This window comes from Manis pentadactyla, chromosome 1 (assembly GCF_030020395.1).
Source record: "Manis pentadactyla isolate mManPen7 chromosome 1, mManPen7.hap1, whole genome shotgun sequence".
Classification (NCBI taxonomy): Eukaryota; Metazoa; Chordata; class Mammalia; order Pholidota; family Manidae; genus Manis; species Manis pentadactyla.
The window spans coordinates 112,070,801-112,142,889 of NC_080019.1; the positions used below are offsets into that span (position 1 = coordinate 112,070,801).

At 41.5% G+C, this 72,089-nt stretch overlaps 1 protein-coding gene across 1 annotated transcript; it reads left to right on the plus strand.

Annotated features, from left to right (window-relative positions):
• The first annotated feature begins 15,563 nt into the window (after positions 1–15,563).
• SOX2 (SRY-box transcription factor 2) lies at positions 15,564–18,185 on the plus strand. The gene has a single exon (XM_036926736.2). The coding sequence runs from the start codon at positions 15,989–15,991 to the stop codon at positions 16,943–16,945; it is 957 nt and encodes a 318-aa protein (XP_036782631.2). The 5' UTR covers positions 15,564–15,988; the 3' UTR covers positions 16,946–18,185.
• Positions 18,186–72,089: the final 53,904 nt, after the last annotated feature.

Genomic DNA, 72,089 nt, shown 5'->3' on the forward strand with positions numbered 1-72,089 from the left:
GCGGCGGGAGGGGCGGGAGAAGCCTGCTGCGCGGCAGCTCTCCGCGCGCGCCCGTCCCCAGAGGCGTCCCCAGCACCCGGAGAGCTCGTACCAGGGGCCGCGACCGGGGGTCCCCAGCCGGGCCGAGGGTCGGAGCCGAGCCGTCCGGGTCCGATGTATCTCCCTGGGGAGAGAGCAGAGCGGCCAGTTAGTGAATGGTTGATTGATTGCCTACGGAGAGAGAAGCTACAGCTTTCACTGTAGCTGACGGCGAAAGCATGGCACTGCCATCTCTGCGAAACCCGTGATTTGTATGGTCACTGGTTCCCTGGAACACCCAGATCCTGATCGCGCGTAGTCTTTCCTTATAAGCAGCATTCGCCCATTTAAAACCAGGTCCCGGGTGCCTCTCTGTCTAACGCCCTCTTCATTAGTCCGCTTAAATCCTCTTTTTTTTTTAATCCCCTCTCTACGTTTTCTTTCCCTTCCTCCTTCTTCCTTCCTCCCTCCGTCCCTTCCTTCTTGAATCTGAGTCATGCGTGAAGCCACCCACTCCCCAGAATACCAGTCTAGGAGTGAGGGGTAAAGCTTGTGCTTGTAGGATTGGGAGAGCTCAGTTTGCCCCCAAAGCACTTTTTTAACAGTGAGGTTTCCAATTCAGAGCCACCTACAAACTCTCATAAATCGGTTCACAGGGATTCCCCAACCCTGTCAGAAAGGCGTTTCTGTAATTTAGAATCCTTTTGGTGGTGTGCCTTTACTCCAAGGTGAAAGGAGCTGACCAGTTAGCTTAGTTTCTGGATACAAAAAGACTATTTTAAAAGCAGTTTTCCAGTTGCAGAGCACTATTTCTTGATTCCTTCACCTTCCAAGGCAGATTCTCACTTTGGCCCTTTACAGTAACACCTTCCACGTTTTTTGTTTTTTTTTTTACTTAAAGGTTGACGTCTTACCCCATGTCACATAAAAAATGTCATTGCATTGCAGCTTTTGAGATAACTTTTGGGGATCCTTCCAAAAGAGAATAAAACCAACTGTAAGATTTTAAACTTCCTTATGGCTGGGACTGAAAAGATTCAATTGATAACATGTGTCAAGTTTATTCACCTTTTGTCACCTTACGTTACTCATCCATGCCTTTCTATCTTACAGACTTAGACAGTGTGTAAAACCCTATAAAGTTAGCCCAAATTCCTCTTTTAGTAGAGAGATGACAGCAGTTCAAATATTTTCAGTTCATTATAGTAGGGAAAGTAGCTCTTTGTCAGGTTGAGGCATCCTCTATAAGCTTTAATATTCAGAAAAACATTATGGCAAGGGAAGCAAGACGAGATCATTCCATTATTTCAGTGAACTACTTTTTTAGTGCAAAGTTATGAAACACTGGATTAAACATTTTACATTTGCTCTCTCCCACTCCACCTTTAGTTGGAAGTATCTCTACTACTGACTTTCAGTTTTACGTAATGCCCCCAGCTTTCCCACAATGTCAAAAGTAACAAATACACATTCCTTAGCCTGTCCTAAATAACTCTCACTCTTGATTTACACTCTTCATTCTCTCCTCCCCCAATACACTCTTAGACAAGCACATTTTTTCTTCATCCAGAGAGGGTTGGGATATGTATAACTTTTTTAGTATTGTTCTGACTTTCATTCTTTTCTAACTGATACTCAGGTGTTCACCCAGAGATGTAAAATGCATTATTGAGGAACAGCCATGTGAAAATTTAATTTTCTGTTTGTTGTGTTTGTTTTTCAAGTTTCATAGGAAAGGCTTTAATTGGTGACTAAGTACTAGTCCAAGGAATCCCTTATTAGATGACTTCCAGGCCAGTTATAAGCCAATAACAACATTTGTTTCCAAAAAGAAAAGTAGAAACTAGGACTGCTTTTGCCAAGGGATGTTTGACATCCCTTGTATGTTTATCTTTTATTTTGGATGGCTTGGTGGGGGAGCGGGGGGTAGAGAAGAAGACTAAATGGGGCAGAGGGCAGAAATTGAAAACCCAGTGAAAGCTTGTTTTAAAGTTAAAGCCATCCTCCCAGACTATTGTCTTGCCACAAGTGACAGCAAACAGCAGAAGTCATGAAAGTGGATTATTGTCACTCTGGGTTACTGGAGGCTGGGAGAGCTCTGGCATTAATTCCTGTACAAAGGTAGATAAACCTAGCCATCTTCCCCTGCACTTCCCCAGCAGTGCTATCTCATAGCCTATGGGTTCAAGGCTCTCTCAAAGTTGATGATGACCTCAACTAGATCTAGATGGCAGGGCTTCCTGGGTGAAGAGAAGTAGATGCTCTGCATGGAACTGAGCAGGAAGCCAGCTAGCTGGCTGTAAGAACAAGCCTGAGGGGAAGGGGCACTGTAACAGGAGGGCTGTGGCCACCAGTCCCCTGGCAGGATAGCAATCAAGGCGTCAAAGCTAACTACGAGTGAATGAAAGAGAGCCAAGCGCAGGACCCTTTGGGTGCTAGAAACTAACCTTTAGCTTGTTACCCTCCTCCCCAGGGCCCCAATCCTAGTTTTCTCAGGACTGGAGGCCTAACCAAAGGAGAGTGGAACGTGCATATAACAAAATATGCCTAGCCCCAGTGCAACATGCAGGCATAGGTGGGAGCTTGTAGACATCAAGAGACACACCTCAAAGTCTGAGTGTTGTGTGTGCCTGGCTCATGCAAGTCGTTCACCGTCAACAAGGGAGGGGCAAGAAGGACAGTTTTCTTCAGTTGCTCTGTCTGGGTGGTTGTGTCTCCACTCTCGTGACCCACTGCTCCACCCCACCAGGACCAAATAGAATTGTGACTCCATTCCCTTTGCCTGCACTGAGCCTAAAAACTCAGGATTTGATAAGGTTACTGCACCACTGATACAATTGCAGATTTTTTTTTAAAGCCTCCTCAAAGAGACAGATGTTTGGGCTGATTAAGAATTGAGGAGGAAACCTGCAGCTGCACCAAGGAATACTCTATCGGACAAATATTTCAATAAAAAAAATATGAAGAGATCAGCCTGACCTTGCAAGGTCTTCTGCTTTAAAAAAATCTTTATCAAACCCCTATTCTATGGCTTCAATAAACAGAACCCATTACCTCACGGCATCTTTTGTTGGCCCTATACAAGAGAGAACAAAATGGTTATTCAGAGGAACGCTTTCGATTTTTATTGTGGGTAGCCTGCACAAAGAGCTGTGTTATTGTATTTAAAAGAACCATCTGTAGCAGAAACAATGGCATCAAATTATCTTTGAATACCCACTGAAAAAACATAAAGCTTTTTTTTTTTATTCTTCTTCTGTACGGTGGGGGGATAGAGCAGTGCTAGGATAACTGACTTTTTTGTTGTTCTCTGGGTGCATTCTTCTCGCTCCCCCTCTCTCTCCCCCTCACCCTCTCTCTCCTCTCTCTCTCTCCCTCTCCCTCTCTCTCTCTCTCTTTTAAAAAATCAGCCATTTGGGGTTTTAAGCCATAAACGATTTTTCTTGTTGCAGGGGATTGCAGTGGCAAAGCTAGGCTAGGTCTTGGAGGCTGGTGCAAGGCGAAGCGGGTGAAGGCAGGAGGCGGATGGAGAGACGGGGGGAAGAAAAGGCGAAATGGATTCACCGTGCCTGGGATGGAGGACGAGAGGGGAATTGCAAGCTCCTTCAACTCGTTCAGTCCGGTGAGAAGTGATCAAGCTTGGGCTGACAAGAGGCTCAGGGAGCCCTCACGTTCTTTCGCTTTTTTACCTGCCAATCAAACTGCTACAAGACAACACCCTGATCTGGCATGGACATGTAAGTAGCTTGCAACCCAACTTTGACATTCACTGCTAGCTCACTCCTCTCCGCCCACCCCCACCAACTCACTTTCTTCCCCTCTCATTCTTGTTTTTTTCTTTTGACCTTTAAGATATCTGGAAATACACCCTGTGTGGCAATCATTTAACACAGGCAGATTTAAGTCTGAAAGCGTTAACTTTTGGAATGAAATACTAATTTTGATTTCTTTCACAAATACAGAAATGAAGTGACATTTTTATTCTCTTCTGAAGAGCTTTAGTGCTGCACATGATCAGTTGCCTTGCAAGGGTGTGTGTATGTTTCTTTTTCTGTGAAAATGAAGAAATCTGTGAGCTCCTAGAAATGCAGAAATGAAAAATTCAGGTCTCCATCTTTAAAATGTTAAATTTTAGCACTTCATCCCTACAATGAACCTTCCCCAGAACAAGGTTACATAGAGTGGAGTGATTTGAGTCAAAAGGTACATATCATTAAGTACTCTTTCATCAGTCCTCTTACTATTTTGGTACTGTTGGGTGGGGGGAGAAGGGGTGTCAAAAAGAGCAAGATAAGGACATGGAGACACCTCGTTCTTTATAAGAGATTGACATCGAGGGGGATAGAGATGCAAGAGGGCTTGAGAAACAGGAAATATTACCTGAGAGACGGAATTACAGAACTTGGCGAAGCTGGAAGCTTGGAGGGCTTCTGTGGGAAGTTGGACGAAGGGTGGTAGGGGCTTGCTCTCTGGCGCCCTCTAATGGCAACCTGAACCGATGTTTTACTTCCTTGATTCAGTACTGGGGAAGCAGCCGGATTCTTGCTGCTGTCGTTTTCTCTCCGCAGACTTAGAATCCAGAGACTATTGGTGGAGTAAATTTATTGTTTTCATCCCAGAACTTATGTATATGCCTTTTCTCCTCTCCGAAATTGTGTCAGGCTAATAGAGAGGGAGCAGCTAACAGCACAATGACTCGCAGAGGGGCCCGTGCTGTTGGTTATTGGTTATTCGGAAAACAAGTTCCTTCTTACCTGAACAGCGTTCGGGCTCTTCTACAAACGCCAGAGACGTAGGGGTGAGGCGGTCAGGGGCGGTTTGGGACGGCAGATTCAACAGGGGCTCATTATGACACAATCTAAAGGGGGCTCTTAAGAACCTCTGTTATTGCGACGTGTGATGGTCAGGGGGCTTTCCTTCCCGCCTCCTTTTTCTTTTTTCTTTTTCTTCTTTCTTTTTTTTTTTTTAAATTTGGTAGATAAAGGTTAATCTTGGGCTGAATGATAGAGCTATGATTGACAAGAGAAAAGGTGTTGAGGGCAGGTCGCGCTGTCTTATTTACAGCCCACTGCTTGCTGTAGAGTCTTTGTTAGGACTGGAAAGCTAATTTAGTGCTGATCAAAAGCACCACAGAGTTAAAGGACTGGTAATGACTGCTAATTTCATTTCAGCCTCATGCATCCCCAACTGCTGTAATTAAAGATACGCTATTTAAATACAGGTGAAGGGTTGTTGTTTTTTTTTTAAGTTAGGGTGGGGGTGGGTGGATTACAATTTTATTTAGATTTCATCTTATACAGGAGTGTTATGTGTCCAACATCAGATTTTTTTTAAAGAGCTGCTTCTTGTCATTTACACCTGGCTCTGCAGAATGGGCAGTGAGAAATGTGTCAATCACATAAAAGTCCCTGTTTAAAAGTCCCTGTTTAAAGAAAGGAAGAAAAAACGATGCACAGGAGTAACTGTTTAGGGGGGATTTAAATATTTGGGTCTCTTTTTTTCCCCTTCAAATTAATAGAAAGGCCTTCGAAATAGCTAAAGTATTTGAAACTTGGGGCAGGGTTAACAGGCCAAAGGAATCAGTGTCAGCTTTTTTAGCACCCCTAAAAAGATCATGTGAACAGATGGAAAAAATATATTTTTAATTAAATAATTTCCCCCACACTGTAGCTGCAGTGTTGGCTCAGAAACCGTAATTCCTCAACCGATAGGAGTTTCTTTATGAGAACATCAAAGGATAAAAAGCTCTACATTTTCGTAGTTGGTTAAAATTGATAACCCCCACACACGCACACTCACACACACATATACACCCAAAAAAAGAATTTAGCCTTTAATCTCTTTTTATGCACGAAGACTAAAGCTCTGTACTCGACCCCGCGAGCGGCTCTCGCCTTCTGGGGCTGGAACCCGACTCAGATGTGAAGCGGCACTGAGCCGCCTCGCGGGTTCGTGCCCAGCGCCCCCTGTTGGACACAGTAGGAGCTGCGCAGCGCCAGTCCTGGAAATAGCTAGAACCCTGCCCTGGGGTTAGATAAAAAACTCTTTATTACCCTCCCAAAAGGAGACGGGGCGAAGAAACAAGTTTTTATATCCTTGAAAGATAATATAATTTTCAATAAAAAACATGAGATAATACGGTTTTAACTAAATAAAAAAGACTGACCTAATCCTCCTCACATCCTAGCCACTCCATACCCCTGTTTGGGTTTGGGACTCTTGTCACAGATTCAGTAATAAAGTAGTAGAGAAGCATGACTTTTTTAAAAAGAGAGAGAATTCTCTTCTGTAGCAGAGAACCAAATAAAAGTTACTCCTCCTGTTCTGTCTGCATGTCAAGAACTGAAACTGAAGATGCTGTCGCTTGATGTTTTGATGTTGTCAGCAGCATCTTCAACGCCCTCGGAGGTCCTTCAAGTATTATAACTGAGTCTCTGAGTAAACGAGTAACTTGCTCCTTTTTGTTTATTTTCATAGTGTAATTACAAGGGCAGTCTTTTCCTTAAATGTTTCCCATCCCCAAACCAATCTTAATCAAACTTTTCCTTTGCGAGTTAGCGGTTTAATTCCAGATATTAAAAAAACAGGTGCCTGACACATTTCTTCCTTTATCGCAGCCATAGGATTTTGGAGAATGTGTGCCAATGATGAAGACTGTTTTCTTTTGAAATTCAGCATTTTCATTGACCAGGAAAAAAATTATCCTACGGGAAGAGGAGTGTTTTTACACTTCCAAAAACTACCTGTCTACATAAGAAAGAGCTTTGACTTTCTTTGGCCTGCAAGCGAGGACAAAATACACTGAATACTCTCAGAAAGATAAACTATAAGAATGACACATCCTCGGAATTTACAACAGTGGGAAAATAATAGGTTCAGTTTAGGTGTTTATAATAAAATTGAAACAATGAACACATGATCTCAACAAGGTGTTCTATGATTTCTATCATCAGGGATGTACTTAAAATTTCAACTTTTGCATAAAAACCTTAAGTTCAGGGCTTGCAATTGTTTTTAAGCTTAATTTTCATTAAAAAAATTACTTTTTAAAACATTTACTACTGTGGATCACAAGTTGTTTATGTTGACATTAAGTTTATTCTTCCCACCTCCCCAAATCATTGGATCCAAGACTGTTTCAGGGCAATTGCTGTTCAGTGGGATGAAAAGTACCTTCACCATTTGATTCCAGAACCGAATCTCAGCTTATGTTCCTCAATAAATGAGTTTGGATACAGTGGCAGGAAACGAATCAAGGCTTTTTTGATAAATCTTTACCCGAAGTTCTATCGAAATGACAGGCAAGAGTGATTCCCTACCACAGGCACCCTCACCCTTTGCTTTACCAAAAGACGAGACCCCATTACAGAAATACTAAGTGCAGGCTAGCTTTGGAACCAGGGCCAAGCCCTTGAGTTAACAAATGGCGTGCTGACAGCTGCTGTCCAAGGCTGCGCGAGGCGTGGGGAGGCCAAAGACAGCAAAATCATGGAGGCCACCTGCAAAAGGGGGTCTATGCTTGCTGTTCCTTAGTAAAGTGGAATTTGCGATTGCAGAGGCCTGGAGATTTCGACCCCAGTCCATCCCCTGGGGTCCCAACCTGTAGGGAGAAGGCAGGTGATGGAGCCGCACCTGCCTGTGGTGTGGGCAGGCAGTGAACCCGCAACTTCCCAGGGCCCAAGGAGAAAGCACAACCCCTAGTTTAGGAAAGAGAACTAAACAAGTGGGTGGCCTAGGCCTGGGAATGCCACCCAGTTCTCCCAGTGCAGCGTTATTTCTGTAGTTTCAGGCGGCCTCAGCGCCTGCAGGAATCCCACACCCCACAGAGGCCAGCAGGAAGGCAGCTCTTCTAATCTCAGGGGGCTGGGGAGGAGGCAGCGAGTGACTGACTCCTTAGCAGCAGGCAAAGCCGCAAGGGCTGGCAACCGGCTGCGCTGCTCCGCAGCAGCAGAGCGTCCTTTTAGGAACCGGGTGTGCATATTTGGTCTCTTGTCCCAGAGTCCAGGCCTGAGACTGCGCCTGCTGGCTGGGCGCCCTGTTTTCTAAGGAGTTAATCTTGCCCAAATCTAAAGGTGATCGGGAGGATGGGCCAGCCTAGTTCAGGCCCACTGAGTCTGTGCTAAGTCCTCAACTTCCTTTCCCTTGCATCTCTCACTCCTTTCCTAGTGAACCCAAACCTCACTATGAAAGCCAGTATATGTGGCTTAGAATTTGGTAGCTGTTTGGGAGTGGAGAAAATGACTGATTATTAAGACTGAGATTCAAGGAGTCCTCCTTTGTTTGCTCCTCTACTTTGTTTTTAAACTCTGAGGATCCTTTACTTTCTTTGATCAAACCCTAAGACAAATGAAGGCACCAGCGAGAAAGCCCAGCCGTGCTGCAGGAGCTGAGGTATAGTCAGGTACGCATTTCTCCACCCCCCCAACCTGCAGATAAGCACTGCCACACTGTGGATCCTAATCCAGGGCCCAGCTGCTGCTGCGTGGGTTGCTGAAGGGTGTTCAAACCACAAGTACAACTTGACACCATTGAGCCCATGGTGCTTGTCAATAATCTGTGAATTAGGTACAGAGATTGTCACTGTAGATCATAACAGTTTCTGAAGGACTCATTACAGCCTATCGTGTCAATGATCTTCAAATTAAGGAGGGGGGAGGGGCGGGGGGAAAAAGAGTGGGGGGAGCCTACAAAAAGGGAAGAAGGGTGAGGGGAAGATAAAAGTCAAAGCCCCAGCTCCGAAGGCGCCTTTAAAGATGATCAGGCTAGTGATCTGAGAATTCCACTGGGATGAGTTTGGAAGCCCAACTCCATCTGAGCCGAGGCTGAAAGGTGGGCTCCAGGGCATGAGCAGAAGTGGGCCTCTGCGAAGGCAGACTTCTCAGACATTTCTTTTTTGAGTCCAGAAGAGCTTTCGGGAGAGGGCTCCAGATGTCAATGGGAGGCCTTGAGGATGTTAGCCTGCCCAAGATGGTTGTACAGTTTGATTCAGAGCACTTTCCAGGGCTAGATGCAGCTGCAAATCTTTGAGAAAAAGTGGGTAATAGTTTTGTTTAGGGCTGATGGTGATTGTGGGGTAATTTTTTTTCAGTGGTTTGCTTTCAGCTTCTTGTCATGCAAACAGGTGAAAGACTTTCTTCCTTTTCACTTGGTAGTATTCCTGCCCCTCTGCACACGTTAAACAGATCTAATTTCTTTCCTCCGCTTGCATTTTGGGATTCCAAACACCTCTGCCCCCTGAGGTAGTTGGGTTTTGTCACTTTTTGTGAGTATGTATTCTGTCCGACTGTACTTCTGGAAAGGGGATTTGCAGGTAACACAGGAGCAGTATGCACCATGATATTTCCAGAAGAAAGAAGACTAAATCCCATTTCTGAGCTTGGAAGGGGCCAGGCTGAGGTAAAGACGTTCTCCCTTTTTGGTGGATTACCGGTGCGATGAGTGTGTAGCCTGGCCTGCACTGCCGTGTCATTCATGTGTCATTTAATATGGTCTAAGGAAACCATAAGGAAGGTTTAGGCATGTTTTTCCCACAAAAGTTATGGTCACAACTAAATGAAATAATCACAGCTGGAGAATTTTAATCACCTTTTTTCTAAAATGAGGGTAACAATCCTACTCACTGGAAATTTAGGATTCTAAAGAAGCTCTGTTCCTGTGCTGTGATTAATTGTCCAAGATAGTGTGGTCAGTCAGAGAGATATGTATTTAGACTCCCAAGCAATGATTTAGAAGTGGGAAAGGGCCCATGGGTTTCCTGGGCCACTTGCAGTTCCTGATAATCTGTTTGTCGGCTTTTTAGTTTTGTTTTTCATTTGCTTCTCCTAATTTTTAAAATCAAAATCATACGGTCATTTTTTTTCAATGCCACTGAAAGCCACTGGTGGCAGCTCTTTAAATTCTCAGTTTTTTTTTTTAAGGGAATTCCTATTTGAAATAATTATATCATTTAGTAGGCACACTGCATTTTTCCCTGAACAACTGCGGTACAGAGACAGAATTTAATGTTGAAATTGCTGGTAATTCAGAAACAGAAATGAAATTGTGAACTGTAAGTCCCTTTTTCCAAAACATATTTGAGCAGGAATATATGAAGGATCTACTTATATACGTAATACTATAAGCAATATGATGATCATTATATATAGCTCTGAAGACATACACAAGTGATTATATGTCACTTTTGTTGCTATAATCTGAAGTAAGGGGGAAAATATAGTTTTCTAACTATTGAATTCTTTTTTTAAATGTATTTATTTCATCAGTGGGAGTTAGCTGAAAGAGAATGAGTATAAGAAGGAGCTGAATGCAGAGCTGCTCTGCATTCCTTAGGTTTCAAGGGTCCTTACAGCTCTTGAGTGAAATTATTTGGTGAAATTGGGTCTGGACTGAAATGGCATTTGTCATCCCCTTATTCATTTGTTGCTTGTAATACCACTTCTGGAAATCAAAGGCAAGGTGCTGAAGGAACAGACAAGAGAAAAATATGATTAAGCAATTTTAAATTGCCAATCTACCATGCATCCAAATGTATATCTATACCTTAGTAAATAAAAAGAGATAGAGGTATTCATTTGTTCTTTGAATCATCTAACATTTATTATAGTTCCTGTCAATAATCTTTCACACTTCCAAAATCCAACAAGTTTGGTAATAGGAAGAAAGTAGAAGAAAGGTAGATGCAAGAGTTTCTATCATTTTGAAAACTGCTTTATAAAAATTGTACTATCCCCTGTAGGCTTTCCTGTGAGGGATCCTTCACAGTGTAAAGCAAATGAAGTTTGGTAACAGTGCAATTCTACTCTAATTTTTGCTCTCACTTTCAAGACCCTTACTTTTCCCAGCTTATTTCTTATTGATTATTTCTGGAAAATATGTGATACTTTTTTAAGGAAAAGAAATCCTCAAATACCTTTGTTTACTTTCATTTATCTGTGTTTGTTTCACAAATCTTGGAGAATCATTCTGAAGTCTTGTGGCATGCTCCAATTTGGAGTGATTGAGGGTTTTCTTTTTTGCGATTTGGAGGGGAGAAGGAGCCATTTTTTTAATTGGCTTCTACCAGTTTCCTTACTATGTAATTCTCAGTTTTCTTGTGTTAGGGGAACAAATAATAAAATCTCATCTTACCAGATTGTACCAGCCTTGTCCTAAACCTTGGAATTTTATTTTATTTTGGGCTTTTAAAATTAAGAACTTTTCTTGGGTTGCCATACTTCTCTTTTTAGTTTTCCTTGCTTCTTACTTACCACACTACTGGTGTGATCTCTTCCACCACAGTATGATCCATGCCATGGTCGCCTTCAGTGGAGATGTATTCAAGGTTAGGATCCGGGGAAAACATGACGAAAAAGGAAGGAAAAAAAAACATAAAACACCTTCATTTAGCCAAACCTGTCTCCTAATATATTTAACCAGTTCCAGAATTAGAAAGCCTTTCTGTACATTTTCTTTTTTTTCTCTCTCTCTCTCTCTTCCCTTACGTAATGAAATTAAAACTTTTGGAGCCCACAGTTGACATTTTCCAGAAAATTGAGTTATCAAGGCAGTAATTATTTCACGGGGAGATAAAACTCTCATAGCCCTAACTGTCAAATAGGGCCCTTTTCAGATTTTAATTACAAAATAAAATTAGTCTGCTCTTCCTCGGAATGGTTTGTGAGTGGTTAAACAGAGCTTTCCCCCCAATACTGGTGGTCGTCAAACTCTGCTAATTAGCAATGCTGAGAAATTCCAGTTAACAAGGACATTCTCCAAGACTCTGCAGGTTCCCTGCCGTTTGCCTTCATTTCCATAAGAAGATTAAGAGAGGAGGGGAACACACTCAAATGCAGATGCAGAAAAGAAGCGTTTTTTAACAAGCATCATAATAGTAAGATGCTTGGCTAGTTCTCACCTAATTACTGCAAGTTAAACCTCTATTTGCCACTAGGAAGAAAAAGTAAGTCTGCAGTCCCCTATCTCCACAAAATTGTTAGTTGGCTTCAGATATCAAACTTGAGGAGAGATGAGGGGAATTTAGGAGGGAAATATCAATGAAAAATGTTTTTAAGTAAAACTGAGCTCCATTTAGTTAAGAATTTTTGGCTAGGGCCTATAGTAGAACAAAACAAAATCAGAATATCCCAGGAGTTGTGCATTTTTATTAATTTCTAATCTTGCTCTAAAAGTGTGCAGCTTTTTGCTGCCCATGGAAGGGAAATGTTACACTCCCTTTAGATTAAGCACTTTCAATTTTCATAAATTGTGCCAATGGCAACATTTTAAATTCTTGGAGGATGAAGCACCCTTTTCCAAGTCTTATTTTGACTCTCTAGTAGTCAATGGTGTATTGTTATTAGTACTGTAGCCGTCTGTTACAAACCTAAAACAGTGCTGCCTCTATCATCTGTTGTGATTGTTATAGTTATTATTATATTTAAGGGGCAGTGACTGTGCTGGATTGAAACAGAGTGGACGGTGATCTGATTTTTTTAATGCATATGCTCAAAAAAATCTAATGAGAAAATTGTTTCTGCTATCACCATCTTCTTTAATCTTATTTTCATAGCACATTATTATGCATAAACACCAGCCACAGTTAGTTTATTGCCTTGATAAGTACAGCAGGCTTAATTAAAATAAAGCTGTAAATAAATGCAACCAATGATAACACAATTGCAATGTATTTCCATAGCTTATTTATATGATAAAAGCAATTAACAAAAGACCTAGCCAGCCCCTTTAACCTCTTAAATGCATTATTATAGAGTTCAGGCACAAACACATGCATTTGAGAATTTATAAAAGCTTTTATATATCATCCCAAGGAAAAAATTGTGCCTCTTCTTACTACCCCTTCAGAGAAACAGAGACAGAGACAGAAAAAGATTAAGAACACTTGCTTCTATAACCATCCGTTAATATTTATTTCAATAAATACACGCCACCATTATTCACACCAACCCTGTGGTTTTTTCCTTCAAATTTAATTATACATAAGTTTGTTTTTATGGTTTTTGGAATAATGCTACTAAAAGCAGACCAATACATACACAATCATAAAGTGAATGCTTGGTCTGCCCTTCGTGGCGTCTGGACAATCACAATTCATTCATATGTTGAATCTCATAATTTGTACCTATTTTTTCCTGTGGTTTAACTTCCCACTTATCTCGAGGTTATATGTACATTTCTAAGTTAAGCAAATTGAGTCGGATTCTAATAATCTGGTTCCATAGTTTATATGACATGTTAACTTTTCTTTGGTTTAGATTACGTGTAATTAGTTTGATTTTCCTTCCATCCACCTCAATTTTTTTTTCTTTATTTCCAAATACCTTCTTTAAAGGTAAGCAGTAGTCTTGGAAAAGTGAATCCACCAGTAGGGGGCGCACCAGCCACATCCCTGAAACGAGACGCGCTGAAAAGCCCTTGGCCGTCTCGTCTTCTCCAGATCCTCTCAACCTTTTCTAATCTCCATGTCCGTGTTTAGCTGACTATTACACCTCCAATAAACAGAAGACATTGCTTTGTTTTGAAGAATACTGTATATTTATGTGTCCCGAGAACGCCAGTCTCATCCTACGGGGGTTCGGAAGAACTAAAACTACAAACCCAAGGGAAACTGCTGGGGGAGGGGAAGTAATGTGAAATAATAATTAAGGAAAGTCTGCAGGATTCTTTTTCTCAACTTTTCGTTTCCAGTAAGCATACTTATCGTGAGTTTGTCAAGAGAGAAAATCCTGGCAATAATTGGAGAAGTTGGAGTGGGGGTTATGGGAACAAGGTTGGTAAGAACAAAGCAATGCAAAGTTTTGTAAAGATAATAAATGGAACGTGGCCGACAGATACTATTCAGTACATTTTCTTAGGGTGAGTAAGGGTAGATCAGGGGAGGAGCAGGCGGAGAGAGTGTTACAGAAAGAAAGAAAATAAGTAACCCTGATGGTTTAAGCCCTTTATGAAAAAGAAATGGCATCAGGGCTTTTTTCCTCCACACCCCCACCCCCTTTGTAGTCAAGTGCATTTTAGCCACAAAGATCCCAACAAGAGAGTGGAAGGAAACTTAGACGGGGCTTTGTTTGACTCCTTGTAGCGACAACAAGAGAAACAAAACTACCTATTTGTAACGGACGTGGTGCCATTGCTCTCCGCATTGAGCGCCTACCTATTGAAATCTTTACGTCGGGACAATGGGAGAGCGGCTAAAATTACCCTCTTGGGTCCTGGGCGGGCAGGATTCTTGAACCCCTACCCCCGCCCCCATCCCATCCTCCTACAGCTCCGGCCTTGCTGGACTCCCCGCTTTCCCAGTTCTGGCCGCCTTCTTCCAGCCTGCGCTGCTTGCACCTGTGCCTGGCGGGCACCACATCCGCCTCCAGGCCTGGAGCCCCCTCCCAGCGTGGCGCCAGACTCGGGCGGCCCCTGCAATGCGGCCACCACGGTGGGAGTCGCTGAGGAAATGCCAGGCCTGGTTCTCCTCGAGTGCTGGGAACTCTGCGTGGGAGGGAGTCTGCGAGTGCGGCCCAAACGCTCCCTGCCTACAATGCCGTGGGATGCCAGGAAGTTGCGATTACGCTCCTCGGTAGCCTGCTCTTCGGAGCGTCCTTCTGTTGGTCTTTTTCTTCCCTCAGCCCACTTTTGAAACCGGCACAACTGAAATCCTTTGGGGGGTGCTCAGGAGAATGGGGCGAAAGGACGAGCATCCTCCTTTGCACCGACCGAAGGTTACAGGCTGGTGGGAGACGTGACTGGGGGTAAGGGGACAAGCTTGGGTTCCTGCGCCAGAGAGCCCGTTGGGCAGGGAAGAGGGCGGCTGAGGCAGCTCACCGAGGCCCTGCCTGGCCCAAGGTCTGGAAGTCGGCCGCTTAGTCCTGAGCAGGATTTATTTCTGAAACAGCAAATTGCGCGGCCACAAGAGGGTTTTGAGAACAGAGCTTTCCGTCTCAACTTCTTGTCGAGTGTGTGTGTGAAGGGGACGCGCGAGCGTCCGCACCTGTGAAGGCAGAAGGGTCTGGGGAAGAGCTAGGTTAGGGAGAGCACTAAGCGGGGCTGGAGCTGGGCGGGGGTGGTGCTGGGGAGCGGGAGAACAATGACACACCAACTCCGGCACTGCCTGTTTCCTGAAATACTAGTAGGACAGACGCCCTGAACCACCCACTCTGCCCTGCTCCACCCCCACAGCTTAGCTACTTCCCGCGCCCCTTCCCCACTGCAGCAGCCTGCACCAAAAAGTAAATCAATATTAAGTTTAAAGAAGAAAAAAGTCGCCGTCTGAGGGCTGTTTACCCACTTCCTTCGAAAAGGCGTGTGGTGTGACCTGTTGCTGCGAGAGGGGATACAAAGGTTTCTCAGTGGCTGGCAGGCTGGCTGCGGGAGCCACCTCCCCTTCCCCCTCCTCACCGGCCTCCCCCGCGAGGCCCGCGGCGCGGCAGGCCCCGCCCCCTTTCATGCAAAACCCGGCGGCGAGGCTGGGCTGGAGTGGAGGAGCCGCCGCGCGCTGATTGGCCGCTGGAAACCCATTTATTCCCTGACAGCCCCCGTCACATGGATGGTTGTCTATTAACTTGTTCAAAAAAGTATCAGGAGTTGTCAAGGCAGAGAAGAGAGTGTTTGCAAAAGGGGGAAAGTAGTTTGCTGCCTCTTTAAGACTAGGACTGAGAGAAAGAAGAGGAGAGAGAAAGAAAGGGAGAGAAGTTTGAGCCCCAGGCTTAAGCCTTTCCAAAAAATAATAATAACAATCATCGGCTGCGGCAGGATCGGCCAGAAGAGGAGGGAAGCGCTTTTTTTTCTTGATCCAGATTCCAGTTTGCCTCTCTCTCTTTTCTTCCCGCAAATTATCCTTCGTCAGATTTTGCTCGCGGAGCCCCGCGCTCCCGACACCCCCGCCCGCCTCCCCTCCTCCTCTCCCCCCGCCCGCGGGCCCCCCAAAGTCCCGGCCGGGCCGAGGGTCGGCGGCCGCCGGCGGGCCGGGCCCGCGCACAGCGCCCGCATGTATAACATGATGGAGACGGAGCTGAAGCCGCCGGGCCCGCAGCAAACTTCGGGGGGCGGCGGCGGCGGCAACACCACCGCGGCGGCGGCGGGCGGCAACCAGAAGAACAGCCCGGACCGCGTCAAGCGGCCCATGAACGCCTTCATGGTGTGGTCCCGCGGGCAGCGGCGCAAGATGGCCCAGGAGAACCCCAAGATGCACAACTCGGAGATAAGCAAGCGCCTGGGAGCCGAGTGGAAACTTTTGTCGGAGACGGAGAAGCGGCCATTCATCGACGAGGCCAAGCGGCTGCGAGCGCTGCACATGAAGGAGCACCCGGATTATAAATACCGGCCCCGGCGGAAAACCAAGACGCTCATGAAGAAGGATAAGTACACGCTGCCGGGAGGGCTCTTGGCGCCGGGCGGCAACAGCATGGCGAGCGGGGTCGGGGTGGGCGCCGGCCTCGGCGCTGGCGTGAACCAGCGTATGGACAGCTACGCGCACATGAACGGCTGGAGCAACGGCAGCTACAGCATGATGCAGGACCAGCTGGGTTACCCGCAGCACCCCGGCCTCAACGCTCACGGCGCCGCGCAGATGCAGCCCATGCACCGCTACGACGTGAGCGCCTTGCAGTACAACTCCATGACCAGCTCTCAGACCTACATGAACGGCTCGCCCACCTACAGTATGTCCTACTCGCAGCAAGGCACCCCTGGCATGGCGCTTGGCTCCATGGGCTCGGTGGTCAAGTCCGAGGCCAGCTCCAGCCCCCCCGTGGTTACCTCTTCCTCCCACTCCAGGGCGCCCTGCCAGGCCGGGGACCTCCGGGACATGATCAGCATGTACCTCCCCGGCGCCGAGGTGCCGGAGCCCGCCGCCCCCAGCAGACTGCACATGTCCCAACACTACCAGAGCGGCCCGGTGCCCGGCACCGCCATTAACGGCACACTGCCCCTCTCGCACATGTGAGGGCCGGACAGTGAACTGGAACGGGGGGGAGAAATTTTCAAAGAAAACCGAAGGAAATGGGAGGAGAGTAAGAAACACCATAGAGAAAAACCTGGTAGGCTCAAGAAAAAAAAGAGAGAAAGAAAAGCAAATGACAGCTGCAAGAGGACACCAGTCTCATGCACACTCACGCAGAAACCGCGATGCGGACAAGAAAACTTTTATGAGAGATCCTGGACTTCTTTTTGGGGGACTATTTTTGTACAGAGAAAACCGGGGTTGGGGGCCGGGGGTAGGGGAGGGCTAGGGAATGGACCTTGTATAGATCTGGAGGAAAGAAAACTACGCAAAACTTTTTAAAAGTTCTAGTGATACGGTAGGAGCTTTGCAGAAAGTTTGCAAAAGTCTTTACCAATAATATTTAGAGCTAGTCTCCAAGCGACGAAAAAAATGTTTTAATATTTGCAAGCAACTTTTGTACAGTATTTATCGAGATAAACATGGCAATCAAAATGTCCATTGTTTATAAGCTGAGAATTTGCCAATATTTTTCAAGGAGAGGCTTCTTGCTGAATTTTGACTCTGCAGCTGAAATTTAGGGCAGTTTGCAAAACATGGGAAGAAAATTATTCAGATTTGGACATTTTAATTGTTTAAAAATTGTACAAAAGGAAAAACTTAGATTAAGTACTGGCAAAACCATTTCCATGGTCTTCTTTAAAGGGACAAAAGTTTTAGATTGTACTAAATTTTTTTTAACTTACTGTTAAAAGCAAAAATGGCCATGCAGGTTGACATCGTTGGTAATTTATAATAGCTTCTGTTTCCCAACTTTCCATTTTGTTCAGATAAAAAAATGACATGAAATTACTGTGTTTGAAATATTTTCTTATGGTTTGTAATATTTCTGTAAATTGATTGTGATATTTTAAGGTTTTCTCCCTTTATTTTCCGTAGTTGTATTTTAAAGATTCGGCTCTGTATTATTTGAATCAGTCTGCCGAGAATCCATGTATATATTTGAACTAATACCATCCTTATAACAGGTACATTTTCAACTTAAGTTTTTACTCCATTATGCACAGTTTGAGATAAATAAATTTTTGAAATATGGATACTGATTATTATTCTTGAGTCTTTTATTTACCTGGATAACACTGATTTTACGTAACTCCTTGGGGAAAATACTGTGCTCAGCCAAGAAGGCAAAATACCTAAAACCTTGGTATTCTACTCCAATAGCATGTGCTAATGATAACAGTAACAAATAAATGGCTGAATGATTAAATGAATAAGTACTTTCGAAAAATTGAAATGCTTATGTCATTTCTAAAATAGAAACTAGAGACATTCATTGTAAATCCACCCCTCCTTTTCTAAGCAGCAAGATGGGGACTTCAACTTCAACGGATTGATGCCACTTGTTGCCAGAAAACAGTCAATTCTGAAAAATGTCGTGTAACTTAAGCAGATGGGGTACTGAGCCAAATCAGAACCAAGTTTGCTGGTTTTGTTTTCGTTTTCTTCACAGCACAGTGGCCCTTTGGAAACATAGTTATAGGGGGAAATGATGCTTCTTGTATCAGAGTAATTGCAAACTAGACTTGCAAAGTGCTCGTCTGCTGGGTGGGTGTTTGAATTACTCCGGCCCTGCTATTGTCTGAGAGGAAACAAGTGGTTTGCTTTCTTTGTTCCTTGACTCCATAAACTTTCTCTACATTTTCCTGTTTAGGGGCGAGGGAAACCAAAGAGCGTCTTGCAAAACTCCCCGGCTTACCACGACTATTTATTATCATTATTATTTATTTTCTTTTTTCCTCTCTCTCCCTCCACGAATTCCATTTCTTAAATTGGCAGCGCGGGTCCAAGCCTGCAGCCCCAAATCGGATATCTCTGCAGCTGATAACAAGCAAAAGAGAAGCCAGGCAACAGCCACATTAAAGAAGAAAGCAATCAACTCTGAGGTAGATATTTTACTTTGTCCGGTCTAATCACATTCGGAGATTTTATGCTTTTGAACGGTTAACCATGTTTTACTACGCAGTAGAATGGTAGGAGGGAGGGGTGTGGAAACAAGATGGAATTTGTTGTTTTCTTTTGCCCTAGGAAAGGTAAAGAAGGACTATAGTTGCCCTCAGTAGGAGCGGAAAAGTTGGGGAATCGCAAATGGGCTTTGAATTAGCGATGCTTCTGCACCACAACCAACCCGCGCTATCGCGCAGGCAGAGAATCTGTACGAGCGACTCGGACTTTTTTATCTACTACTTATCCTCGCTCATCTCCCATCAAAAGGGACCAGGAACCCAGAGTTCAGGCGTTTTTAAGAGTGTGGGTTTGCTTCCTACAATTTCAAGGGCTTGTTGTGTCAACTTGCTGCAACTTTGGAAAAGTTGGTATCCCGGGCAGCGCCTTCCAGGCCCGTTGAGGAAAAAGTACCGGCTGCAGCCACTAAATTAGCTCATCCTGTTGGTTTGCATCTTCTCTTTTCCAAGAAAGTATTTCGTTCTTGTGGTGTTGCTTAATGTTAGTTCCGGGCTCAGCTAAGGATATCCTCGTACTTTCTGTATTTTTATTTCATGTGGATTGCTTTATTTTAGATGTGTATTGGGTTTTTTTTCCCTTCTTCATCCTCATTTTTAAGGTAATATACTGGGAAAGGATAATTATTACGCCAGTTCCCGTTTCTAAGCAAGGCATTTCCCCCTCTAATTAATGCAGAGACTCTAAAAGAATTTCGCCGGGCCTGGCCAGCCATTGTAATGCATATACGGATTATTCACGTGGTAATGAGCACATTCGCCAGTTCTTGCTCACACATAGGAATAAAAGAAACTTTGAATAAAGATCCAAATGATCTTGCTGGGGGGGGGGGGGGATATTCCCGGAATTTCAGCCAATCAACTATAGGGAGTTTATATTATTTGAAAAGTAGAGATACATTAGAAATATATATTGGGGTTTAGAGTAATTGCACTGCACTAAACTCCCTGTAAGGGAAAAAAAGAGCCCATAGGATCGGACCAAAAAAAAAAGCAACATATTTTTGGCAAAATGCTCAGGTTCAAATATCTTGCAATAAGGAAGAGAGCAATATTTTGGGAATTTGAACTAGTTGTGAATGATTGTCATCCCTGCATAAAACAAGAGAACTCTCATTCCCCTTCCTATCCCTCCATATCTCCTAATCAAATGGAAGCCAAAATATTTTCTTTGCAATATAAATTATTTTGATAAGCTGCATTTGAAGAAAATGATACATATTTCATCGTTCATTTTTGTGGGTTAAATGATTAACAAAAAGATGTATAGTTTCATGGCTAGATTAGTATTGAACATATAATATTTTAATCATAATGTGATTTCCAATAAGGGGGTAAACGCACGAACCTGTGCAGAGATGGTTATCTCCCAGTGCTGAAGTTTGTTGTTGAGGGTTCAGTTCCTTCCTCTGGGCACTATTCTGCTTAGTAAAACCATTATTTCCAGTCAAGAGGGTGAATTTAATGTCTGCTAACCTTATACACAGAATAGAAATGTGCAGAAGGAAGAGATTATAATTTGTCTCCTCTGCAATGTTTTTCTTTCCCCATACCCACCTCTTACACTTTAAATAAAGAATGTTAGAATATTTTGCTGAGCTGTGGTAGATTAGCAAGGTTTCTTGCCAATGCTGGGAAGCTGGTATTACAGGCGGTCCCTGGGGAAAATGGCTCACATTAACCACTAAATGAATATTTGACAAGGGCTCATTCGGAGGTATTATTACTATAAACGTGTCCCTACTGGACTTTTCCGGGGTCAAAGAGCAATGCTTCAATTAATTATTTAGTCTGCTAGTAGATTTGGTTGTAATAGCTGTACTTATTTCTAGAACCAACACATTCTTAGAGTAGGAAATCTCAGGAGAATCTTCTCCATCAGCAATGACTTGGATTGAAATACAGAGCCCTGGCATTCTATGACTGAATTTCTCATAAAACCTTTTTCCTGGTCTGGGGGTGGGGTGGGGTGGGGTGGATTATAGTCTCTTACAACATTTCATTTACTGTTTCTGGTTTAAAGGTGAAAAAAGAACCTAATAAATTATCTTAATTTCTACATAGTGTCTGGCAAGGTCTTTTTAGGGCCTTGCAATTTGGGGAGAGAGAAGTGGGAATTTATTTATAACCTTTGCCTTTCCTAAGTGGAGATGTCAAAATTTTTCAGAGACTCAGGCAGGCTCTGGATTTAGAAAGGGTACACATTTCTGTTTGCCAATAAAATTCGGGTTTTAAAATGGAAGACTAGGTAGGCTGAGTTCTCTGACTTCTAGTAGTCTCAGAGTAAACTGGTCTACAAAATAGTTCCTACTCCCTTCCCCACATAGTTGTCTAACACTTCCAGGTGTGATGGTGGGAGCAATTTCTAGTTCTGCCAAGTCACAAGTTCCTCCGTGGCTCTAGATAAAATGGTAAGGAAATGATTTTTGAGAGTAGGTTTCCTTGACAATAATATAAGGTGAATGAATAAGAGATAAACTGCAAGGGGTGGGGGACAGCATGCAGTAATTACAAACCCAGTTCATTCAGCTTTTCAGAACTTTTGTTGTGGGAGCTCCATTGACGGTTTTGAGCTGCCAGTTTTCTCACATTAAAAAGAACTGATCAGTGCCTCAGGGGGACAAGAAATACCGCTTAACTGCATAGTGATGGGGTCTTCATTCAGAACCCTTACAAGAAGAAAATTAAACAGTGCCTTTGTGTGCACAAGGTTTACTTTTCAACTGCTAACAGTTTATAGTTAACTGCTCTGAGATTGAAGTTTGTGGTTTGCCTGCCTGCTAGTTGGCTCTGCTTTATTTATTTATTTATTTGTTTGTTTGTAATTAAAGAGCTTTTTATAACACCCTTCTCTTTTTTTTATTTCTTGCTCTTTGAGAACTGTGCACAACAGGTCCACATATTTTGCTTTGTGGAAGGAGTTTCCTTTGCCATGAGCCTTAGCAGACACTCTTGTTAGCATTCTCCAACACTCTCCCCCTCCCCCTCATTATTGCTTTAAAATAACTTGCATCTCACGGTTTTTTAAGCTGCCTTCCCTTTCTTTCAGAGCCAAAGGCTGCTTTTCCGGACAGCCGCAAATGAGGTTAGGGATGAGACTCTCTTTGCTTTCTTTTCTTGACGGAAGTTGGGAGATGGCTGGGTGGATTTCCTTATGGGTATTGTAAGGTAGATCCCTTAAAACAGAAGGAGGAGAAACTCTTGACCTTTACTGTAAAAATACAGAAAAGTCCAAAGGTACACAGGCTCTGGAGTTCTGGAGTAACAGCTGTAGAAGGAGCTTTCTAACGACAGGGATATTGCCAGATCCAGAACACTGATTTGATGTCTTTCAAAAGTTATTTTCTATAAAAAAAAAAAAAAACTTTCCTGGAATCCCGACCTCTGATATCACCCACCCAGAGAGAGTGGTAACCTCTTTCCCTTCTCATGATGCCGTCCAGTTTTACAATTCTTGTTTTGAGTTTTTATGCTTTGCTTCTGTGGCCTTTTGGAAATAATGGATTTGACTTTCTTATTTTGAGTAGGAGACATCTGGTTGGAAGGGTGGGTTACTAAGACAAGGTCAAGATTTCCTAAGGCAGAGAGCTCCTTTTCTGTATACAGGTCTAGATGAATTTTATTTTATATTTTGGTGTAATAGTGATATTTCTGATTCCTTGAATGGTATACTCAGTTTCTCTTCAGAAGCAAGTAGGATGTCCTCTCATTTCAGGGTGCAAAGTTATTGCTGCTTCTGGGCTTTTGAACATGAGATGCTTGCTCTGCTTTACAAATAAGCGTCAGATGATTTAAAAGTTCCAAGCAGTCATTCGTTTCATGACTCTTGTGTTCCTGTATGAAGTGAAATGTGTACAGTTAGTAAAGATTTCGGCCCTTTGAACATTTGCCTCCCTCTCTGGACTTCAGTGCAGGGCACAGCGCAGGCCAGTGAGCGCTCTGGCCTCCCGCTCTCGCCTGCTCTGGGCAGCGCGCCGCGCCCGCGCCCGCAGCCCATGCGCGAGCAGATGGAAGCTGAGGGGGGCCAGCGCTGGGCTGGGGACCTGACGTCACCAGGGCCCTGACCGTGGCCCCTAAGGGGATCCCTGGGAAGGGGCTGTGTGGGGCTCGAGTTCACTCAGCCCGGACAGCGCCAAAACTGGCCCAATTTCCTCTCCCAGCCCTGGCCGGTCCTGCGCTCCCCCGGAAGGTCTGTGAAGTCTCCCGAGGTGTCACAGTCCCTTGCCCCTCCAGAGTCCTCTACGTCTGGTGTCCCAGTTCCAGCCCTCTCTACGTTGACCTCTTGACCCCAAAGATCATTCTAGGCCCCAAACTTCTAAATCAGAGGTTGTCCGACTCAAGTCCTGCCTTTCTCTTGCCTCTCACCCCAGGCCTTTACTTTTAAGGGATTGATTGTCCTTATTAAGCTCTGATACTCAGCATTAGTAACCTCTCTCTTAGTGCTCCCTGATGCCAGAGGCTGCGGGTTGGCATGGCTGTGGGAAGCTATAGGAGCAATCTGGGCTTCCTAGAATATTGGTAAGAGCAAGTAGAGATGGGAGAATGCAGACGTTCCACTTAACTGTTTGTAAAATAGGGATAAAATATATTTACCTTCCAGAATATGAGTACAAAGCCACTGGCATAAAATAGGATTGATTGAGAGCTACTACTTTTCTTACTGTCCAGCAGAATTAGGTGATAGGAAATAAGAGATTCTCATTTTAGACTACAGACATCAACACAGAAATCTGGGTCCTTCCTCTCCTTCCAGATCTTGGGCAGTGAAATTAGCTTTGTTCAGACCACCCTTCTTCCTTTTTCAGTGCTCTCCCTGGCTTAGGGCTCGCCGAGGAAGTTATCCTGCAAACTTGCCACCTCTGGGCATCTTCCTGAAAGGAGGGATACCAGCATTCTAGGCAGGAGCCGCCCCCGCACGCAGAAGGCAGAAAAATAATTACTGTATTAAAAGGAGCGGGGAAGAATTCTTCCCGAGGGTTCTTATCGCTGGCGGCCAGGCCAGAAGCAGGACTGCGCTCCCACCCCCACCTCCTGACGTCAGGGTCTACCGGGCCTCAGGGATGAAATGGTTGGTTTGAGTGTTCCAGAAAAGGCAATCCAAACACTTGCAGGGCGAGGCCAGGGGATCCAGTCTTCATCCCCACTATCCAGTCCAGCCTTTGAGGCAGTGGAGGCTCTTAGCCCCCAAACCAGAACGTAAAACATACACATAGCTGGTGTCTTCAGCACTTTTACAGTCACACACACAGCACCGGTTACAATGGCACCTGAGCTCTTGGGGCATCCTTCTTCCTATGGATATTATATATACATAAAATTACATGATTTGCTAGGTAGAATTGGTTGTGAGGTCTGATTGAGTTGTTCTTGTTTTATGTTTGTTTTGTTTTGAGACGTTCAACAAATCACACCAAAGTACAGCTTAGTTTTATTGTATTTGGCCCTTCTTAAGTTTAAGTAGTAGATTAAGAATTGGACTTCCCAGAGTTTTCTGGTTCTGGTATGGAGCCATGGTTAGGGCAGTTGCTTCTGGCTTGCCATTGCTATGCCATTTTCATTTTCTCTTTCACCCTCCATGCCTAAGAATTTCTATAGCTTTTTTTTATAATAATCATTTTGCATTTGAGCAAGTATTGCTGAGTGAACTCCTTAGAACAGTGATTTAAGCTGTAAATGAGAGGAAAGACATTTGGTAGGTGGACTCTGTAAAAAAAAATGGATAGAATTATTCATTGGTTGAACAGTCCTCTCCATTTCCAGAAGAGAAGATGCACTTCCCAAGTTTTCTTTACAGATGGATTTAATAACATTGACTGCCCTTCCAGTGGAGGGTGGGGGGTGGGGCAGTGTCCTGGAAACTAGGCCTTATATTCTGATATTGGTCCAGGATGGCTGAGAAGTAGCCAATATTTCACTTGCAGTCGGTTTAGTAACAACCAATATTTCATATGCAGTATAGTATCAACTCATATCTAGGTCGATTTGACTATCACACTTAAAAGTTCAAATCTGAGTTATTGCACAGCATTACAGTTTAATGAATATGAAATCCTAAGTGGCAAATTTGTCTTCCTCTGCTCCAAGTCTTCTTCCCTTTCTTTGTTTCCCTCTTCTTCCCACCTCCAAAAAAGGTATCTTAAAATCAAGTTTCTCTTGTGAGAGTTTGTTTACCCCAACTTCTGTTAAACTACACTAACACTCTCTCATCAGCTTTCTAAACACTCTTTCATCAGCTTTGTGAGATGGTGCAAAAACATCTTGGAAATCTAAGACGGCAAAATAAACCTGAACATATGGGGGGAAGACTTCGTTGTTATGAAATTGATTTAAATGTTGAGCTCACACTTTAGCCTTGATGCCTCTCTCCCTTACTATCCTCTCTTGTTTTGCTCACTGGCTGCTCCTGGTCCTTGGGTACCCCACCTCTATTAGCAAGCTGGTTCAACAGCATAAATTATGAATGTGTTTCAAGGCAGCCCTTCTGATAAGATAAATCAGGGGCTTTCCTCTTTTCCACATTCCCATTGAAACTTCTCCCTGCACCATGGTGTAGTGTCTTTCTACAAACTTACTATTCCCGTGTAATCTATGAAGGTATGTTTTTAATAGGAAAAATCAGGTAATCTTTTTTCAAGAAGCCTTACAAGTTAAGGATACAAAATATTTCTTGATAGGTTGTGTGAGCTTCCAAATTAGCTGCATGTAAAGTATTTTAAGATCTTTTTTTTTTTTTTTTTTGGCTGTCACTGGCTGGCAATACTCATTTTGTGTGTGTGTGTTGGTTTGAAAAGCAGGAAGAAATGTAATGAATTGAGTGCTGTCAGAGATGTCTTCTGTTTGAACAATCTGCGATGGGCTGAATGGCAGGGACTCCCTCATCCAGTGCAGGTGCAGTAGAGCTGGGGAAGGGGGGAGGGGGGCTCTCTCTGTTCAGTCAAAAAGCACCATTCTCCACAATAGACCACACACTGACAGCCAGCGTGACATCAACTCACACTTTCATACTTTTTCCCCCCATCCATAGTCCTCAGTTCACAGAGTGGCCATACAGTAGCCTTGGTTAGGTCCCTTTAATGAACAATTTTGTGGTTCCTATAACCAACATTGAAATCCGCTGAGCCCTGGGAGGAACAAATAGATTTTTAATCATGAGTTCCAAACCAAAAGCTGTAAAGTTAAGCGGGTCTCTCCACTCTCTCTCCCAATACCAGTGCTCACAACAGCCCCCAGATGATCTGAAAACTCTGTTAAAAGTTCTTCTAAGACTTACTTACATTCAAAGGCAGTATTTTCTGATGTTCCGAGAAAGCCCAAACAAGAAAAGAGAGAAGGCACGAATTTCGTTTATTTATTTAAACTTAAAAAGACCTCTAGTATTTTATTATGCGTGAGAGGGTTAATCCTGCAAATGAACGTGCATTAATCTTGTGGAGTGGAGCCTGTCCTTTGAATTGGTTTTACTGGGGAGAAAGGTGGGAAACAAAGGGGGTTAGGAAAGGCAGTACTATTTTAAAACTCTCGACAAAGATGCTACCACCCTTTGACTGTCTCACCGCTCCACCGGCCGGACCTTCCGTAGATTTCGTTTGTTTGAACTCAGGCCTTGGTATCTCAAGTTTTAATGGAATTATTCAAAGAGAGAACGCTATTAGAGAAACTTATTCCCTCCACCCCCACCCGATTCCTACCTAGTACTCCCTGCCCACACCCCCTCGCCACTTCTTAGTTTGGGATCCGAACATTTAATAAAGAGGGAGGAGCGAGGAAAGGGCCGAACGCCCCACCGACCGTTCCCCTAGCTCCGCCGCCGCGCGGAGCAAGGTCCCCACAGGTGATTTCCCTCTGTGCGGGGATTTGCTGGAGCTCCGCGCGGAGGAAAATTGCTGCCTTCATGCTTATAAAAAAATCAATGTAACCATATACTCTTTTTATCGCAGCAACAAAAAAAAAAACCAACTTTTTTAGACCTCAGGGCAAAACCTTTTAAAAATTTTATCATTCGCCTAAACATTATTCAATGGGTGGGGGCGGGAAGAGGCAGGCCTCCCAGCGCAGCGGTCACAACATTCCCCCAACTCGCGTTTCCCGCAAGGAGGCCTGGAGTCGGGGGTCCGGCGGGGCGGGGCTCAGGGCTAGGGGATATGGTGTGCAGGGTGATTAAGCGCCGCGTTCTTAACCTCAAATAACACCGGAAGAGATAGGTCTTACCATCTCTGTGGAGCCCTTTGCCTGCGCCCGCGACGAGTTGCCGGGTGGCCTGCGTTAAGTATGCCTACGGCGCCTACTAAAATCGGGGGCTAGAATGTGAGGCGTCTCCCTCCCCTCGACCCACTGCCCGCCTCTCCTTGATAGCTGCTGCGTCTTCTGGCAGGTTACACACCCACAATTAATCTTTCTTATTAAAGCCCCCATTCTGTACCCAAGGGGCGACTCGAACCTATTTAGATTTCCTTGGTTGGCTGCACAAATTTAAGTGGGCAAAGAGTTATAAACCTAATAACAGAGGGCGAGAGAGAGTGATTTGAGTAGAGAATACGCAAGATTCGCTAGAGGTGTAAGGATGCTGCGGGCCTTGTCCGCTCCAGGTACCCGCGTCAGGGTGCACGCCAGGCTCTGGGAAAGGCAGCGAACCTCCTTCGCTCACGCCGCACGCAACAACCGTGCACACACCTAAACCCCTACCCCTTCGCTCGCTCACAGGTGCACTGGCACTGAGATTGCCTCTTCCGGATTCCTTATAAACCCCTCCCAGAAAGGCGGAATTCTCAGAGCATCCCAAACCAGGAAACTTCGGGAAACCAGGGTAGGCTTGCCCTGTTTGGGATTAATTGAGAATAATTAACACTGGAGACCGTTAATCACCACTTTGCTGCTCTCTCCCTCCTTTCGGGTCTGCGGCGACTGCCTCTCTCGCTCCGGCTGCCGGCGCGGGTGGGTTCGCTGGTGAAAGTGAAGACGTCGCTGTAGCTGTCACCCAGTTCGGCTGTACTTTTTTAAACGCTCGCATATTGTTTGATTACTAATTCGAGTTAATATGATCTTTATGGCAACATAACAGTGGATAATTGGCCTTTTTTTCTGAACAACAATGTAAATCACAATCGCTTTATTATTTAATAACGTCAAACGCTTTGTTGGATTGGCCCCGACCGAGAAGACCTTTTCTTTCTAGACAGTGTTGTGGAGGAAGAACAATGAAGATCTAATTGTGGAGATTTCATAAGTTGGCTCCCGTAAATGAACAGCTTAGATATGGAAGTTCCAGCAGATGTGGGCACTATTCGCCGTAGAAAGTCACCCCTATCCCCCAAATACACAGCCCAAACACACTATTGGAGGTTTTTTTGTTTTTGTTTTTTGTTTTTTTTTATGGTGGTGGTGGTACTCAGATGCTAGCAACCACCTAAATCTTCCAGTAGCAATTAGAGCTTTTATCTGGCTTGCTCTTCAGCCCTTTATATTGCCGATTTAGCATTAAGGCATTGAGTCCACACACCAAATCAGCGCAACTCCCTAAGAGCCACAGCTGCTAATGCGCCCCTTCGATGACTTTGGTTGTTGGATACCGAGAGCACCGGCCTGGGGCTTTTCAAAAGTCTTATTTTGTTTTGATACGGTTTTTGAAACGGATTCACTAGCGCCGTGTCTTTGGATATACTTGTTTCAGGCAGAATTTTGTAAAAATTATTTTACAAACTCCTGGAAGAGCAGACGAAACCTAGAGAACCCTCAAATGCGGACGGCAACGCTTGGAAGGAATGGGTCCCCGCTGCTCGAATGAAAGATTCATCACATTTGCCCCCAAAGCCTCAATTCTAACGGTTCTCTACAGCGGCTTTTGCGGTCGCTGAAGGACCGCCGTCTCGGGGCCTTAAGACTTTGGAGTCCTTTGCAAATGGAGAACACCCACCATTTGGAATTCGGGTCCAGGAGAGAGACTCCGAGTCTACAGCAGGTTTTGTTTTTGCTTGTGCCCGCCTCTCCATTTCATTCAGTCTACGGCCTGTCGGGAGGCAGAACAATTCGCGACCCCCCACCTCCCCCCGCCCCGCCTCGCTTCTAAGATAAACAGGAGGTGCGAAATGCTTCGCCTGCACACGCGCCCTCGGGGCCCTTCTCCCCTCACCCCTCTGTGCGCCGACGGTACAGCTGTCCTCGGCCCAGACCTGGGTGGAGGCTACCCCCTTCTCTCTTCCCACCCGCATTTTAAAATCATCCCATCGACGGTTCTAGAGTCCTGTTCACATTTTCGGCCACCTTCCAATTTCTTTCCGATCCACTCTCCCCTTTCTGAGAACCTAAAAAAATGACAAGGGGAGAAGTTGAGGAATTGAGAGAAGGCAGTGGATTTTCAAAACAACCCCACCCCCACTCCGCCCCGTTAAAAGTGTATTTTACCACAAGGAGTGCATTAGGAAACTTTCCCTAACAGGAGATGGGGCAGTGTTATTCTTCTCCAGGGGCCAGCTGGCCTCCCCGTCCTCTCTGGACAATGCGTGCTTTGAGGCTCGGTGGCCTGCAGGCAGCGGGAGACAGGGGGACTGGGCGGCCTTCTTCCAAGGGGCCCCAAGCTGGGAGAGCGCTGGGCAGGGAGCAGGGCCGGGGAGGCGGGCCCCGCAGGAAGAAAACCCATAAAAGGACAATTTTCCTGGCCTCAGCTCTCTACAGAGTCAGGATTTGAGGACATGGGGACAGGCAGGCTGCGGGAGCGGGTGTTGTTAAGAGGTCTTGTGTTTTATTTTTTTTATACCTCCTCATCCAAACATTTTATTTCGACACGGAATTTTGCATCGTAGGTTTTCCAACCCCCTCGTTCTCACTCTTGGGCTCCTAGTCTCCGGTTAATAATATCTCAACGTGGCCTTTAACGCTCACATCCGTCCGGTGCCCACGCCTGGCCCCAGGCAATCTTCTCCACGCCCTCCTCGCACTCCCCGCACTCGGGGTGCTGCGCCACAGGAAAAGCCCCCTAGCCAGGCACTCTGGGACACTACTTAGCAGTTTGGGGTTTTTTCCCCCAGAGGGACTACCACCATCCTCCCCTCCACGCAGCCTCTAGGGGAGGATTTCTGACATCAGCAGAAGCCCTCAGAGGGTTATCATATTGGTGGAAGCGTCTGTTTGATGTTCTAAAACGTATACCAAACTGGGCGTCAGGGCCACGTGCTGTGCCGTCGAAACGCCGCCGCGGGCCCTGGCTTTCAGAGCCGCGGCAGCCGCGGCCAGCGCAGAGGGGGCGCTGAAGCCACCGGGGGCCCGCGCTGCGCAGTATTTCTGGCCGCAGCGCTGAGCGAAGCGAATTGTCTGGGGCGTGTTTGATCTGGGGCTGCGTCAGCTTCTGCTTTATTTGTTTGTTTGTAATCTCGTATTTAGCAAGCTGGGACGGTGGCAGCAAGGGAGAAAGGACGGGATGGAGGAGGGGGTTTAGCGGTAACCACACCCCTTCCTAATGAGTTAATTTCCATATTTGCGCCTCCCGCATTTAGCGCCCTCTTTTTCCGGGCGCTACCATGCTGTTGCGTCTTGGCGCAGCTCAGGCTCCTCCACTCTGGACTGAAATGAAAAAACTCGCGGTGGGAGCAGAAAATTGGCCTATTGATACATTGCTCGGAGTGTTGATCTTGGCACCACCGGCAGCCGATTATTCCTCCCCCCCGCCCCACAAATGGGGAGCACACGGATTGCCGAGGATTTGCGCACACCCAGGCAGGCAGCAGACAGAAACCGACATTCCTACTGTTTCCCCGCCTCCAGCTGTCCGACCCCCTCGTCTCTTTCCTTTTACCCAATTCCAGATTTTTTTCTCTCTCTCAAAGTTAGAGAGCAGTGAGGGCCGGTAGGGCATAGAAGTGGGGGTTATAAACCCAAACAAATGAATCAAAAGTGAAAGATTCAAACTAGATCCTCGTCCTGGTGGAGAAAACGTAATCTTGCACTCGAGGGAGTGTGCTGACCCCAGTCTGTGTGTGTAAGAGAGGAGAGAAACCGAGGTTGTGAGCTGTTGACTCGGTTAAAAGTTGTGGCCAAGACAGTGCTTAGGAGAGCCCTCAGGAGAAAGCCCGAGGCGGGTGTCAGCTGCTTCTAGCCTGGTTTCCTATACATTTTTGTGGTGATTCTGCTCAGGAAATTGGGCAAACAGACTTTCATAGTTGCTCACTGCCCCCCGCCCCCCACTCCACCCTCCTGACTTTGCCGCGCGCACTAGGGTGTGGGTTCGGGCTTGAGCTCCAATACAGCTTGCTTGCCAATTGCGGGCTGTAGCAATATCAAAGTGAACTGTCCCAAGTAACTCTTGTCTAGAAGCTGGGAAGAAGCTTAAGCAGCTCGCTTTAATGATGATTGTAGCTCGGCGAGGGGCACGGACAGCAAACACCCCGCAGGTGTGTGCCGTAACACCACCGTCCGGACTTGAATGCAGATTACACTGGCCACCGTTTGATCGGCCCTTTGAAACCCTTTACAATTGCCTGTGACGAACGACCAGTCTCAGTTTTTCTCTGAATAATGCCTTGAGGGTAAGTCCTCTGGGCTTTTAAAGAGCTCCCGTATTTCTTTTTTTTTTTTTTTTAGAAGAAAAAGAAAACGTTCGATTTTAGTTTAGACATCGTCAACTTTTAGTCGCTAAAAGACATCACTCAAGCTATTCAGTGCTTAATGACCGTTACCTTTGCTGTCTTCCCAGAAGCCATATACATGTCATATACAGACATGCAGATATATACATGTTGTGTTAATAAAAAGGAAAGCAAAGTTATCAACTTCGTTTTCTTTAGTTCTGAACCACCCTGCCTGTTTATAGATGTTCGTACAGGTGTTTATTATAAATAATGCCATTATTAATCTTGTCTAAAGCCTTTTCTGTTCTTTCTGAATTCTATCTGGATAAGTGGGAGTTTAACTTAAAACATTTCCAAAGTAAAATTCTGGAGTTTAACCCCCGTCAACACCTTCGCACCAAACTCCATCACCAAAATGAAAAAGGTAGTGCTGTTCAACCTTTAATATTTACTTAGAGTGCTTACATAAGGGGAGGAAAATGAACTTTTGTCTGAAACGTGCAACAAGCGGCACTTTGATTTCATAAAATAAATGTCAACAATTGCAAGAGCTAATCAAACTAGGGTAGGGGGTAGAGGGTGGGAGTGCATTTGAATTAAAGGCCCATTTCTGGCACTTCAGACTACAAAGGGTTACACATAAATAAGTGCCACATTTGCCTATTGCAAAAGTTTTCTCGGTGCTTTTTAAGTCACAACAGGGGTGGGGGAAGCTGTTGTTTATTATCCAGCTCTGGGCAGGAGCAGACCCCAGTACCAAGAGGCTCTTAGCTTTGGCCAGCAGAAGAGGGGTAGTCTTTCAACAGCAGCCCCCTTTGTTCTCCTGATCTCTTTCCCAATTTCAAGCTTCACTTGCACATCCCAAGTTTGTGTGTTAATGACGCTATTACCATCTGGCTCGCCCTACTTTCCAAAAGATATAAATCTCCTAGCTCCATTGCCTGCATTATCATTTAAGTGCCACCATTGCCAGAAGAAAAAGATGCTTTCAAGACTCCAGATTTTCTTGCACTGACTACCCCTGGCATGACTCTGCCACTGTATTTATAGACATACATTGGGTGAGAAATCTCCTTGAGAGACCTGATTTCCCAAGAGCTGTCCCTCCAAGCCAAAGAAGACATGCCACTGGACTAAAGGAAGGCTTCAAATGAATTTCCTCTTAAAATAGTTTTGTTTTGTTTGCAGCAGGCAGATAGTATGCCCCAACATACTCTGATGTGCTCGTGCCTTCTTTCCCTCTTAAGTTTGTAAAAGTTGCAGCGCAACTCTCAGGGATTCAAGATGTCCCACTCTTCCAACTCTGTTTTGAGCAAGAAAATAGATTGATCTCTGTGTAGGAGTGGGGGCAGGGGTGAAGGGAGATGAAAGAGCCCCATGAGGCAACTTTTGGGAGCTGGGCCAACTGCATCCCTTCTCATAAACCTTCACTTTTATAGCCCTGCAGATATCTGTAGATGTCGTGGGATTTACACACAACTAGCTGTAGATGTAGATCCACCTCTCTTTTTTACTGGATAATCAGTGACTTGTGTGTTTTGAGCAGAAAAGCCAACAGAAAGAGTTGGGCTGGCTTGTACGTGGCTCCACAATGACTTCATTTATCTGGCCAGGTCTAGTGAATAGGAGCAAAGCAGAGTCTGCCTCTCAGCACATGGTCTCTTGATTCAGCTGGCCCCTAGCTGATTTGAACAGCTAATTTCCCCTTGAGGGCTTGGGCTTCTACTCTTCGTGGCCCTAGACTGCCCTATCTGGGTGCATCTTACTTCCAGTGATGCACACTCTCGTCTTCTTCAGTTTTACCTTCACAGAGGTGAGTTCCACTGAGATAAGCCAACCCAACAGATTGTACTAAGAAGTGGAAAGGTGAACTTGCCAGTTCCTAAGAGAAGCTCTTCAAAGCAGCAGGTTGAGCAGACCGCTTTCTCTTTCTTAAAAATAGTCTTGTCAGACAAGGAAAGCATCTTTAATGAAATACATTGTTTCTGAGGGCTGGGGGAAAGAAAAAAAAAGCTTGTTGTATGTTCCTAATACTTTGAACTGAACACAGAAGGTACCTAAAACAATGATTAATTTATGTCACAGTGGTGTAGCTGTTTGCACGCATGCATGCAAAAGCTATTTTTTTTCCAATTCACTTTCCTGCTTTCCCCCGCAAACTCAAAAAAAGATCTTGTTTAGAAATTTGTATTCCTACTTTTTTCCTTTTGAGAATATTATCAAATTGATATGAACAAATTGCAGAGGATATACCATTTAAGTAAGATGCACTTTTAATCACTGATCATTAAAATGGTTATGTTAAATATACTCAATTACATGCATGACTTAACTCTAACAGTACTTTCTATTCTCCCAGCTGCTCACGTATTCCTTAACGGTAGTCTGTGGTAGAAACTTGATTATGCTGAATTCATACATTTCGATGGATTTCATCAGCCTAATTAATGCCTCAGTGTGGTCCTGAGTTCTGAATGAACCCTTTACTACGTTTGAGGTTAAAGGCAGTGTTGGAATGTACAAGGTTTTTCTTAGTTACTCATGAAGTGCTTTAGGATACCATTAAGCAAGGTAGGTAGCAGTTGTTAAACGAAAAAACTATGCAAAGCAAGGAAATCCATCTCAATGGCAGAAAAATGAGGCTAATTCCTCATTCTTACTTCCATATCAATATTTTGGGATTTGACAGACAATCTCCACATATTTAGTAGAGAGGATATTGCCAGGTTTTTTGTTGTTGTTGTACCTTAAAACTACACTGAAAAGGAAAAGTTGAAAATAGATTCACAACTAGTGGCTAAATAAAGTTCTTTAAACCCATCAAGGCTGTCCCTGTTCCCTCTGTTCTTCCTGCTCCCATACCTTTTGGGCTACTTTCCTCCTCCATTTCAACGTTCATTTTTCCCAAGGAGACACTTAAGGCCAGTATTCATGAGAAACTCCAGCCACCCCCACCCCATGTGGGTGACTGTGTTCAGTCTTTTCAGGTGTAAATTAACATCTGAATACATCTCAACCTTACTGACCCTTACCACCACCACCATCCCTGCCTCGGCTGAGTCACAGTTAATCTGCACCTCCACAACCGGCAGGGCAGACTGAGGTCAGATTTCCCTAACTCCACCCCCAACAGAAGGACCCAAAAGTGCTTGTTTTGCCTCTAAGCGGAGTCCTGATATTTGTCTATGTTCAATGAGACACCTGTGGAAGAAGGTCACTTAAGACATTTTCTTGAAGGTCAAAGTAGTACAGAAAATTAGGAAGAAAAAAAGAGATGGAAGCATCTTAGTTCTTTAAGAAATATCCTGACTTGGGCAGATGAGACTTGAAGACTTTTACCTCACTTTGAGTTCCCACGGACAAACTGTTCATCCCAGCAGAATCTCCCTCCAGCAGGGGATCCACTGAGCCAAATCCTAGTTGAGCAGAGCAGCATCATGCCTCGACATTGATCTGACGGAACAGGAAGGATTTCAGATCTATAACCAAATTACCACCTTGGAACTTTGTGGTTATTGTGCTAATGTAATGACTTCTGTAGTAAGAGTATATTTTCAGGGCTGGAAATTAGCTTTTTCAAATGCTTTGTGTAATGACAGACATTAGACAGAAGAGACAAAATGCGCCAGCAATCGTGGTGCAGTACTCCTGGCAAACACCCTGGGCCACTATAACAGATAAGTGGAGACCCAGATATGTTTGTAAAATTAAGCTGAGTATGAGCTTGGGGAGACTGAGTAAGAAGGCAGGTGCTGGCAGCCAGGCCATTGCAGGGGTAAAGATGCTCTTTCAAGCCCTACCTTTTCTCTCAGACCTAGGACAGCAGCATAGTGCACTGCTCAGTCCCTTGGGGAGGATGCTTAGGGAACAGAGAGGTGTTTCTTAAATAGCACCACAAAGGACCAATTACCTCCAGTTCATGGTTAGTACACTCTTAAGTTTAGATTGCAGAGAGTAAGGGAAAGAAATATTTCCAGGGTCGGGGATCAGGGGGAGGTACATGCACATATAGAGAAAAATGAACAACTCAGAATTTCAGAGCCATATACACTGGGTTGTACAGTACATCTCACACATCCAGTGTATCGTATCTTTGCATGGTGTAATTCAGAATTCAGGCAAATCCTCAAATTTGTGGTATTAACCCCATGTGATTTATGTCTTGGGAATCAAGGACAAGATAGTTTAATGCACAGTAGTTCTAAAAAAAAAAGACTCTTCAGTATACAGAGCTGGGCTGGGATCAGTCATTTCCCATAATTATAAATTAGGTAAATTCACACACTGATCAAGTATCCAAGAAGAGCACTCCTTTCATCAGTTGCTGATGGATATCAGAGCCCAGGCACTCCCAGCCGGGTTATTATGTGCCTAGTTCTTCCCTTTTCCCTTGCTGCTTCTAATCCCCCCTCCCCATCTACTCATGACAGTTACTCGGAAGTAAGTGACTTGATTCCTGGGTGGATTTTCACCCCTCTGCATAACTCGACTTCCCAATGTCAACTTGCAGCTATGGAGAAGCCTGTGAACTATGAAAATTGATAAACTCTAGTCTGTTCACAGTCCTGTTTGGGGTTAGAGCATTGCCAAGACATAGTTTGAAAAAGTCGGGGGCTTCTGAGATCTTGTAAAATGAGGCCAATTTGAAAAGTTGGCACTGGACTTTTTATAATAGCCCAATATTGTCCCATTTTCTTCTAGAGTTGAATAGGAGTGAAATACCTGGCTTGATGTAGTTGTTCTCTGATGACAAAGAAACTAACTAGAGGTGGTGGTTCTCAGTTCATCCCAAAGATCTTCATGATGGTAAGTGGAAGTGCTGGCTCCAACAGCTTTAGTTTTAGAGAAGACAAGTGTGATGCATCCCTGTTTTGAAGCTGTAAACTGAATTTGTCCCACCTGGCTTGCTACTACTGTCTGAATCCCTCTGGCACTTTTCTTTGTGTAGATGGGTCCAGATAGACTAAGGTGGCTGTGATACTTAATACATCAACTCACTGCCAGAGTGTAAGTGATTCGTAAAGTATGCCAAGGTCATGAGGCTTCTTAGTAAGGTTCTTCTGAGAGAAATTAACATGTTTATCACATAATCTAATCAACCAAGTGGGGCAGATTCCATGGTAGGTCCTCCCAGTACCACTTAAAAAAATGCCTGTGGTAAGACAAGTCATTGAGTTAAAAGTACAGAATAGTATATCGTAGATAAAGGGAAAGAGTATACAGAGAAGTAAGGATTACATCTTTTTCAGGCTCTCATACTATATGGCAGCATTTGTATGTGGCAGATCGTAGAGAGCAGGCCAAGAGTGCAACAAGAGACGGTACCACTGAAGCAGAGAAACAGCTTGTGAGAGATTTATGGGTTCCTGTTACTTGTGGTCAGATGCCATTCAGTTACTTTAGAGTGAATAAATTCATTTATTTCAGAAATCCTGATCACATTGGTGGGAATGATCTAGGACTTCAAAGGGTAGCTTCTGAAGTTGCTGGACATTTGGTTTCAGATTTCAACTCCAAAAATTCAAATCTGAATGGCTCATTGGTTTGGGGAAGAAAACCCCCAATTTGAAATTCTGTTACAAACTCTATGAGAGCAAAAGCAAACTTAGATGAGCTTAGAAATAGCTTTGAATCCCATATCCCAATACTCTTATGCTACTTATTTATGGAAGAAAAAAAAGGAGCACCTGGTCTCTAACCAGGAGAGAAGCCTATTGGCAATATATCTTGTCAGTCCCAGCAGGTCAGTCTTCAGGGGCTCATAGGGACCATGACGTTTAAGCCATCTGGGCAGTTCTGGTCTCATGTCATTCAAACAGCACATTTTGACAGAAATGCCAAATCATGTTATTTCTGTGGCAAGAGGTTGCTTAGGATCTGACAGCTGAGTTTTTCCTATCGATTATGTGACAATGCAGTTCATTTATAGAGTTCAGGGAAATGAGAAAAGCCTCTGGTTTAACAAGACCCTTAATTTAAGTACTGTGCTGTATTTCAATGCAGAAATCAAAATTCAAGATAGAGAAAGTAGAAGAGTGAGTTAAATTGTGAACCCAAACTTTTGTAGCTAAATTAACCTTCTATGAGGGCTGTGACTGATCATTTAATCTGAATCCTTAAATTAGGGAACTGGATTTGTTAAAACACATAAAAAAAATCATAGAAAATTCATATTTAGATCAATGCATGTGTTTAAAATAGCTTCTAAATTAAAAACAGTGAGTCCAAAATGTAAAATGCAAATCAAAGGGCACTCTTGTGAATGTGTGTGTGTGTGTGTGTGTATATGTGATGGCGGGGGTGGGGGTGGGGGGTTAGGAGGAGTTTAAATCTGCAAACACTTTGAAAGGTCTTCAGATTTATCTTAAGTACTGAAATGATTAAACATGCACACAGTCTTCCAATGCATCCACAGGTAAAAATATCATTATTATTTATCTGAGCATAAATTCCTAATAATATTCTCTGTCACAGGATACAGAGAGGCACACAGAAGTAACTAGATGTCCAATACATGCCAAGCTCTTTTAGGCCCAGAATTGCAAAAAAAGAAAACTTGGGTGACCTGAGTGTAAGTCAAGGGCTCTTGAGACCATAGCCACACACCCAGAAGGGTTAACTGGAGAAGAGGGTGGAGAGGCTCCTCCTTGCAGTCCGTGTGAGGGACGGTGTGAGGGACAGGAAGAGAGCTGGAGCTGGAGCCCACGGGTAGGCTCCCTGCAGGCCGGTACTGAGCACTCCCTTGTTGGGGGGCAGGTTGTGGCCTGGTGGGGGGGACACAACCAGAAATCTATGCATGCTGACCACCCCTTCATGCATCTGCTTCTTTATTACTTGAAAGCCATTTAACACGTTCAAGGCGAGATTATCCACAATTTGGGGGAAGTTTTCCTCTCAGGCACTTGAGTTCGGGGATTAGAAAACTGGTGGTGGCCTGCTTCTCATTTAGACATTTAGACAAGCAAGCAGAAGGAAAAGGAACCTTAATCTGACTGCAGTCACTCCGGCATGCAGGCCACAGGGACCCAGGGGAGGAACTGGTTCCTTCTCCAAAACTCTCCTCTTCCCCCAAGGTCTTTCACAAAAAGGGTCCCTCATCCCTTGCAAAAACGTGTGTTCTTGAGCCCACAATTCATTTGAGCAGCCTGGGACTGAAACCCTGAAATGGACAAGTTTTTTTGTTTTGTTCTGTTAGCTTCTTCTTTTCTGTTTGTGGGTGTAGATGACTCTCAAATACCCAGCGTCAGAGCCCTCACTCCAAACTTGAAACCTTCACCTTTTCCCTCCTCCTTTTCCCCTCTTCTTGTTGGGCTGGTGGGTGTGGTAGCCAAGAGGCAGGCCTGTCCTTAGGATGGAGCAGCTGGGGCAGCTGCTCTGGAGCAGCTGCTGTGCCTCACCCCTCTTTTCTGACAGTCATTAAAATTCAATTTCAACATTTCTGTCTTTAACAATTTCCTAAGGAGCCTATGAAGGATGCCAAGAGTGGGCTTCTTTTCAAGTGGTCCTGTCTGGGTATAAGGCAGATGGGTCAAGCTGCCCCTGTGGGAGCAGGCCAGTGGGTAAGGTCCCAGAGGCGTGCTGTGCCCACCTGGACTGTGGGGGGAGCTCTGGGAAAGACTCGCCTCAGGTCAAGAAGCTGGGGAAGTCAGCTAGATTTCCCTCATCCACATTGCCTCTGGAGCAGAGTGAGGGGCTCTCTGGTCCTGGAGCTCAGGACCAAGCAGCAAATTCTCCTGCTTAAATCTCACCACTTCTCACTTTTTCTCCCTGCTAAGGTCAAGGGCCCCTCATCCATTATTCGCAAAAGAAGCATATTTGTATATCAGAAGTTCCCTTATGCCAAGAAGCTTCCCTTAACAGGTTTTTCTCCTTTGGGTGGAGAAGTCAGCTCCTGGATCAAGGGAGACTACTAAAGAGTTTTGAGAAACAGAACAGGAGATGCACATGTGCAATGTGTGGCATGTAGCTGAGCCTCAGCAGGAGCCTTGACTGAGACTGCCCAAGCAAGCAATCTCCAGAGCCAACCTCAGAGGAGTTTTTCATTCCCTGTTTCAAAATTTTAACATGTGGTTAGAACCAAAAATGCCTCCCTTAACTAACAACGGTTGGATCTATGGAAAAGATACGGCATTTCTCTGAAATTTTAGATGGGAGGTAAGGACTACTTGACTCCTATTGCTTTAACCTCTTAGTCACATATAACACCTTCCTACACAGCAGCCTCCTTCCCTATTAATCCATTGGCCACTCAGCATACCTAGTCCTGCAATTCTTATTCCTTATTCTTTTTTTCCTCTGGGTCCCTGAGCTAAAATCTAAAAATTGAATCATGGTCTTCTCTCAAATGCCATGACAAGTTAGAAGGAGAAGTTGGGAACTATGCTTAAACTACATGATATAGTGAGTGACTGTTATAGCTAAATGGAGTTGGCAAGTGGCAGTTGCAGTATCAGCGATGAATTCCATATTTCTAAAGGCTTCTTTTGCTTCGTTTTCAGGATCCACTTAACCTAATAGATATAAGTTGAAACTGAAGTAAATCGGGTAAATGTTAAAGAAACACCAGATTAAGCCCTTTCTGGCCTGGCAGCCCATGTGTCTTACATAGCTCCTGGTTATTTGGACAGACTCTGTCATACCACTGGAAACCTAGATAGATTAATACAATGTGCCTTGCTTCTCAGTATTTAATTACAAACTTGGCAGAATGGAGACTCTACAGATTAAAAGAAAATCAATCAGCACTTATTAACCATAACAACTCGATAAAAGCAATTAGATGGAGAAATAATATTAACAACATGTCCTTATTACCATCAGACATAAGTTCCTGAGGATTTGGAAGCTTCCTGTAGTACATATTAGTTTATTGTTTCACTACCTGATTTTGTGGAATTTCTGCTTGTGTGGTACCTAAAGTTGTTTCCTGAAAGTGTAACTTTAATGGGTTTTACAATCATTTTATACCATGGTCCCAGAATAACTGTGTCCCCAAGACTTTGACTGTGTCTGTTGGTGTGGGCTGTTAATATTCCTTCCCCAGGTGAAGAGACCCCATATTGTAGTAAAGAAAACAGTAGGCTAGAAAATGCCAAACAGGGCCCAGGCTCCATGTGAGGCATGTAACTAGTGGTGTATAAGGTAGTTCATGTTTCTGGGCTTCAGATTTTGCATATGTAAAGTGAAGAGATAGGATTAGATAATCTCTTGGGTCCTGCTCAGTCCCTAAACTCTGTAGTAACATATTTGTGAATTTTCAGCATAAGGGAAGATCAGGTCTGTGGGTTAGGGCATAAAATACCTATTTATTTTACAGTCATTTTAGAAAAGTTTATGCAGAAGACTGACTAATGATTTTTGTTTTTTTCCTGGGAGAGATCCTAAAGTTGACTAGAGGAAATCAAGCTAGGAGACTTGGCATTGTTTTCTTGTATACAAATGAACCATTGTCTTATGCTTAAACTACTTTTCCTTTTCAGATACAACTTAGAAATAGCGTTTCACTCAAGATAAGGCTGTGGTTTAGGAGATTCTGGTACGGCTTGCCTCATTTTAAGATTTCTATCATCTCTTTTCAAAATGTGGGTACTTCATTTCCTGTTTGATAATTCCTCATGCTTTGCCAACCTCAGCAGGTCTTTAAGGAAGCTTGCCAAGAGTTCCCGGCTGGGAAGGACAGTCTGAGTTCATCACAGAGAATGAGCTGACACCACAGTTGTAGTGACTTACCAACCTGGTTGCCCATTTTGCAATGGCAAGAACCACAGTATCTCACTGGAAGTCCTGTGTTTTAGCAAAGTGCAATTGGATCACATGACAAAATCATCTCAAGAAAATCTCTGATCTTCTCTTTCACTTGCTGTTTTGAAAACAAGACAAGAAAGGAAATTATATCCTGATTTATATTTTGTTTTTTAAAAATTAAGATTAATTAGCAGTGGGTTGGTTTTATATTCCTTCTGTTCTAAGAGTTTAGTAGTAATTATGAAATAGTGAAAATAGGTCACACAAAATGAACATTCAGGATTGGGTTAAAACATACCTCTGAAATCTCAGTGTTCATTTTTGGAGTGTCAGTTATGTCATTTCACCTTTTTTTTTTTTGACTTACAGTCAAGATGAGAAATGATATTTAGACTAAAGACATTATTTTGTTATACAGCCACTGCTTTTCAAAATGCAAATCCTCCCTCCCTTTACCAATGCTTGATCATTTGTGTGTATGCCCAGGTACACATACACACACACACACACACGCACGCACAAATACAAACGTGCACGTACACACACCTAGCACCCAGATACTGGCGAAGGTCTTTTCAAGACTTCTAGGACATGGGTCATGTAAGAGGTAGATGAGAAAATTAAAGGAGGCCGGGAGCAGTAGCAACACTAAGAGTCAATGATTTCACTTTTAAAAAAGTCATTGTACAGTACACAGATATTTTTTAAAGCAAGTATTATTATTAAAGAATATTATACTTCTATTTAAAAAAATATTATACTTCTAAATTATTGCAATTCTTGTCTAATTTAAAGTCACGTATGAGAGCCATTTTATTTTGTATTACGATCTGTCACCAAAAATCAAATAGTAAAGTTTTAAAATGTGCACAGTTCTGTCCCATGGGGAATTAAATTTCAATATCTAAGTCTATTGTTGTGTAGCTTTAGGACAAGATAGCATGTGGTATTAACATGGAAGAGTATTCTTTGGCTTTTTTAGCTTTAATGTGCATTGCTCTCAAATAAAGCGCACATTATATTTTCCTCCCAGTGTTCTTTTGTTATATATGAAGTATTTTTATGATGTTGTTTTTAATGTATACATTATTTTAATGAAGTTACTTGGTAAAAGATAAAATCTATAATAATAATGGTCCTTTGCTTTTCTCCTAATTTTATTATTTCAAGTCAAGCAAGAATGGTCACTTTTTTCTCAGAGGAAAAAAAAATACTGAATGTTTTTTTGATGCAAAAATGATTATTCAGTTATAGTATTTCTTCCCTAATATATTAGCATTTATGATAGACCTTATTTCAAAGCTGATTATTCTCAAAGAAAAGCAGAGATATTATTAGAATTTCCAAGCAAATTGTGTTGTTTAAAAAGTACTTTAATACGTTCTTCAAATTGTTGTTAGCTATTGGTTTAAAAAAAAAAAGTTATTATCTGTTCCAAATGTGAAATTTTGCTATTCAAAAGACCTTACAAATTCCAATTTCTTTAGGACAACAGCAGAAATTAATATCAAAGGCATAGACAATCTAAGCTCCCTCAATTTTTTCCCCTTTTTTTACCTTTAACTGTGATAGACATCTCTGCAAGGTAGGTTTTAACATATTTTTTTCCTAATTTTTTTCCCCCTCCTTTCAGTAAGAGGGATAAGCTTTTAGAGTGCCCAGTCACCGTGGTAACTGCCAAAAAAATTCTCCTGAAGTTTGAAGAGGTCAGCTAGCAGGGTCAACAACTCTGGCCTCTGTGGGCTCAGTCTAGCATGCCCCAGCCTGCGGTTGGAGTGTCAGGACAGATCTGACCCTGGGAGGTGGACTATTCCAGCTCTGATATAAATTTTTTGAGTCAGTTCATGGCCTGGACTCTCCAGGTGGCCTCCAAAATCTATTTTGACCCCCTGACCCTGTCTCATGGAGGCATAGCATCCACCCTAAGTAAGGATTTAGCCAGGAATGACAGCTTTCCACTGAGTGTTATTGAGGACAGTATAAACAGTTTGGAAAGCAAGTGAGGAGGTGTGAGTGCTGGAAATCACTAAAAGCACATTGAAAAACAATTTAGAATTTTTTTATTGTAAAGCAAAGTTAAAAATATGTATTTGCTACATAACTCTTATGTGATTTTTAGGAATTTTTTTAGTCTAAAGTTTTTAATATAAATACTCAATAAACCATACACTTTATCCTTTTATAGACTTTGTTACAAATATGCAAATGACTTGCAACAAAATAAGTAGAACATAGATATAACAGGTACAGAAATGGGAAGCTAGTTATTAAATACATTAAGATAAAGAGTTTCTAGTGGTCAAATGTTAAATTTGGTGTGTGTGTCTTGAAATGTTTAAAATGGGAAAATAAGGAACTTTAAAAAAAAACACCCATCTGGAATGAAGATAAACTTGCACTGGGCTCCAAGTACCATGCTATGTGGTAAAACAAATAGCCAATATGCTCATTTGGGTACAAATGACATAAAAATTATTATAAATATGCAAAGCTAGATCTTACAGAGCTAAAGGGGCAAAACAATAAATTAATAGTGTCTCTGAATTCACTTTATGTAGTTGCAATGGTTTAAGATACCAACAGCTTGGGAAATAAAAATAATGTATAGATGATTCCTTTTCCTTCTTTTTTTTTTCTTTTCAGGTGCCATCGTGAAAGTTTTCTTTTCTCCAGGGAAGTAGAGCTCTCTTGAGAGTTCTAGCCTGTGAACTCAGTATGTAAATGCAGTCATCAAGCAAGATGGAGCTGCCAAGAGGGAAGATTTTGAATGTTTTCTCTGTCTTAAAACCCTTTGCAGCATTCCTTCTTCTCCGGGTACCTTCTCAAAGTTCCCTTTTTCCCCCAAGCGCTGTTGCAAATGGCTCCAAAGCAACACCACAGTAGCTAAATCAGTTGTACTGTGAAGTGGTTGAGGTGGTATTTAATTCGAATCCTTTGTAAAAATTAGGTTTTAAGTAGGGGTGAGAGTCCTTTTGGGAGAGGGGACAAGGGAGAGTGGAAAACAAGGGGAGGGGACCAAACAGTTCATGTACATACATACTCTTTGTGTTTGAGGCCTGTGTCTTGGCTTCTCACTATGTTAAATCCCTATTATAAAACTTATCTTCACAAAGCCTATTATAGTATTCTGAGAACAAATTGGACCATGAATAACTTAGTTGGAAGTGTAGATTATTTTCTACTCAGGGCAAGTTAGAGATGACAACAGCTTAACTAAAAGAATAGTGATTAATCTTAAATAGATGGATTTCAAAGTTTCACTCTTGATAAAGAGTACCTTTGATATTTCCCCTTTTCAGACTCATATTTCCACTTTCTTTGTACTTGGAAGCATCCTAACAATCACACTGTCCACCTGATACAGCATGATCTGACTGTAGGTCCTTTTGTTACAGGTCGTTGATCTGTCAGAGAGGTGACCAGAATGACCCTCCACTTCCTATTGGCTGAGTATGTGGTTCCAAAGTGGTACCTGTGCTTAGACATCACACTCACTGTTAGGAATGATCTCTTGCATAAATCATGATTTTTCAATCAGATACAGTTATTAATTTAAAACATCTTAAATTCATTTAATGCCCTATTAAGCTTACAAAGCACTTCTTAGTTCATAATTTTGTTTGACCCTTAGAATAATGTTATGAAATGAAGAGCTACCGTAAAACCCATTTTACCAAGAGGAAGCCACGTCATTTGCACACTCTGACCCAGCAGGTAAATGGAAGAACTGGATACCAACTCAGATTTTATAGCTTCTGGTTCAAGTGATTAATCTATAGCAATAGGCTTTTAAATTATTTTTGTGTTCTGTATCCCCGAAAATCAAGATTTGTGTATTAAAGAGCAAAGTTTTATATTTCGGAGATAAAAAAGTTAAAAGACCTGGTTGAAAAATAATTCTATTCACTTAAAACTGAATTTTGCTGATTATTGTTTTCCTGTGTGTGTGTACACATTTCAGTGGTCTTTCAGAGCTGAAGTTCTTACTTTCTTAAAGTTAAACATGTGCAGCTATATATAAATTAAACAACTACCTCAAATTTTAAAAATGTACACGAAAGCCATAGATCATATGTTTCAAAGTAAAATACAACAAATAAGCCTTTAGAAGCAAGTTCTGCATACCAAATGATTGTTTGAGAGCAGCATGCTGTTAAGTTCTAGAGAGCTATAGGTGAGGTTTCCCTTCTAGTATTTTTTTTCCCAAGCTTTTTGGAGAGATCACTGACAAATAAAAATATAAGATTTTAAATGAACATGGTGATGATTTGATACATGCATACACAGTGAGAGAATTCCTCCCATCTAGTCAATTATCACATCTATCATCTCACCTGTATCTTTTTTTTATTAGAACATTTAAGTTCTACTCTCCTAAGAAATTTCAGTTATTCAATAGTGTTATTAACTAAAGTCACCATGTTATACAATAAATAGCGTCTCAGACCTTATTCATCATATCGGCTGAAAATTTGTCCTCTTTCATCAACGGTTCTCCCGTTCTCCAGCCCCTGACCTTCTAGTGTTTATAGACAGATATGTTTTAACAATTTAGCAAGTCTGGATTAGCAAAGTTGTATAGGACTACTTTTGTTTTTTTGTTTGTTTTTTATTGTCCATGTTAAAACAAACAAAAAAAAGAGAGCTTGCCAAATACTCTAGAAGTAATATATAAGAGGTTTAGTTGACCTGATATTGATCTAACCTCTCTAAACATATAGAAATCAAGAAATACAAAGTGATAACATCATGTAATTCTTCTTAGGTTTTTAATTACATTGTTTTAATTATATAATTTAGGTAGTGTGGATGTTAATATGGAAATTGTTCTTTATTTCTTAAATTGTATATACTTAAATTAGTCATTTTTTATATACACTTAAATTAAGGCTTTTGTCTCTGAATTTTGCTGGCAGCCAATCTCATTCAGCTGCCACTGTCCCAAGCAGGTGTTTTTCCCCCTTTCCTTCCTCTCCTTTCTTTCTTCTTTTCCTCCTCTCCTCTCCTCTCCTTCTCTCTATTCCTCCCTCTCTTCCTTCCTTCCCTCTTTCCCTCCCTCCCTATTTCTTGTATTATTCATCAGTTTTTCGGTAGTTTTGTTTCAAAATGTAGGGCAGCTTGGCTAAGGGGCTTATCTAATGCAATATATTACATCAAACTGACGTGCTGCAAAACAAAACACTTACTTCAGTTAAACTTATCACAAGTCAGAGAACCCTACTGTATAATATCAAGATTCTGACAACCAAAATCCAGTCCTGAAGGACTGACTTTTAATGTTACAGAGTCCGGCAATTTCCCTTTTACTATCTTAATAGTCTTTCAAATTCATCTGAATTATTGGCTAATTTTCTTGTAAATGTCTCATGTTGCAAAAGAATAAGATGAAGAAGGAGGAGAATAATTATTTTAGAAATTTGAAAAAAAAATTTTGTCATATTGCTCCATATAATGTATATGTAAGTACATAGATGCACTATGCTAGCATTGGAAAGCGTAAAAATAAGAAATACCTCATATTTTTCTTTTAAGTCACCTCTGCCTGATATACATGGTATCAAAGATATGTTTTCTTCCTTTTTTCTTTCTCCTCCCATGCATCCTGAAGTTGTTGTCAATATGAAGAGATTAATATAATTTTGGCAAAATAGGATTTTTATTTTAAATGGTACAAGAATTTTTCCTAATGAAGTTTTTAAGCAAGCCAACCAGGCATAAAAATGTTCTATATTCTTCTGAAAGGAAAACTATGTATCCATATAGAAGAAAAGCACAATGCATGATGAAAAATTCAGTTAATTAATTGGGTATTAGTTTCTATATATAACATATTTTTCTCTATCTCTCAATATTATGAATATGTCTAGTATATTTGAGTGCTGATAGGTACAATTTGTTGATTATGGGACTTCATTTACTAGAGAAACCCAGAGTTGTGCTGTTTGTGTTAAGTATTGCTGGATGCCTACGATGCATTGCATAAGCATAACTGACTACCTCTAATAATAAGTGTGAGGCAGTCCTCCAAGTTATTCAAAGATGAAAAAACTAAATCCATGCCATCATGGAATTTTGGGCTAGGTCCTAGGAAGAAGTAGGGATTGATATTAAAAAATACAAAAAAGCTCAAAATTTGGGCCCAGCTACCCAGGAAATAGAAACTGACATGTGCATAGTGTCTCTTCATAGTAAGATATGATAAAGGTATGAACAAATGGCTATGAAAAGATAGCCTGGAGAAGCTTGTGGGAGACAATGGGGCTTGAGGACTGGTGAGAACTGTTATAAGACCATATTCCAGGTGGAGGGAAGAGGCAGAGAAGACAGATTATACAGTGTACATAGAAAATTATTTAATGGATTTAACATAATATTTCTATTTTTTGGTGGGGGGAGGGAGCTACTCAAAACATCATTTCAGTAATAGCTGAGCCAGTTCATCCTAATGTTCCAGTGAGAAGCTCTGAAGAAGCTCAATGGGGCACAGAACTCAGGTCAGGCCCAACAGAGGCCTCCTCTAAATTTTGGGACCAAATACTCAGGCATCACGCACAGGAGCTGCCTGGGCTCATAGAGGTACCGTGACTGTCCCCATCTGGGCATCACTGGTCCCATTTGGAAAAGGACAAGAGAGCAGCTTTACAAGAAAATGTGTAAATCCAGCTGGCTTTCAGGGACAGCATGAAGCAAGAAGAAGATGGGCAGGAAAGCAGGTGTCATGGGAAGAAGCAGCTGAAAGTTCCCTTCCTAAATAGTGGAGGCTTCATCTTTCGTCAGCATTTTCTTATTAATGCCTACTTAAGCTTTGTGGTCAGAAAACTTGGTCTTAGAAAGTTTTATGTTTCAGACCTTAATGAGGTTTTCCTGGGGGCAACTATTTCTTCTACATTTAAAAAGAAATTATTTCAACATTTAGTGCATCTACTAAGTCAATCTTTTTATATGTATTAGTCAATATTTTTATAAATGTATTTATTGTCCACTTGATTGGTGATAGACCAGTGAGAACAGTTAGAAGCATATTGATACCATACTGTATTTAGAAAATTAGAACATGACTAGCTTTATTATCCCTTCACTGCATCTTTTACCTTTTGTTCATATAATATGATTCTCTTTGTCCCACTGAAGGCTTGGGGCTTGAATTCCAGTTTTTGGCTGTGAATTTTGCCAACCTTTTTGTGTTTGTTTGATGTAAGTTTGCACAGATTTTATTTGAAACCTTTCTGAGGGTTTTGCACTAATTTTGTCTAATCTGAAACTTTTGCATTACTTCTGTCATACTGTTTTTTATTTTTTGTTTTTAAAAATATTTTTGTTTTTCCATTCTTTTCTTCTTCCTTCCCTCCCTCCTTTCTTCCTCCCCACTCCCCACCCTGCTTTCACTAACTGTAAATATACACGTCAACAATTTTTAGTAAATGTATAGAGCTGTGCCATCATCATCAGAATCTGGTTTTAGAACTTTCTCATCATCCCTAGACAAAGAATGATATATTTTCTGTCTATGAAAAAAAAAAAGTGCCTTTTCTGTGACATTCATGCAAGAGGAATCATATAATATGTAGTCTTTTATATCTGCCTTTTTTTGTTTTTCACTTAGCATGATGTTTTTGAAGTATTTTATGTATTATTAGTTCATTCCTTTAATTGCTGAGCAGGATTCCACTATGTGGATGCAGCACACTTTGTTGTGCGCCTCACCAGTGGGTAGACCAGTCTTTGGCTATTATGAGTAATGTGTGTCTGAGTGTTGCTGTACAAGTGTTTGAGGGAACATTGTTTCACTTCCCGTGGGTAGATTCCCAAGAGTCCAATCTGTGGTAAGATTTATGATGAGTTTCTGTTCAATTTCATTTTTTGTTGATGAAAATACAAGCAGATCAATAGATCATTTTTATGTAACCCAACTGGCCTTCCTGTTGCTCTTCATTTCTGTTTTTTCTGAATTGAGAATGGTATCCTTTATGCAATTGAATATATCCATATAAAGTTGTTGCTTTAGTTCGGATTCTTGGAATGTGGGACCCTGGTGTTTTTTATTTTGATTTGGTTTGAGATATAATTCATATGACATAAATTCACCATTTCGAAGCATACAATCCTGTGGGCTTTAGCATATGCCTTGTCATACAACCAGTGCCTCTGCCTAGAACCTTCCCATCACCCCCAAAAGGGACCCCATACCTATTTGCAGTCAGTCCCAATTCCTCCTTCCCCCATGCCCTGAAAACCATTAATCTACTTTCTGTCTCTATGAATGTGCCTATTATGGAAAATTTCATATATATGGAATCATAACCTTTTGTGTCTGGCTTCTCGCACTTAACCTCGTATGTTTGCCTTGTTAAGAATTAGCCTGTACCCATCAGCTGTGTATGAGGGTTTCAGTTTCTTTGGATAGTGTCCTAATGATTACCATCCTTGTTATTCTCATAAAACTGAAAAACAAAGTAATGTATTTAGAATGACATGAAATGAGGCTTAATATTATCTATCTTAATAGGCCATTCTGTAGCCTCAATCATTAAGAAAATACTGTCATCATAAGTGCCACGAAAACATTTTACCAATAATAAAAACATTTCTTTTAAAGAAAATTAAAATCTGAAGATGAGTAAGTGTGAGAAACCTAGTGCTTCTCCTACTAGACTGTTGCTGGATCTGGGTGCCTCTGTGTTCCTCAGTATCCTCACCTGGATACTTATTTCTCACATTTGTGAAATAACATTTCAAATATTAGAATGAAGACTCTTACAAAATACCAATCATTCTTTTTCAAGGATATTTCATGGTCACTTCTTATGTGCCATTTGCTCCCAAAGTTCCATTATAGAGTTACAAATCAACACTGCATCTTAAAAATGTATTTTTAAGTGAATGAATTTTCAACCTAAGAGAAGAAAAAAAAATTGTTTAAAAAATGTTGCCATTCAGGAACCCTACATTCGGGGTACTAAAAGGCAAAGACACAGGGAATAAAGGCACACTAAATACATTCTGGCAACAGAATCATCATGTAATAATCCAAATAGTAAACTAATACAAATGCTTTAGATAATGAATTGCACAAGATTCTAGGAATAGAATGTTTAAGTGTCAATTTTCCTAATACGAAACCTCAAGTCAAGTGAAAACTATCTCAGATCTAAAGCTTAGAAATCCAGGCCCAAAGACTATTTTAAAGGGGAAATGGGTTGAAATGTATGAAACATCAAATTAGAATGAAATACAGGGCAAATAATGTGGATGGATGCAAGGATTTGCAAGGGTAAAAGAAACACCACTCATTATCAGTGACTGGTTAATCAAGTTGGATAGAACACTGCTTAATTGTTCAGAACCATATATTTAATTTTAATTTAACTTGGCTCTGCTACATAGCCTCAAACTATAGCCCTGCCCTTTCATTTGCATGCTTCCTTCAGTCAATTAACAACTTTTGAGTTCTCATAGGGAACAAGGCACTATGTAGGGGCTACTGAAAGAAAAAGGTAGTAATAATTAAAATGAAAGTTGTTATACCTCCTGCCCCCAAGATATAAACAACATTCATATTTAAAGCTCTATCCATAGCAATTTATTAATATTGCTTTTAGTAATATTAATTCAGTGCCCACTTAAGGACTACTTCTTTGCAAAGCTTTTCCTTTCTAATTATAGTTCTATATTCTCTGTATATTAGATAACCCCAGGTCCATAATTCTAACTTGACTATGGCACAGCAAACAACACAAATGTTTATAGAAGCAGAAATAAAAGTGATGTGTAGAATAAAAAGTGAAAGTGCCCTTCATCACTTCTCCAGAAGTATGTATCCTTCCAGATCTCAGAAAGATGGATGTATGGGTGGAAAGATAGGTAGATGAATGATAGATGGATAGTACATAGATAGATAGATAATCAATAATAGTTAGGAACATAGACTCTGGATCTAGACAGTCAAGGTTTGAATCCCAGATCTACAACTTATACATGTACAATTTCAATTTTCTCATCTCTAAAAGGGGGGATGACAGCAATACTGCCTCACTGGGTTATTGTACAGGTTAAGTGAGGTTATATGTGAACTGCCTAGAGCAGTGCTTGGCACACAGTGAGCATTTTGTAAGGGGTACTCATTATTATAAACACACATATATACTGAGGGATTTTTTTAAACAAATGAGATTTTTTACTATATGTATTTTCTCATTTCATAATATGTCAGGGAGAAAATATGCAGATAGCTATATTTCACTCTGTAACTGCTACATAATAACTGCTACTTAATATCCTACAGTAAGGTTGGATCAGAAATTCTTTATTCTGTTGATGGTCATTTTGGTTGCTTCCGGGTGTTTCTGCTTCAAAGCAACTGTTAATATCTTATCTTTGAATATAAAATAAGGGATGCAGAAGGGCAGGCTTATAATATATCCCCATTTTATAAATGATTTTAAAATGAGGTTCAGAGAAGTTTAGTAAATTGCACAGTCATATAGCTAGTAAATAACAGAGTTCAGAGGAGAACCTGTTTAACACAACTTCACACTGTCTTACCTCAAATTTTCCCATTTGATGTAGTATTGCTTCACAAATACAACAGTCCTTATGTCACAATAAGACATTTCTGCTTTCTGAAATAAGCACCAGGCAACTACCAGTGAATGTGCTGCCAAGGTGGGCCTGAACGGGGAGAGATGGGAATACACTGAGAGATGAAATAGTAAGCCTGGCAATGTCCTAGGTACTAAAGATAATACTAAAATTTTGACATAAATCTCAAATGTTTAAATGGTTTGAAATCAGGATAAATAAAACGTGGTGGAGGGGGAATGGAGAGGATGACTTGCAATTTAACTGTTTGGGAGAATATTGAAACACTGCCACATTTGACTTCCAGCCCTCCCAGATAAAACACCTTGATGAACTCTAGTCTGGCTCTGTGAGGACTAATACCTATACCCCTCAAACCCAAATTCTATAACCTATCACACGGTATTAAACAATATAAGATAGTCAAAATTTCATTAACTACAAATATATATAAAAGCCAATTAAATTGACTTCAAGTTATTGTGATCTTAGAGAACATAGAGTTCATTTATAATATTGTGAAGTCTCAGCCAAATAGTGTCTTCCCTCTCACAGATAAGAGACTGCTGTACAGTGGCTCCAAAATGTCCAAGACTCATTGTGGGAATCCCCTTTTAATAACCCATGTTTCTAACCCAGCAGTATTTGGGATCAAAGAACAGGGAAAATATTTTTTTAATATCCCTTAATATATTTATTTTTGTTGCTAGTCTTGCTATACTCCCAACATTGGGAAAGTCTGATGAAAAGACCAGGTTTAATTTCAGAATTTTATTCTCAGCTAGGTCATTCACTGACCTTAGGAATGGGGTAAATGACTTCTCCAGGCTGAAATATCCTCATATAAAACAGGGTTAGTGTATTTATTTTATTGGGGAATAGGTGAGTTCATTTTGTTGATGTTTATCCAAAATCTTGAAAAAGCCTAGGAGAGCAAATTGTAATATCTTACTGCAGCAAGAGAAGTGTTCAAATTTAGAAACATGAAGGACATAGCTTAACTTTAAGCAGAGTGGAAAAAAATGAAGCACCGTGGCTTTTTCCAGATGTATTGTTTAGATAGCAGTAAGTCGGTTTATTTACCAGCTGTGTACCTTCTCTGCCTCTGTTTCTGAGTTGTGATAACATGTAAGATGCTTACAAAAATAATTATCAAAATCAGTTGGACACAATGCAACAATTTAACTCCTAATGACAGCCACCTCTAACTATGAATGACATATAATAAATTATGTTTGAACTGGATTTTCAGCTGCAGATCCTTATTCTGCCACCCAGACAGCCCTATAAAGTTGCCCTTGTGGCCTTAATCCCACTTGGATGTGTGCCCTGCTGCCTCTACTTTCCATCATTCTGGTGCTTTCGAATTCTTGAATAAGTGAACAATCTTTGTTTCTGTACCTTATTAGGCCAAAGACCATAACAGCTAGTGATGGCATCAGCAAGCCCTGCGGGCAGGATTCTCTGCAGACCCAGCCAACCTCCAACAAACCCCTTTTTATACTCCTGTTTCTAGGAAGAATTACGATGGCGGTGCCCTGCTGCTGATCAGTCAAATCTGTGGTAGGCCTGGAGATAAGTCCTGTAAGTGTGGTGTACAGTAAAACAGCGGCTCCCATTCATTAGTAGCTTGTGTGTAATAAACCACCAAAAAAGGGGGGTGGGGTGGGGAGGCAGCTGCAGTGTGCAAGAGCAAACAACGCATCTCATTCTTGGGGGCCAAAACTTTGTAATTTGCAACTGGGCAGCCTGGGCCCGCTGACATTCTTTCTGATAACATAGTAGTGCCCTATCTATATTGATGGTTTGACTGCACAGGAGTCTATTTGGTAACTGTATATATTTTGTAACAGATTGTTATTAAGGAAGAGTTACTGACTCTGGCAAACAAAGTTGCTGGGTTAAAGGGACAGTTTCCTTTAACAACTGATGACCTTCAAAACATTTATGTTAGCCGTTGTTTCATAATACTGGTTTTACAAGAATGCCACTACAAAAGATACCAGCTGAGATGCACACCATGGGAATATTGCCTTGGAATGAATGATGTTTCTTTGGGAATATATATACTTTTTGGCATAAAAATGTTCATTGAAGAGAAAAGTATTGGGGACATGCTTACCATTTTAGAATCAAAACCAGTCTATGAAAGTATACACTAAATTTCATTGTTTGGATATTAGTATCCAAGAAGCACGACTTTGCAGAACTGTGGGTGATTCATCTGCCTAAAGTGAAATGCAGGAAGCCATTTCCTTGTGAAAGGAAGACAATATACCTGTTGAGGAAAAAAAAAAAAGCTCTCAATAGGCCCTTTTAATTTGGGAAGGGTTAACCTAATAAGACGGAAACACACTTGAATTTGCTCACGACTACTTAATGAGAAGATGAAAAATGCTGCAGTTTCTGTAATAAACTTTCTTTTTACAGCCAAAGCAGGTGAATGGCATTGTGACACCAACACTGTACGTGTTCCTCATCAGCCTCCCACTGCTCTTCCAAACGGGAACGGAATACTGTACATTCTAGGCATTTTTTCTTTGCCACTCTGAACTTGGGGTCAGGAGAGTGGCTATGGCAGAGTAGAAGGCATGCCAGTTGTTTGGAATTCTTGCAGGTGTTTAAAAGCAAAGGATTCTTTTCAGAGGCACATCTGCATTTGTCATATGCCATTTGCTAAAGCCTGTGGTGTCTTTGTTGGCTTGACAGATTGACATGTAATGGCTAGGACCGTCGGCCGGCCGGCCCGCTGCTCCCAACAAAATCATTCTGATAGCTGGAGTTCTCTAGAAATCAACTGGCCTGAATTACCCATGATTTCTCTCTGTCCTGCAAAGAGCAATGCGTTGTTCTAACGTCTTTCGGCTTCTTGTTTGCCTTCGTGATTTTGGGGGGATGTTTTAAATTCTAAGTTAAGGTGAAATTGGGACTTTGATAGGATAATATCTACAAAGAGTTTTCAAAACATCTAGTTCATAAAATTTGCTTAGAGATGGTTAAAGAGATTTTGGCATTTAAATAAATATTTAATTTATATATAATTTTTTTTTAAATTAAGAGAACACATCTGTGTTGGTGAGGAATAAGGGAACTTAAGAGAGTAGAAGTAAAAACTGCAGCTTTTAAAGTTTTTCACAATCTTAAACACTAAAATAATTTTAAGTTATTTTTGAAACTGTTATTTCCTTTTTTCATATCAGTAATATACCTGAATTTATATGTAAGTATGTGTCTTGTCAACCATGTTACCACAAAGCCCAGTAAATATGTATGAAAGCAAACTTTAGTATGGTGTCTTTTTTGTTGACAAAGTTGAATCAGAAATCCTTATCACCATTCTTATCGTTGGTAGTATCTCACGGAATTAATTAAGAATTCAAAGCTCATGCTTCAAGTACTCACTTTATTGTTGATGTAAGTTTCTGAATTTTATTGTACTATGATAGGCCTTCACACTATAATTCTACTTGGAATGCATAAAATAAAAGAATACCAAGTGTTAATTAAGCAAATGCAAATGCTTAGACAAGTTCGTTAATACCTCTGTACATTACTCCATTTACCTAGACGTTTCCTGGACAGGCATCTTTCCTTACCTAGAAAATTCCGCTTTACTGGAGGGGCCATTCCTTTGACAGAGCATCTCACCTTGGGTGTCTTGTCATTATAATGTCAGCGCCGCAGGTCTGTCTGCATAACTGTTTCCATGGAGCCCTGCCCTAGACAGAGAGGAAAGGCAAAACAGAACAGAACTCCTTCAGGCCTGGTAGCCACGGTCAGTTCTGCTGGTCAGCAGGACCTGGAAACAGCACACCACCATGGTTTTGGTGTGAGATTGTTAAAAAGCAAAGCCACTTGCTAAACTGCAAAATGGAAAAAATGACAGTTGTCTTTCCCTCTTACAGTAACAAGTTGTGTTCTGGATATTTGAAATTTTCTAATATTAATTTCACTTACTAATTTTCAAAACTTTCTGAATAAGGATACCTTTCCTGTTAACCTCCAAAGGGACTTAGGCTTGTGGAATTAGAAATTAAATATACCCAGGTCTTAACTGTTTGCACCGAGGTTGCCAGTTTTTGCAAATAAAAAACAGGACCCATAAGTTAAATTTGAATTTTAGATTAACACTTTTTAAAAATATAATATTGCATGGACATACTTATACTAAAAAACATTTGTTGTTTACCTGATATTAAAATGTCACTGGGTGCTCTGTAGCAGAGCTTGACTAATGACAAACTCATGATCAGAAGCCTCATGGTTTGAAGGGCTTAGGTTTTTTTTTGTTAAGTTTTATCTCCTGGTGCTCATAATTTCCTTAAGAATTTCTGTTACCTATTTAGAGCAATGGGATTAATGGTAATAACTATTATAACTGGGCACCTGCCCAGATAGAGTCAGGTAAGTTCCACTTACTACCTTATTTAATTCTCACAGCAACCTGAGGAAGTAGACGGTATTATCGCCATTTTACAGATGACAAAACTGAGGCCCAGAAACATCAACCAATTTTTCCTGACTTAGACAGCTACCAAGCAGAAGAACTTGAATTGGAAACCCATTCTGTCCAAAGAGTTGGGACTCTTCCTCTTAGCTGTGCTGACTTAATGAAATGTGAAAGTTCATTAAAGTCACAAGTATAATCAGCTAATTACAACTCATCTTGTTCATCATCAGTGGGTGTGTATGTGTCCTCTCTTTCTCATTAGGCTCAAGGACAGTGTCAGCATCTCGTATTTCTTAGCATCTTCCCTAAGATAGCAGTCACAAAATTTTTTAATGTCACAGTAACGTATTATTTAAGATATCCATATTATTTAAGAGGTTTGAAGTTTGACTTTCAATTGAACCGTGTTTTTTCATTCCTATGTAAAATGTAAAGTATATTGTCACAATAACCCTCACTTGGTATATAACCTCTGACTGTATATTCTGTGTGTTGCACTTCCAAAGTTTAACTTGCTTCATACACTACTTACAAACCTGGGATGTCAGTTTCCCTCATCAAAATACTAAAATAGAAGCAATTATTGTTTTAACACCTTATCCTTCCTTGCCTTAGGTCACGGCCATCAGGGATTGAATTTAGGTTGATCTCCCGGCAGAAATACTTCAACCTGGTTTCCCTATGCCTGTAGTGCCCTGTGTTGATGTAAATATTGCTACAGAATGATGCTCCTCTTCTTAGTCCTCATTCGGTTCTTTGATATTACTTAGAAGGTGATTATGTAGCTTCACTTACTTCTTTGAATACATAGGTTGCATGGTCATTAAAATAATTACAAACTCATCAGTCCTCCCCATGCTTAAATGAGATCAATACAGGCCAGAAAAGACACTCCACTACTGACCAAGATTCCTCCTTTTCTCCTCTTTCACTCCCTTTCCCCCTTTACTTCTCTAATCCCTGCCCTTTTAATCCCACCCTCAAACATGGCCGACAGAAGACAATTTTTTAACAGTTCTTTCTGTAATCATAACATTTATTCAGCTGTTATCCACGACATAGTCAAGTGTTGCCTCTGTACAAACTGTCAGAGACAGCTGTAGCAATTTTGGTATTTGCTAAAGAAAAACGCCTTCTGGCCCTGCCTTAAAAACCAGTTCAGCAATGAAATGGTTAATAGGATGAGTAAAGGCTATTTTTAAGTCTGGCTCCCCTCTCTGATGCACTCTTGAAAATTCACCCTGTACTGCAGAAATCCTAAATTGCAGGGCCCTGCACCCCACTGAAACTCTTCAGTCTGCTGTAAGTAAGCCTCAGCATGGGCAAGATTGGGGGTGAACAGCTGGAGGAGGGGCTCAAGCCCTGGGCCTTTGTAATGGAGGGGAGAAACACTGAGATCCTGCAGAGAAGGAACACAGAAACCCTCAAGGCGCAGAGAAATAGACCCAGACAAAAGCCCCGTTACATGGTTGCAAATCACCCCACTGCTGTTATTTTATTTACTGTGGTCTGCAGGAGGATTGTTTTCTCTTTGCAAAATTTTTAAGCTTCACGGGCTTTTCTCCTCCACAACAGTGGTCACTTATACCACAGTGCCACACGGAGACCATCTTCACCTTAAGCTTTCTTAAGGAAAGGGGAAAATACCTTGCCTAGTCAGGATCCAAAAAATGTAGAAGGAAATCGATGAATTTCCAGTCTTCCAGCTCTTTTCCAGGGATAAAGGATTGAAGTACTGTGTATTTAAAATACTGACTTACATTGGTTCTGTTGGTGTGGTTTTGTTCCATGTTTTTATGGTTTTACTTGATTACTTTTCTTAAAGATGACACATGCATGCTTTTAGACTTAAATTTATTTAGATGTGGGGGGAAAGAATAGGCAAAACAACTTTGTATTAACCAATTAGAGAGCTACAGATGAAGAAACATTTGTCCCCAGGAAAAATAATTCTTTTTTTTATCATCCTATCACTATGGGAAGACCTGTGCTATGAATTTGAGGTTTTATCATTGGGGGCTTCAGAGAAGGAAGAAGCCTGACTGAAGAGCTTATTTTAAAAATCTAAAGTGACAGAACTGTGAGCACGAGTCTCCTTTGTACAAATTTCTTCGGGTATCTATAAAAAGGGAAGTTTGCCCCATTGTAGCGGGAGGGAGAGAGGCCTTGCAAGAAAAAGCAGCTTACTTCTCTCCAGAGAAATCTGTGGCTGACTTTGGTAAACATTTCTCTGCAGTTGAGCCAGGGCCGCAAGCTAGGCCTTGGGGTAGCTGAAGAGGAGTGAGCGTCACTTCACAGTAACCAGGGCAGCAGAAGGCCCTTCTACTTAGACAGCTTTTATTGTCAAGATGGGGAAGTTGAAAGGGGAACTTGCAATAAGTGTGCTCAATTTAAGAAAAATAAAAAGGGAAATTTTCCTATGACAAATCCACGGAGGTATTTACAAGGTGTTTGAGCAGGTAATTAGCACCCAAACCAGGTTTCAGGAAATAGTTCTGGTCGCCTCAAATGAAGAACATATAATGAGCTGAAGAGCTTGATTTTCAATGGATGATTTACCCAGGACAATAGCCCAAACAGAACCGGGTAAAGGGTTTACAAATGGTAACTTGAGAAGTAGTGGGCTTCCTTCCCGGGAGCTTAATTCCGTCCCCTTCTCCCATCACCCTGCCCCTTCTCTGCAGCCTCTCTCCTTTCTTCTTCCATCACTTCCACAAAACACATCCATGCCATAAGTTTTCTTGAAAAGTTGAACATCATCCTTTAAGAAAATTCTGTCCAAGACCGATAGGAAGGGTGCAAAAAAATACAGAGTAACTTTGCCTGTTGACATCTAGACCTAACCACTTGTGGGTTATTCAGGCTGAAACTTTTGTGATTGCATTTTAGCCTGCTTACTGAGGCTCGTCGTGGAGTCTTCCTTTACTGGAGTTTCTTACAGTAGGTGACAAACACTGCTGAAAAGATTACCCATTCTTTTTAAAGGCTATTCCAGAAGACTGACACCACCAAGAACCAAAGATAACCATGAAAAAAGAGTTCAACATTTCTTAACGTCACAGGATTTTGTTGATTCAAGAAAGTCTCCATACCCTTCCTTACCCATAGGCACTCTGGTTCGCTATGCAGCAAGCATTCCTATTTGTAGTAAAATAGTATTCTCCGCCACATTAACTCTGGTAACAGAATGCATAATGATAGTTAACTTTCACCTACCGAGCCTCTTGTATATTGAAAGATAAATTTGACTTTATTGTGATCTAAAATGATTGCAAAATTCTTTTTCTTTCTTTTGCTCATTATGGCCCTCCCCACCCCCAACCACACCCCAATAGCCTTGGGTCCACAATTATTGCGAAAAGAAGGTAAATCAGACATCATTTTACAGACTAAGAAGCAGATTCAGAAAGTTCAATTTACTGCCCAATGTCACCCAGTGTCAGAGCTTGAACCAAAACCAAGATTTCCTTATTCCTAATTTTGACTGCTTTTTTTTTCCCAGAGCATTAGACCATCTTCCTATGTGGTTAATAATATATGAGAGCTGCTAAGAGTACCAATTTCTATTGAGGCATGCTCTCTGTCATTAAGTGCTCCAGCAAACTGTTAATCAAGATTGTTTTGAGCTGTTTACCAATTTAGGTGATGTCAGATACTTCTCTTGGATTCTGTTAGCCTCTTGGGATGGCAGAAAATTCTGTTGATTCTGTTGCCTGGGGTTTGGCCATCTGTTCTAAATCATGATTGCGGCTGCCATTTGGAAATCCATAATCTGACACCATTACCAGAATTGTACATTTAAAATGCATTAAGCTCTTTGTGGGTCACAAGCCATTCACAAGCTCTCCTTAATTTTATAGGATGTCTACAGAGAGCACTAAATTTTGGAGTTGAAGGGTATAGGTTGAAAGAGTTATATACATTCCCACTCTGTTCTCTTCCACAGGCATTATAGAAGCTGTTTGTTAAAGAGGTCAGAGACAGAAAATAAAACACTGGACGTGCAAAGTGTTGACCAAGCACAAAACAGGAAGGGTCGGAAGTGGAATGAAACCATAGATATTTCTGGTCGCCCCTCAAAGTTCTACTGCAAGGAGCCCTGAGTGCCTATCCAGGAAATGACCAACACTAGTACATAGGGTTAAGGAAGACTTTCAAGAGGTATTCTGTCTTAACATATCTTAAGGTGAATGTTTTAAAATACGTTTGGATGTCACAGTTTACACTTTCTAGAGTTAATTTTATTGCCTTAATGTCCCTTTTATCACTCAGGGTAGCTATTATGTCTCTAAGGGTTAACAAGTTTTCAGAAATAATAAGTTAATACACAAAAAAAACACACACTGAACAGTGCCTGGTGCATAGTAAGTGCTCTGTAAACATTTACCATTATTATTCGCTTGTTCATGGATCATTCATGGAGAGCTGATTCTAGCGACTGGAGACACTGAAAGTGAGGGTCATGGGTCCTGCCCATAGGTCAGAGTCTATAGTCCCCTGAGGGAAACAGATTGGTCCATTGGTCCTAACAGATACTCGCAGAAGTATGCAGGAGATGTTGTGGGAACAGTTAGGAGGAACAAACAGATTTCCTGGGCCCCACCCTAGATTTGCTAAATCCTAACAGTGGGTGGTGGGCCCAGAAATCTGCATTTTCAAAAAACTCCTGAGGCGATTCCAAAGTAGCCCTGGGGTGTTTGCCTAATCTAATGAGGCTGGAGGAAAATTCTGGGAAAGCCTTTCTAGAAGACTTGATGATATTAGAGTTGGAATCTGGAAGAATGAAGGGTGTCCTAGGCTGAGGGAAATTTGCTCAAAGAAAGGCGTGAAAGAGCCTCTCCTGTTTGGAGATGACAGCAGATGGGTCTGGTTGGAAAAGAGTTATATAGGTGGGATAACCATGTATATAATTACTCAAACCGGGATACTTTTGAGAGTGAAAAGAGGTGTTATTATTAATTATGTGGGGGTGCAAATTCCCTCTATAGAAGATGATTAGGGGTCATGCAAGAGCTCGGCAGAGATCCTGAGGGTCCTTCAGAGTGGAGCTAGGTAAATAGAGCCCAGGGCAATGGCCGCATAGAAGAGTAGGGCATACTGGTGATAAAATTAGATCTGTCTTGAAGTCCCTGCTGTCTTGACTGTGGAGCATTATTCTAAGTGAAATGGTCCAATTTTAGAGAATAGTTGATGTTTCTACAATTTCTTTCAATATGTCACTTAGCTTTAATCTTTTGAAGGATACAAATGTAACGCTGAAACTGCACTTAATTAAAATCAGATGTAAAGGTGGAAGTCTGAGGAATTTGCAGTGCTAATAGCTGGTCCTAGAATAACATCACTTTATTATATAATAATGTCCATATTCATTCATTCATTATTTATTAAACACCTAATATTTACAATTCACTTCTCTAGATACAAGGGCAGCAGAATGAACAAGGCAGAATGAGGTGTCTGGTCTTTTTTTTTTTAATTGAAGTATAATTGCTATACAATTTTGTATTGCTTTCAAGTATACAACACAATGGGGTTCAACCATTAGTGAGGTCCCTGTCTTAATGGAGCTTATGTTCTACCAGAAGAGATAGACAATAATTAAATAAATCTACAAAAATGTAATTTCAGGTATTGGTAAGTGTTGAGGAAAAAATCCAATCAACATAAGGAGTTAGGGGGTCAGACAGTGATTAGTAGTTGGAAAGATGGTATTTTAATTAATTCAGCTGGAGATGGCTTCCTTGGAGGAGTGGAATTGAATGCAGTGAGGCAGAGAGCTGAGTGGCCATCTGAAGTTCCAGTGTTTCGAGCAGAGGACATAGGAAATGAAAAGTCCCCGCAGGAACAGGACTGGTGAGTTGAAGGAGCAGAAAGAACCTCCAATTGCTTTCTGATCAGGCCACTCCCAGCTCCACACCAGGTTCTATTAGACTTCATAGATCTCTGATCTTTACTTATCTATCCTCTGTCCTATCTGAGTCTTGCACTTTGGGAGGGAGCTACAGTGTGTAAGTAGTGTGTCCTTGAGGAGGTGAGAGGATCCTAATACCTTAGATTTCCTTAACTTTATTCCCCAATCCTTACTCTACAGCATTTTTTTCCAGAGAAAGAAAAGAATTTGAATAGTCATATTGAGCATTTTGATGTGCTTATTGGGCATCTACAGTCTTCTGGCAGAATGCATGCCCTCAAGGGATGCATGGTGGCTACTTGGTAACGGGTGGTTGAATGAATAAACTGGCCTCCTACACTTGTAGAACACCTTCAATTTACACATCCTTTTCATGCACCAGGTCCTGTTTTATCCTCTTTTCAGGCAATCACATCATTCTTTCCTTCTCTTCTGAATTGGGAAGGACCTTATTGCTCTTAGACACACTTAAGTGCCTAAAAATATGAATGCTTTTGAACACAGGAAGAAGGGTTTTGCAGTTCAGTCTTTCTGACTAGTAAAGCCTTCCAAGGGAAGGAGGGGGCAAATTGGCAGGAGCATGCCCAATTCTAAATAGCCCAAACCTGCTGCTTACTATGCTCTTATTCCTTGCTAAGAGTGGAAAGTCAAATGACAAGACAAAAGATGAAAGTCCATTTTGATGTTGAAATCCGCCTTGGTGTCCTTGTAATCTTGTCAAAGATCATTTATACTAGCTTAATATGATCACTTAAATAGTGATGTGTTTTGTAAAGAGACCAATTAAAGAAATTGTTTGGCTCACAGGTTTTTGGGTTTTTTTTCCTTCTTCTTCCTCTCTTCTTCTTCTTCTCCTTCTGTGTCTCTTCCTGAACACAGGCAGCCAGAAATTCAGGCCCCCAGATTTCTCTCTGCAGAGTGTACTTTACCTTTTGGATGGGACTTTAAAGACTTTAAACAGCTTGAGACTTATAGTTTGCCACAGGAACATGTAGCAAATTCCTGTTTCTACTTTTTGAACCAGGAGCTGGAGTATAAGAGCCCCACGCAGGAAGTCGCAGGTGGTGGGAAAGGGGAAACAAGGTCATTTTCAACCATGTACATTGAGGTTGTACCTTTAAAGTCAATTCTAAATTTAATTGAAAGCCGAGGGCAGAGAAGCCAAGATCGGAGCAATGTGGTGATTTATTCTGAAGCCTGTAAGAAGTCATGCGGCTGAATGTGGGATGAGCTGGGGCTTTAATAAAAATGGCACTGGGGAAGCCAGCGGGAAGAGGCACAAGAATGGAACTGGGTTAGATGAAGGATCTCCGGGCCTGAAAGGAAGCGGGGGTCTGAGAGAGCAGGGTTTGCCCAAACTCTGCTGTTTTTACCATGATGGATGCACATAAGTAATCCGCATCAAAAGAAAAAAAACAGGATCACACAGAAGCCACCAAGACTCTTTAGACGGTGAATTTTGCATGAAATTATTAAGGTGTCCAAATGGCAGAAAGGCTATGGAATGAGTGGCACTGAGAACTTATCTAATATTAATTCTAGCTGAAATTTAGCTGAAGAAAAATGACATGTTCCTTTATTAAAACACTACAGGACTTGACAGCAAAGCTCCCACACATTTCTATGGGTGTTATTGTACTAAATTATATTGGACCATTGCTACAGAAAATCCATAATATGTTCTTAGAATTAAATCTTCTTTGTGGACAAATGGTTTAGGAACAATCTTTCCCAGAAGATTTTTAAAAAAGAAAGAAGGAAACAGAGGCTTGTGAGCAGATGTTATATTAGAAAGAGACCTGGGCTAGAGATTGTACTTCCTGGGTTCTAGGCTCTCTGATCTCAGGGAGGAGCTGGTTATCTCTCCAGTGATAGGGCCTACAGGATCTGTCCCTGTGATTCTAATTTTTATAGGCTCTTTGCTTTAGATCAACTTCATGTCATATTCAGCATCACTATTATTATTATTAATTTTAATCCTATTACATCTTTGTACAAGAAAACTCAGACTTTGCAAAAAAGAATCAAGAAGAAAATAAACATAACTTGTAATCTCACCATCCAGAGATAACCACTGTTAACATGTTGGTCAGTATCACTCTGATTAAGATAATATTCAAAGGACGAGGAAAGTTTTGCCTCAGAGTACCAAGTGTTGCTTCCTGCTGAGAAGCTGTCGCATTCAGACTTAGCATGTGGTAGTAGTGGCTCTGTTAAAAATGTTTAGATGAATGATCACTGATTGGGAGGAAGTCTTTCCCTCCTTGTATCTCTTCTTCCTAGTTGCCTGATTTGTGATACCAAGATCTGTGCCGTGAAAAGAAAACTATATGCACGGTTCTGTCTGGATTCTGTGAATCAGGTGCTCGTGACCACCAACTTTTGGCCACTAAGTTTCAAATAATTTCCTAGAGGAGTTTAAATATGTATGTGTGAGTGCACATGCTTTTTGTAATATTTGGTTAAGGACTAGAGAGCAATAATAGAAACTGCAAAATAATTGATAAGTGGGGTACTGGAATTACAAATGAAACTTCTAATTATTTCATTTATTCTTACAATATTTGTGCAACAAATGAAAATAATAAGGAAAAAAGGTGACAGTGGAGAGGGGGCAGATGAGGAAGAGGGAGTTGGCATAAGACAATTCTTTGAAAATAAGCTATTTTGTATATGGTAGACTTTCAGCTTTCTAGGTTCAAAAAACTCACAGTTAAATTGCTTTTGCATTTAAGTTTGTTAGATTTGAAAGTAAAAGACCTGGGTTCCCATTGTTACCTGCTACTTCATTTCCTTGAGCTTCAATCTCCTCATCCATAAATGGGATCATAACACAGCTCTTACCTGATATATTTTGCAAAGATATAGAAGGTCAAACGTGGCAATAATATAATGAAAAATGTTATTTAAGACCCCTAATATTACTAGGGTTCTGAGACTTCATGTTTTACAATTATATTTGATAATTAAAATGACTTTGATTAGTCTAGGATTTCCAAATTTCTAGAGTGTTTCCCTCAAGATGATGTCAGGGCTGTGGTAGCTGGTAGTGTTTAATTACTTTCTTTCAAGAAATCAAAGTAAAGCATGGAAATTTAGGTATGTATTTTGAAGTCAGATATTGTATGTGTTTGAGAGACTTAGGCTCACTGGGCCTCAGATTCTTGGTCTGTAAAATGGGTGTAGTAAGACCTATCTTGCAAGTAAGGAGCCGACCTGTTTTGGACCATATCAATGAGCTTCCTCTCCCTCTGGCTTCCAGTAGAGTTTGGCCAGTGGACACAGGGAAGAAATCAAAAGAAAGAAGACTAAAGCTGGGGTATTTATTCCCTTGACAGAAGATCACAGTTCCTGTCAGGTGACCTTTCCACACAGCTCTCTCCCTGGGACTAGCGAGCATTTCCTCTCCCACGGCTTCCCACAGAGAGGCAGTGAACACACCTCACTGGTACTGGCACCAAGGTATGGAACCGCTTTTTGTTTACAAACAGTCCTTTTATGACCTCTCCCTACATTATCCAATTTGAGGTACCAAGTGTTCCCAGCCAGACCCCTGACCGGTACATAACTTAAATAAATAATAAAATCAATGTGTTTATAGAGGAGGGCAAGGGCAGAGAGACCTGATGGTATTGATGCCTAAAGGCATGATTTTCCAGGGCATATGATTCATGTAAAGGACAATGGTTTGTTGTTCCTTTGTGGCTGCCAGTCTGGAACCACAAGGAGACACAGCAGGACTTCCTGATGAGTGTCCTCAGCCCTGTCTCTAAGCCAGCCGCTCAGGACATGACGGAAGGGTGATGTCGTGAATGCTGTTCTCCGTCTTCGTGGGTTTTCTGACTTCAAGAGGAAGCCCTTGGAGTAAGCTCTCATGTCAAGATTTTTCTTATTAGAAGAGCTACAGAGGACAGACAAAAGGTAGAAGTGGTTGTGGGTGACTGATGTGGCCAACTTATAAAGAAAAGCCCCCTTTCCTAGGCCGGTTTTTCCTCTGCAAGGAGCGCAGTGTTTTTAGTCTCTACTTCTGCCTTTCGCCTCCCCAGGTAGGTAGGCACCATCTACTCTCTCCTTCCACTGCTCTCCAACCTGTGCTTTGAGAAGGATGGGATGCAACCATTTACTCTTTATGGCTTTCCCCAGGGGGTTTTAATTTTAAGCCTCAGCTTTAATTACATAATGAAAACACTTGTTTCCTGTTGCAGGGATTTTAGACAGCAGTGAGGAGGAGGGAGAGATAGGGTGAGGCTGTGAGTGTAGGGAGGACTAAGTGACTTCCACTGAGCAGTAATGATAGCGGAGGGTAGAAGACCATTCTCAGACCTCAGAGTCATAGCTGGAAGCATTTCATTCAGTAATCATTTAGTATTGAGACTTGTGGATGTCAGGCACTGCTGGTCTTTGGGGAAATGCAAAGTGGAGTGAGGGGGGATACTGTGGGAAGAAGCATGAGATTTGTACCCACATATATGAGTAGATGAAGAATTGGGATGGGGGTTTAGAAGACAAAGAGATGAGATCAGGTTGTGGGAACTGGACCATAGAGAAGAATTTAAATATGGTGTTGAAAGACAGGTAGACATGGAAGAAGCAGGGATTTCTGGGCTCCTCCTCCGCATCCTTGCCACCTCCCTTTCTCTGCAAAGTAATGAACTGGCTTCATTGTGTAAAGAACAAATTCAAGTATTTGATGAGTAAGTATTATAAAGATAAAACTTAGCCAGGATATGTTTCAGAGTATATGTGTCCTAGGACAAATCATATTCTCTCCCAGGCCACCTGAATCCCCTCAACCACACCAGCAGTAAATAAATATTTGTTTTTAATTAGGGAATTAACACACAAACACTTTTTGATCATAAAAAAATTCAAGCATTATAGGCATAGCAGAAATTCCCTTTGAAATCACCACCCCCAAATCCATATTTACATCTAGAAACATATTGTCCTGTGTGTGGGTCCATGTTTACATAATGTTATCATACTGTGTGTTCATTCTAAAGTCCACATTTATCACTTAATATACATTGGAACTCATACTGAGTTGCTCCAGAGATCTACCCTCCTTCTTTTTTAATCATGCCTACCATTTGTTTGTTTCTAGAGATAGTTTTGAGAACATTTTTTTATGACTCTTTAGGAAATTTTTCTGATGATAAAAATCACCCAGAAATATTCTGAGACCTCTCCAAGAGAATTTCTGTAGGATTGGGAACAGGGTTGGGAAAATTATTTTCAACAAATATCCCAGGTGACTTTAATATTCAGCAAGGCTGGAAACACTATGGTAGTTTACTTAACCATTTCCCTATTAAAGGACATTTAAGTAGTTTGAAATTTTTATAATTCAGTGCTGCAGTGCACATCCTTGCACACTCTTCCTAGTGCATGCGTATTTTTCTGAGGTTGATAGTGACAAATGGAACTGATGTGTCATGTGGCACATGCATTTTGATGTTAGATACTGCCAAATTGCATCCTAATGTGGCTATAGCAATGTATGGTTTCATCACTGTCTCAACATTATGATTCTTATTCAAAGATGAATTACATCCAATCTTTCATCATGTCCTAACATCAAGTTTTACCAGAATTCATCCTCATATCCTGCCTCTCTCAACCTGTTCTTTACTATTCTAGTCCAGGGAACTAAAGCTCACTCAGATACATAAGCCAGAAATCTGAGAGGTTTCTTAAATTCCTCCTACTTCATCTCACTCCCCAGGACTAATTGGTCACAACGCTTTAGCAATTTTACCATTTTAATGTCTGTAGACTCCTGCATGTCTGCTATCACTACCTAATTCAATTGCCTTTTTTTTTTTCTTTTCATCTCAGACCATGTCATAAACTCCTCCTGGATCTCCCTGCTCTTCCTTCCACTTCCCCCTCAAGTTCATACATATTAATGATATCAGTTGATTAATTAGAACTTTGACTAATCACAACTTTTGACTAACTACAACTTTTCAACGACTACCAATTGTCACCAAAATCAACTTTGGACTTAAGAATTTGCAAAGAATATGAAATCAACCACTTTTTTGACCAACTCTTACCAAAGTCCTGCTTGGTAGAAATGTTATCTATGAGTAATTGTTTGTAGGGCATGCAACCTATCTATCATTCTAGCTTTTCTAGATTTTATTCATCGGAAAACCATACACAATACTTGGCCAGTGCTATTGTGGTTCCCTGTAGAATCACTTTCTATGAGTTATTATTTGCTTTATGTATCTTCCTTTTAACAAATACTGCAAAAAACTATCTCTGTAACTCCAAAATCTATAACAATGCTTTATTTATGCAAATATTGTCATATATATGTATATGTATCTACACACACCTACACAAACAAAATTGAAGCAAATAGGAAAAATCCAAACTTAATCATCTACCCCAGGATGTCTTTTCTGGTTATTTTTACCTACTATACATTATGTAACCCCAGACCTACTTACTTCTCCCTGCATGAGCCAAGCTTTGTTATGCCTCTGTGCTGGATCCTCTGCCTGGACTCCCTCCCCTCCCCACCTCTTGCTAAACTGAGAAAATCTAACTTAGAAAACCAACTCAAAGTCACTCCAGGTAAAGTGAGTTGCTCCTTCCTGTGTTCCCAGTGCACACTGTGTATCAATCTTAGCATTCTTTACACAGCTTTGCAGATATGTGTTTCTGTGAGTCTGTGTGTTTCTCTAAGGCAGAGTATATGTTTTCATTTCTCTCACACTTTGCCTAATAGAAACATGGAACCTCCCACGTAGTTGACTAGTCAAAAACATGTCTTTTTGTCCTGTGTATGAGATAAATATTAGACTATGTATCTTTAAGAAGAAAGCACATTTTTAAAAAGAAAGAAAACCAAAGGCCCATCACAACCAGTACAACAGAATAAGGAACAGTTCTGTATAAAAAGAAGGAAATCTTCACTTAGTAGATGTCCCCTGCGTAACATAAAAGCATTATGAAGCCAGGGATTTTGACTGGACCTTGTGGAGGGGATGGGGTAAAAAGGGAGAGAGAGGATGGTGCCTGCTGATGGAGAAGGCCTTAGTCTTGATTTGGGGTTAAAACTTCCCAGGAGGCCTTAACCACCAAGAGTTCCATTCAAGGATTTCCTAGTTTTTCCATGAACATTTTAATTTAGGGCTTTTCTCAGTTTTTGAACCTGAATTTCTGTTTATGATTGAGTTGGTGCCAGATTGTGTTGCTTTCATTGTACCCAGCTAATAAGAAAAGATTATTAGTAGACCTGATGCATAAGGGACATGCCAGTACCATGCAAAGGCTGAGGAGTTCCCCAGCCATCTGTGGAAGAAGCATTCACAGAAAATCAATGAAAAATTGGGTCACCAAGAGGCACCCAGCAGCTTGGGCATGGAGTCTATGAGAACCTGCTATAGCTCGTGCTCTTAAAGAGCCGTGATTCAGTTTCAGCAAAATGTCACCAGCCACCACATTAAATTAGTGTTCATTTGAATTCTACTGGTTTTGTGATTTGGTTTTCATTTAAGTGTACCTTTATTGTTGCTTAAGTTCTTTATATATGAGGAGTTAATACATATATAAGTAACATTATAATAAAAGTAGTCTAAGTCAATAGGGGATCCCTAAGAGTTTGGTGTTTTATTTATTTTCACTTTGAAAGGGGTCTGTACCTTGTTTAAGATTGAGAAACATTAGAGTTTACCTCCTCAAACAAGTGAAGTGGGCATGCTGCTCCATGAGCAGAAAAACTCTGGCTGCTAGTCTCCTGCAAAGGCCATGTGAGAGGGGGGGAGCAGTGGGAGCAGATATTAACCGTCCAGTATGGCAAAAAGCCTTACACTTTAAACCTTATTTAATTCTCACAGCCACCGTTGTCCTGATTCTACAGATGGAAACAAATAGGCTTGGAGAGGCTATGTAAGTCCAGCATGGTCAGATCTAGGTAAGTACTACAGTGGGATCCCAACCCAAATATGTATAGCTCTAAAAGCCAATTCTACCCATCCTTTTTTAATTTTCAGTTTTTTGTTTCTATTCTTGTATCAAAGTTATGTATGCCCATAGTTTAAAGAATAAAATGGTTACACAAGGTTTGTAAGGAGCAGCAATAGTCTTCTACTTCCCTGCCCCCCACTTTCCCCTCCCCAGAGGCGATAACTTTCAAGTATCAGCTGCTGCATTTTCTATTTAGTTCCATGTTTCTATATAACATATATAATATAATACTTACATTGCTAATATCTTGATTTTTTTTCAGTTGTAGGTACTAGCTAATAACTTTTCTCTGTAGAAGATGAGGGTTAGTGCTCTTTCTCCCTGCCCCAACTACACACCACTATACATTTCTACCACCTTCTTATCCCCCTCTCCTCTCAATTTAATTATATCGGAATTTTTGGTCAGCACTAGGGTTTTCATTACAGTGATGTTCACAACTGAGTCATTTTGTAAACCATGATATTGCTTTGTCTTTCCTATACAACTTTTGTTTGCCCTGATAATTCTTTTTTTTTTTTTAATAATTATTTTTTATTGAAGGGTAGTTGACACACAGTATTACATTACATGAGTTTCAAGTGTATAACACAGTGGTAGAACATTTATATACATAATTCTAGGTTCCAGCTATCACCCTACCAGGCTGTTACAATATCTTGACTATATTCCTTATGCTATACCTTACATCCCGGTTACTAATTTATTTTACCATTGGAAGTCTGTCCTTTTTTTTTTTTTTTTTGTGAGGGCATCTCTCATATTTATTGATCAAATGGTTGTTAACGACAATAAAATTCTGTATAGGGGAGTCAATGCTCAATGCACAATCATTATTCCACCCCAAGCCTAATTTTTGTCAGTCTCCAATCTTCTGAGGCATAACAAACAAGTTTTTACATGTAGAACAAATTCTTACATAATGAATAAGTTACATAGTGAACAGTACAAGGGCAGTCATCACAGAAACTTTCGGTTTTGCTCATGCATTATGAACTATAAACAGTCAGTTCAAATATGAATACTCATTTGGTTTTTATACTTGATTTATATGTGGATACCACATTTCTCTCTTTATTATTATTATTTTTAATAAAATGCTGAAGTGGTAGGTAGATACAAGATAAAGGTAGAAAACATAGTTTAGTGTTGTAAGAGAGCACATGTAGATGATCAGGTGTGTGCCTGTAGACTATGTGTTAATCCAAGCTAGACCAGGGCAATAAAACATCCACGTATGCAGAAGATTTCTCTCAGAACGGGGGGGTGAGGTTCTAAGCCTCACCTCTGTTGATCCCCAATTTCTCACCTGATGGCCCCCCTGCGACTGTGCCTGTCTTAGGTTGTTCCTCCCTTGAGGAATCTTACCCGTCTCTGGCTAACCAGTCATCTTCCGGGGCCATACAGGGAAATGTGAAGTTGGTAAGTGAGAGAGAAGCCTTATTGTTTGAAAAAGTTAGCTTTTTACTTCTTTGCATATTTATGCCCTGTGGCTTCTATGCCCAGCATTTGTCTTGAGGTATCTTTACCACTTGGAAGAATTATGATACTCGGTAAATTTGATATGAGGCACGAATTCTATTTAAGGGTTGTAATTAGGAAGGAAGAAGAAAAGCTATAGAAGTAGCAGGCGGAAGAAAACTTGGGAAGATTGATTATTTCTTTGATATATCTTCTTGTAGAGTAACTTCAGCATGTATAGGTTTTAAGCTACTACTTAAATTGCACACACACATTAACATAATAGGAGTATAGTTACATAACCAAAGCATATCTGTAATTACCAGCCATCTGCAGTGAAACCAAGAAAACCAGTTAGGCACCTTAGGCATTTGTGAAAACTTATCTATGATATGGTGGATATTGTCCAAATGAACTTGAACAGTCTGAGAGAAATCAGACA

Bases quoted from the DNA above. Each gene is read 5' to 3' on its own strand.
- SOX2 (XM_036926736.2), top strand. From the start codon at position 15,989: ATGTATAACATGATGGAGACGGAGCTGAAGCCGCCGGGCCCGCAGCAA.